This window comes from Malania oleifera, chromosome 7, assembly GCF_029873635.1.
Source record: "Malania oleifera isolate guangnan ecotype guangnan chromosome 7, ASM2987363v1, whole genome shotgun sequence".
NCBI lineage: Eukaryota > Viridiplantae > Streptophyta > Magnoliopsida > Santalales > Ximeniaceae > Malania > Malania oleifera.
In genome coordinates this window covers 78,520,373-78,592,461 of record NC_080423.1, presented here as the reverse complement: position 1 = coordinate 78,592,461, position 72,089 = coordinate 78,520,373, and the positions used below count along the sequence as shown (strand labels likewise).

Below are 72,089 nucleotides of genomic sequence, written 5' to 3'. Positions count from 1 at the left end.
TTTAAACTGACAGTCAAATTTTATATGTCCATTCTTTTTACACAAGACACATGTGGTGTGAGTATATGGACCGGAAGAGGTACTAGCATAATGTTTAGATTCTTTTACAAAGTACCACATGTATAGGTTCTTTCTTTTCCTATTTTCAATTTTATTATAACCTATACCTTCCTTATCTAAGGTCATACTTTGTGAACCTAACAACTAATTGAAGTTTTTTTTGCCTCTAGTAAAAGTGTAGATGATCTTAGCCTGGTCTTCTAATTTTCTTTCAAGATCTTAAATTTTTAAGTTCTTTAATTCTTTGCAAACATCCTATAATTTTACAAATTCATTGGTCAGTGTGTTTGTTTTACACTCAAGTTTTGAAATAAGAAGAACCTTTTTATTATCACTGGAAATGTGGGATCTCAAATCTTTTAGCTCTTTTTCCAACATTGCATTCTTGTTATCCAATTTTATGATTTTCAACTCATTTTATTTTACAACAAGAATTTTAGATTCTGGATTTTTCAATAAAGACTCATTCTTGTTTTTTAAGGCAGTATATCTTTTGTTGACTTTAACAAGAGACTTATGAGTTCTAATGTATTCAACTTGCAATTCCTTATAAGTAGGCATGCTTTCACTTCTAGAACTATCGCACGATTCAATATCAGATGTATCACAAGAATTATTGCGAGAATTATTGCATGGATTATTCAATGAAGTAGAAGAAGATGAATTTACCTCTTCGTCGGTTAAAGCTATAAAGCACCGATTTTCCCCTTCATGATCTTTTGAGCTTGATTCACACGAAGTGATAGACTTTTCTTGCTTAGTTACTCCATACCTCTTTTCGAGTTCCTCCTATATTTCTTTAACGTTTTGACATGCCCTTACTTCATGAAAGATATTAGTATCTAAAGCATAAAACAGAATATTCATGGCATTGAAATTTATTTGCAATAAATTCATATTGTTCTCATTCAGCTCAAATTCTAATTTGGAAATTTCAACATTGTTGACAGTTTTCATAGGCACAATATTCCCTTGAGAAATAACTCTCCAAGTCCTCCAACTCAATGATTTGATAAAAATAGTTATTATAAGTTTCCAATCGGCAAAATTTTTACCACAAAACATTGGAGGGCTTGTAGAGAATTTTCCTACACAAAATGGGAAAACACCAACGTGAGCCATTGCAATCTTTTTGCAAAAAAGTTTAAGTCAATGCAACGAGACTCCGATACCAATTGTTGGAATTGGTGTATTCCCAAGAGGGGGGGGTGAATTGGGATTTTAAAATTCTTCCCAGGATTAACCAGATATTAGCAGTATTTCACAATGTAGGGTCTTTCAAAATACACTCCCAAATGCACAGATAAATATGATGTGCGAAAATTAAATTATGCGCATCATTCACAGTCTAATGAAAATAATATATATGTGTAGTAAATAAATTACGGAAATATAAAGTGCACACACGATATGTTATCGGGGTTCGGCCAATACTACCAACGTCCCTGCCTCAACTTGCAAGCCCGAGGATTCCACTCATGCTCATTTAACGGGTCGAGCAGCACCAGATACAATACCAAGTCAAATTACTAGGGCTGACCTCAACATTTACAAACTCTCCTTATGGGGCGGAGAATACCCACCTCAGGCCACACTTGGAATATAACAAATAAGTAAAATTTGTGTACAATCAAGACGCTTATTACACTAAGCAAATATGTACCACAATAAGCACAATACAACCAATGCACTCAAATATGATGAGAGTTAATGCTCAAGTGAGTATATCAATTATATCTCTCAATCAAACAAATTATATGATAATGTGAGAGATGCTAATGTGAAGTTATATGTCAACTCTCAAGAATGTGTATATATATATATTGTTAGATTTAGTGCAACCCCAAAAGGGGGGTGAATTGGGTATTTAAAATTCATTGCCTAGGTTAACAGATTTAATCAATAGTACAAACCAACCTAGAGTCAATCTACACAATCAACAAATAAGCATACACGTGTAGTAAAGATAAAGTGCGGAAATGTAAAGAACATGCACGATATGTTATCGGGAGCCACACCAGCACAAGGATTACCACTATAATGCTCACTTAAATGGGTGGAGCGGCACCTAATACAACTAGGTCATCAAGGGGCTGACCTCAACTGACACGCCTTAGCAGGATGGCGCACCTAGCTTTCCTAACCGGGTCTAAGCCAATCCAGGACTATTCCATAGGACTAGTCTCCCTCTTCAAGCCCGTACCTGGAATACAATCAATGTGTATAAAATGTTTGTACACGGAAATTCGCTTCTAGACAAGCATATGTGTGCACCAGTATAACTCAATCAATAATGCAAGAATAAATTATATGTAAATATGCTCAGTGCTCTAACGTGTACTAAACACTTAATCACGTACAAGTTTTCAATTCAGATCTAGAGTGTATACTCAAGCAATATTTGAAACACACTTTGTGAATAATACAATATTAGATTAGGGTTTCAGAATATGCTACGCAAGTTCAAACAAACAAACTCAATAATATATTCTAATACTCAAAGGACAATAGATTTGTTTGAAGCACTAGCTTGAAAAGGATTTTTGCACACAAAAACTAGGTTTAGGTAACTTGCAACAACAATGCAAGAACCTCAACCCTCAAAGTCTTTCCACTCTAAGTTTATCAAATGGAACCGGTGGAAGAACTTTTAATGCTAAACTCTCTCAGAAAATCGATAAAGCAACAATGTAAATGAGAGTTCTACCAAATGTGATTAAGCACACTAACCTTACAAGATACGTACAATGCTTTTAAGAAATCAAGAATGAAGAGTTTGTGAGTGTTTGGAAGTGGTATTTGACTAATATAGGGTTTTGAAAGTTGAGAGAATTTTGCCCTAATCAAGTTTTCTAATCCCGTTTAATCATAACAAATGAATGAGTATTTATAGGCAAGGAGGAATTTTTGACTGTTGGGGACAAAGTGGGTATAATTAGATTTGTTTAAAAGACCATTAAGAATATTAATCCTTATTACCCCATTTAAAAATTCGGTAAAAATTATTTAAACCCACGAGGTTCGGGTGCCCGAATAGACACAATCAAAAATTCAACTTTTAGAGGTTTGGGTGCCTGAAGGATGAGTCGGACAGCTGAAACAAAGTCATTAGCAAATGTTCGATAATTCGGGTGCCCGACTCACAATTCGGTTAACTGAACTAGGTAGTTCGGTCACCCAAGCCTCCTTTTAAACGTAGACTTTCTGTCACTCGAGTAGTTGAAAAGTGCCCTGATAGGCTTTCGGGTGCCCGAGGAAGGTACGTTCAAAATAGGTTCAGGTGCCCGAAGATCAAGTCAACATGTTGACTGGTTCGGTCGCTCGGGCTGTTTTACACGGCAAAGGTTTGGTCGCCCGAACCCTTTTAACTTTTCCCATTAAGTGCATTTTAGCCTTATTTTGATTCCCTTTATTAAGATAAGTGATGTAGGGAACTTGTGTCCTTAGTGTAGGTACCTAAGGTCCAATTATGGTCGTTTTGAGCATACCTACTTACCATGCATGATGCAAATTATTACAAGCCATACACGTGCACAGTTCATAATAAATTACATCCCATAATGAAGAAATAAACAAATGAATACAAATTACAACACGTAGATCTTCATTCTTTGGCACGAACACCGCACGCCATCATGATATGTCTTTTAGTCTTGAAGCGCACACAAAGTGAAACTACATGCAAATCTCAGTGCAACCATTAGTACCAAGAGTATTTGTCATAATCGAAACTGGGTGTGACCTACAAGGTCAACAATCTCCCCCTTTTTGACGATGACAAATACTTTATGCAAAAGTGGGTTCAGCCAAGAAAGACTCCCCCTGACTTTATGCTTAAAGATACTTAAAGTGATGGTAATAAAAGTGATGGTAATAAAAGTTAATAAAAGATAATAAAAGATTAAGCATAATTAACAGTCTGATTAAGTACAGTTTTACCCCACTTTTGCCTCATATGCCCCTTTTGGTAACAACAAAAAGGGTCAAGCAATAAGAGGATATGAAGGCAAAGTATGTCATGTAGATGCAAAAGGTACATTGGTGAAAAAAAAAATCGGCAGCATGCCGTTTGAAAATAGAGCATTCTCAATCATAACCTTGTAGCTAAGTGACCTGTTTGGAGTTCCCATACACAATATGTAGTAAATTGCAACACAGTAATCCAAACAGAATGTGCATCAAGGAAGTAAGAGAAACATTTAACATATGATATTAATTGATAATTTTAATGTTCTATACTCCCCCAAAGGATGATTATGCAAGGATGAGGATTAAGATTTTCATGTGGCTTTCACTCATCCTTTCAAAAATATTTTCATATAAATTTTATCATAATCATCTTTTGTTTGCCAAAACAAGCTCAAATTTCCACAAGGTATTGTATAATGAAAACATGTCAGCCTGATACCAATTGTTATACTTACGTGATAGTGAGCCTACCTACTATAATCATGCTAATTGATAAAAATACTGATATGTGTAAAGTCATGATATTTTGAAGTGAGCATGATATCTAATAAAGATTTGTCAAAAACGTGCACATTGATATCATCTAGTTAATGTGTTTGCCAAATGATCTATAGAATAAAAGAACAAAACATTTCTTTTTCTTAGGTCTTAATGACTTCAACGTTAAGTGACTCCCCCTAAGAAATATTCATTTTCTTTATAAATCAACTTGAGTAAAATTTACAAATCATTTTGGAAGCACAACTCAAGCTTTAAGTAATTTAGCATTTAGAAATTATTTAAATTTATGTGCAAAGGTTTCAAGAAAAAATTTGGCAGCATTTTGTCTAAAGATGTAATCAATTCTATAAAAACCTACCAATATTCAAGCACTTGAAACATATATGCACAACTAGCCTAAATGAATTTAAAATTTCAGCTCAAATGAGCCAAGCGTAAATACTTAGACTTTAAGATTAAATTGTATTTGCACACAAGATTAAAAAAAAAAAAAAAAACGTTTCAATCATTTGGGCAAATGTCTACAAAAAATTCAACAGCATGCCAACTGTAAACAGGACATTTCCCAAATTTTACCTGCACAAAAACGATTCTCAAACAAGCAGTATCTCAAGAGTAAGGCATGCGAGAACCTATAATCTACCGGTAGGCAATTCTCATCAACTGTATCTGCCATGCAGGAGGCTTTCTATACTAAGCATGTATTTCAACAGAATAGCCATTTAAGCAAAAACACATGCAAGTCAAAGTACTGCAAAATATATATATATCATAATCAAAGGCATAATCACCATATCATCGTGTCTGCGTGTGTCTGTGTGTGGTGAGTGTGATCATCAAATATAAAAGCTGTTTTAAAATAAATATAGACCAAATAAAAGTATATCTAAATAAAACATAACAAATGATCAAATAAGGAACTGGAGCATGACGAAATGGATCCACATGAAGCACTCCTAGGTCTCTCTATCATCATGATCATCATCCTCCTCCCCGCTCAACTCCATCTGGTCATCCTCCCCAATGTCCTCATCATTTATCTCTTGCAGCCACTCACCGAGGATATGGAAGTTAGCCCGTACCTCGGATTGGAACTCGGTAAACTCACTGTAAAGGGAGTCAAGTCTAGCTTGTGATGAAGATGCCTGCTCAGTCATGGAGACTCGGAACTCCTAAAATAAGGCAGAGAGATCAGTGATAGCTGCCATAATCCCGATGCTAGATGGTACACAGGGTAGCTCCTGTGGGACCTCCTAAGCTCCTAGGTCTCTCCCATGTGCAGTGGGCAACCACATGTTGCTGCCGGTGAGCTCATAACCCATCAACTTTAAAGTGGTGGAGTCGAAGATGTCAGAGGGCTGGACCTTCTTGATGGCGGCAAGTGGTGACCTATTCAGCCTTTCCCTAACAAATATCCTAGACAAAATTCTACTGTAGGGCAGAATGATCCTCTTTCCAATGGTTTTTACGAACATCCACCGTAGGATCAATCTAACAAGGTCTAGCTTCTTTCTGGTGAAGAGGCACCACATCGCGAAGCAATCTACATAGGATACATGATCCTTCGATCCTGACTTAGGCAAGATGTTTTAGGAAATTAGGTGGTGTACCACCTTTCCCTCTAGAGTCAAGGATCTGTAGCTGGGAGTATGGGTCAGATCAGCTACTAGATTCGTCATAACTAAACTAACAAATGTACTTACAGTGAAGTCCTGCTCGGCTATCCAGGTGGAGGAAGAATCGGGGCAGATGAAGTCGCCATGCTGGATCTCAAAATTCTCTGCCAGCTAGGCATTGTCAAAGTGAAGATCCATCTCGAGCACCCTGGAGTAGTAGCCCTGCCCATCTTGAGCAAGATTGGCATAAAAGAGCCAGATGAACAGCAAGTACATCCCCCTGGGCTAAAAGGAGATGAACTCATACCATCCTTGATATCGAAACATGTCAAGGACATTGTTGAAGTGGGTTTGCATGAGTTCGATATTAAGGATTTCCTAGAATGGGGTCTTTGAGGCGAAAGATTTTCTCGTATTTGATTTGTCAATCGGGTGTGGGAAACCATTGGTCCAATGAGACACCCACGACAACATGTCTCTGTTCCCTTTCCATAGATAAATTTCAAAGAAAACTGGGCTACAGTGAGAGGAAAACAGAGGAGGCACTCAAAGAAATGGGAAAAATGAGTTGAATTTCGTAGAGAAGCATATATATCAGCGCGGTTTGGGCGCCTAAGCATAAGTTCGGTCGCCCTAACAGCTTTAAATATGGGAACCCTCTGAGTCTTTTCGGTAGCCCAAACACTGGTTCGATCGGCTGAATTTGAGGCGTCATTTTTGTATTTTCGAGAGTCGGTCGCCTGAATATAGTTTGAACTGTTCTTACCGGTCACCCAACATCCCAGTTTGGTAGCCCGAAAATATATTCGAGGACCCGAAGAAGTTTGGTGGCCCGACCTATTTTAAACCTGAAGGTTCAGCCGCCCGAAGTGTGGTCAACGGCTTAGTCAAACTTCAAGTTCGGTCGGCCGAAGTGCAAATGCACTATTTTGTTCGGTCGCCCGAGCTTGGTCCACTTGTTCTTATTTGACTGGATTTTCAAAGCTAGAGACCTTATGGTTCATATATGAGATTTAGGGCGTTGATAGGTCTTCAAGATTTTTGAATTTGATTTCTAAACCTCAAATTTGTACAATGTACAAGGTATGCTTAATGTTAGATGTTCATATTTAAATGAGAGTTAAGCAAATTTGAAAAACGAATACAAGGTAGACAAGCCAAGTCCATTTGAGAATAGATTTTTATTTAAATAGCCAATGAATTTATATTTCAACCAAAGAATGTGTTCATTAAATTCAGATTGGTTTGATTCTTCGAAATGCTTAGTATGTGAGATTTTACATATTGAACATACTAAGATTTGACATTTTCAGCCCCTTAGAGAATACTACCTCCTATAACTAATCCTAATTCCTAAGGAAGAGTTATGTGATCATGTAATTCCTGTTTAAGCAAGTTCTTCCTTGATTTTCAAGGGTTTTTCTTTCTTAACAACCCATACCATTTTCCTTCTTTTTATTTCCGATGGGTTAGGGGTTGGTGATTTCTTAGTTTTCCATACCTGTTTAGGCTTCACACATTTTCTTTTAAACAGGCAATCAAATTTAGTGTGCCCCTTCTCTTTACATAAGATGCATGTGGTGTGAATGTATGGACCAGACGAGGTACTAGCATAATATTTTGATTCTTTTACAAAGTACCCCATGTATAGGGTTTTTCTTTTCTTATTTTCAATTCCATTATAACCTATACCTTCTTTATCTAAGGTCATTTTTGTGCACCTAGCAATTTTTCAAAGTTTTCCTTACCTCTAGTGAACGTGTAGATGATCTTAGATTGTTCTTCTATTTTCTTCTCTAGATCTTGAATTTTGAGTTTTCCAAATCTTTGCAAGCATTCATAAGTTTCAAAAGTTCTTTAAACAAATTGTTTGCTTTACTTTCAAGATCTGCAATCAAGTGGTTCTCTTCATCATCATTAGAAGTTTTAGATTTCAAGCCACCCAATTCCTTTTCTAATTATTCATTCTTGCTCTCTAGTCTTCTAATCTTCAAATTATTTTCTCTTTCAACAAGAATTTTTGATTCACATTCCTTAATGCATGCATCATACTTATTTTTCAGCACAGAGTATTTCTTATTCGATTTTACAAGTAACTTATGAGTTCTCATGTATTCAATTTGTAGTTCCTTATAAGATGGAATGCTTTCACTATCACTACTATCATATGATTCATAATCAGATAGAGCATTCAAATCAGCACATGAATCATGCTCATATTTATCTACTAAGACAGAAGGAACTGAGATAACCTCATCATTAGCCAAAGCCACAAAACATTGGTTACCTTCCTTGAGATCAATGGAGCCTGAGTCGCACGGAGAGATGTCTTCCTTTTGCATGGACGCACCGTATCTCCACTCAAGTTCATTCCAAATCTGCTTAGCACTACAACACGCCATAACCTCACATAAAACATTAGAATCCAAAGCATGCAGTAAGGTATTCATGGCATCAAAATTTATCTGTACTAAATTCCTATCATGATTATTCATTTCACACTCAGATTTAGGAACAATAGTGCACCCAATAGATTTCATAGGCACACAATCACCCTGGTCAATGACTTTCTAAAGTTTCCAATTCAAAGCTTTCACAAACACTGTAACGACCTGCTATAATTTAAATTTATTCATTATTATTTCTTCTTTTTTCAAGATATACTGTTATTCACATATAAGCTGAAATTACACTACTCTGATACCTTCTATTTTAGGTCTAATTATCCACCTAAGCAGTGAGAAGTTGTAGTCATATATACACAACCATACACAAAAAAATCTTACAATACTAGAGAGCTAGATTATCCATAAGTTACATGTATATAACTGGATAGGGCTATACAAAAATATTTTCTACCCCAAAAGACTCACCCTATTGACAGGGCGGTACAGTAGTCCCTCTACCTACGAACCTGATCTGCTCGCCTAACTGGATCACCTGAAAAATGTTATTATAATGGGATGATACGACGTTCAGTAAGACGAAATATGCTATTGCTAGTGTGTGGCAAATGAGTTACAATTCTATAAAAGTCTGATTCTATATAATCATGCATAGCTGAATCTGTAAATACGGTATAAACAATATAAAATACCACCTTGTTCACGTTGCTTAACATGACTATCTTTATAAGTTTTCTATTCATAATACTTATAATATACATAAGTACATCCTCTGTTTCTGTAAACTGTATATACATATAAATACTGAAAAACTTCCCTATGGATAACGGTATGTCATGATTTAACCCCTCATGACAGGGTTTTGCGGTTCTTAGGCAGGATTTATCACTGGTTGGTCTACCAGGATAAACCACTATACTCCGTAAGTCAGATCGGCCCTCCTCAACCCATATCTGATGGGGAGCATGTCCACAACATAGGCACGATCGACTTATCTACCACATATTATCTAAATAGGTGGTTGCACTCTAAACTGTATATAACTACGGTACCATGCTCTGTAAACTGTATCGGTAATAGTCTATCACGGTCTGGTACTATATAGTACATTTCTGTATATAGCTATCTGTTTTACGATGATTCTGTAATAGCTGTATTAACCATGATGCTGAAATAAACTATATTTCTATAACAACTATATTTCTGAAATTATTGTACAACATATTTCCTGTCTGTATATTCTGTGAAACATAATCCTGGAAATTACTGTAAAACATGGTTTTGTACTATATCTATATTCCCAAGCCACACAATAATTTAAAACATAATGAACATAGTTGATAAACTGTATAAATTTCTGCTGTGAATAATAATCTGGTAAAAACGTATACTTTATACTGAAAACATACTAGAATTGCCTAACATAGCATATTTCTCTTACCTGATTCCTACTAAAATCCCCCCTACTATAACGGGTCCTACATTCGCAGGGTTCTCCACTCAACACCCTGAAAACCATAAATCCCAAAACAAAATGTCATCATTTCTACATCTACTACATTTCCTACAACTGATGGAAAGCCAAATTTTGACAAAAAGACCTTACCTTGAATCTAGGATGAAATTCAACTTCATCCCACCAACAATCCGCTCTGAAAAACTTAGGGAGAACTTCCCCAGGAGCATCGTGGTGGCCTCAGATCATCAATCTAGCAGCTAACGAGGCCAAAATGGAAGAGAGAGGAGGGATAGACCGTAGAGAGAGAAGAGAGAGGATTTTTGTGAATTTTTTTTGCATAAAAATCTGAGTTTAACACTATTTATAACATGAGCCTCGTCGACGAGCTACGTCATCTCATCAACGAGGTCAATAAAGAGGTTCGTCGATGAACAACATCTCCTCATCGACTAAATTTAGAACTTGAAACACAGTCTCTCAGTATCTTCTCGTCAAGGAAAAAAGTCCTCGTCGACGAGACCCTTTTGTACCCTCGTCGATGAATGTCCTGTATTCGTTGACGAGGACCTGATATTTTTCTTGGGTTATTACATTCTCCCCTCCTTATTAAAATTTTGTCCTCGAAATTTACTATTCATATAACTCATCATCCCTTAAAAGCAAAACGGTCTACTTATTTTATTACCTGCCCTCACTTATGGTGGAGGAATACCGTGGTTACATGGGTAGTTCTGGGAGATTACAACTATAAAAGAAAATTCCCCCAAAACCAAAATACTACCTATCCTATACTCTACATTACAATTACGTTGTATAAAACAAAATTGCCACTACTTTAATTTACACATCACTGCTATAACCCACTAAACAGGTGGGGGTATTTATGTCTAATCTCATTTTCAAGCTCCCAAGAAGCTTCTTCTATCGTGTGATTCCTCCACAAGACTTTTACTAGTGGTATCTTCTTACTACGCAATTCCTGTTCTTTTCTATCTAGGATCTGTACTAGAGCTTCCTCATATGCTAGATCACCACTGAGTTCCAATTCTACATAGCTGATGATATGGGAAGGATCTGGGACGTATTTCCTTAACATAGAAACATGAAACACGTCGTGAATCCTAAATAAAGATGGTGGTAAAGCTAGCCGATAAGCCACTGACACAATTCTCTCGAGTATCTCAAATGGGCCCATGAACCTAGGGCTCAACTTACCCTTCTTCACAAACCTCATGATACCCTTCAATGGTGCTATTTTTAGAAATACATGATCACCCACTTTCCAGTTCCTGGCGGGGAGTATCCGCGTAGCTTTTCTGCTGACTCTGTGCTACACTGATTCTATCTCGAATAAGCTGGACTTTATCGTACACCTACTGTACTATTTCTGGCCCCAAAACTCGTCTCTCACCCAGTTCACTCCAATATAAAGGGGAACAACACCTCCTACCATAGAGTGCTTCATAAGGAGCCATGCCAATGCTAGCCTGGTAGCTATTGTTGTAGGCAAATTCCACCAATGACATATACTGAGCCCAGCTACCCCCAAAATCCAATACACATGCTTATAGCATATCCTCAAGTACCTGAATCGTTCTCTCTGTCTAACTGTCTGTTTGAGGATGGAAAGCAGTGTTGAATTACTGCTGCTAGCTGCGTTGTATCTTCTGATTTACGGCTTAAAGCATCAGCCACCACATTTGCTTTACCTGGGTGGTAACTGATGGTGTAGTCGTAATCTTTGATGAGTTCTAACCATCTCCTCTGGCGCATATTCAAATCTTTCTATGTAAAGAAGTACTTTAGGCTCTTGTGATCAAAAAATGTTTCACACTTCTCACCATATAAGTAATGTCTCCAGATTTTCAGTGCGTATACAACCGCAGCCAATTCCAAATCGTGAGTAGGGTAATTCTTTTCATATTCTTTCAACTGTCTAGAAGCATATGCTACCACCCTACCATGTTGCATCAGCACACAACCAAGTCCTTTCAAAGATGCGTCACTGTAAATCACATACCCATCACCTCCTGATGGAATCGTCAAAACTGGTGCAGTGACGAGCCACTGCTTTAATTCCTAGAAACTCTGCTCACATTCTTCATCCCATAAAAATCTGGCATTTTTCTTGGTCAAACATGTGAGAGGCCCTAATAAGGCTGAAAACCCCTTAACAAACTGACGGTAATAACCTACCAATCCTAGGAAACTTTTGACTTCCTGCACGTTCTTCGGCCTGGCCCAACTCACTACTGCATCAATCTTACTAGGATCCACTGATATACCGTCTCCTGAGATCACATGGCCTAAAAATGCAACCTTCTCAAGCCAGAACTCACACTTGCTAAACTTGACATAAAGTTTCTCTTCTCTAAGTGTCTACAGAACTTGTCTCAAATGCACCTCATGATCCTTAAAAATCCTCGAATACACCAGTATATTGTTAATGAAAACTACGACAAACTGATCTAGATACTGGTGAAAAACTCTATTCCATAAATCCATGAACACAGTTGGGGCATTCGTTAGGCCAAACGGCATAACGAGGAATTCATAGTGCCCGTACCTGATCCTGAAAGATGTCTTCGCGACATCCTCTGCTTTTACTCTCACTTAATGATGCCCTGATCTGAGGTCAATCTTGGAATATACTCATGTACCCTGAAGCTGATAAAAAAGATCGTCTATACGAGGTAAAGGATATTTATTCTTAATAGTAACTTTGTTGATTTCTCTGTAATCAATACACATCCTCAAAAACCCGTCTTTCTTCTTTAAAAACAACACTAGAGCTCCCCATGGCGATACACTAGGTCGTATAAATCCCCTATTCAGCAAGTCTTGCAACTAATTCTTCAATTCTCCTAATTCATCTGGAGTCATACGATAAGGAACCTTCAAAATTGGTGCCGTCCCTGGAGGTAAATCTATGGGAAAATCCACCTCGCGTTCGGGAGGCAACCTAGGTAGCTCCTTTGAAAAAACATTTGGAAATTCTCGTACGACCAGGTACTGTCAAGCTTCGATTCATTTTTCTGAAGCTTCCTTTACAAAAGCCGCAAACCCCTAACTTCCATCCCGGAGTAGTCTGCTTACCTGTATAGCTGATACTATATGCAACAGAGCATGTACACATGAACCAACAAACCTGAATTCTTGCTCACTAGGGGGTCTGAAAATTACTTCCTTCTGATGGCAATCAATATTGGCATGATTAATTGCCAACCAATCCATTCCAAATATTACATCAAACCCACACATATCAAACACAATCAGATTTGTTGGTAGCACTCTCCCCTGAATTTCTATTAGATAACCTTTGAGTACCTTTTTACACCGCAACACTGACCTTAACAGTGTAGCTACCGACAACTCTATATCTAATGACTGGGTCTCACTTCTAGATAATTTGACATAGGATGTAGAAATAAATGAATGTGTAGCACTTAAATCAAATAAGACAATAATTGGATATGATAACACAGTAAAAGCACTTGTCACCACATCCATAGCAGCCTCAACATCACCTAGCGCCAATGCGTAAACCCTTGCTGGGGCTACATTCCTTTGCTAACCCCTATGTGGCACCTGATATCCTCCCCTATAGGGCTTGGGAGCTGGGACCTGGTCTGGCAGACCTCGGCATGCACGTGCCATGTGGCTGGGTCTCCCACAGCGATAGCATACATCTCTCCCTACCCGACACTCCCCCAAATAAGGTCTCCCGCATGTTTGACATACCAAAAAAATTGGCGTACCCTGATTCTTATGAGGTCCTGTCATCTGCCTGTGATCTCCCCTATCACGACCTCCTCTCCATAGACCCTTACTGGAGCCAACCTGAAAACCCTGAGGCGCAGGCCTCTTCCTCTGACTCTGGGCCGCTATACCCATTTGTATCCCACTCTCAATGATCGCAACTCTGTCTATAACCTCCGTAGATATTTGAGCCCTGAAACCAATCACCTGCTCAAACAAATTCTACCTCAGTCCCTCTTCAAACTTCCTTACCTTTTTTTCTTCATTAGGTGCTAGATGTGGAGCAAAACATGACAACTCGATAAACCGAACCGCGTACTGAGATACGGTCATCTGCCCCTATACCAAGTGTATAAACTCTACTGCCTTCGCGCTCCAAACGACAGAAGGAAAATATCGCTCGAAGAATAGCTCCTTGAATCGGTCCCATGTCAATGGTACTAGAACCGGCCTCTGCTCCTCTATCAGTCATGCTGATCTCCACCAACACTTTGCCTCCCCTGTCAGTTTAAATGCTGCAAATATTACCTTCCGCTCATTCGAACAAGGAAGCACAGCCAACGTCTCTTCGATATCTTGGACCCAATTCTCAACTACAATCGAGTCATCTCCTTCAGTAAAGGATGGGGGCTTCATTCGCGTAAACTGCTCGATCGAACAGCCACTTTCCCTAGAGCTCCTGGCCATCTTAGCCATTACCTGCTGAGTGATGCTACGCAGTACAACATCTGTGTCTCCTCCACCTATGCTGGAAGGTCTTGGCCTATCCTCCCTAGCATTTATGCCACTACTTCCCAGGTCCATCCTAAAAACAAAGAACACACTTTAAGAATCTTATCTTCTGCACAGACCTAATCTATTTTATTCCCCTCAAATCCCATATTCATAACTAACTATCTTCCCTAATCTTAATTCAAAATCTAGTTTTGCAACCTAGACACACGACCCGACGATAGTTTACTATGGTTTTCCTGAAATTGTCACCCCAGGAAAAACACAAAAACCACCACGCTAATCTTGTACCCAGACTACAGAACAACCTAAAATATTTTCCTATACTCTAGTATTGCTTTCGCTGCACTCTAAAGTCTACAGAACCTAACAACCTAGACTCTAATACCAAATTGTAACGACCTGCTATAATTTAAATTTACTCATTATTATTATTTTTATCCACATATACTGTTATTCACATATAAGCTGAAATTACACTGCTCTGATACCTTCTATTTTAGGTCTAATTATCCTCCTAAGCAACAAGAAGCTGTAGTCATATATCCACAACCATACACAAAAAAATCTTACAATACTAGAGAGCTATATTATCCATAAGTCATGCGTATATAACTAGATAGGGCTATACAAAAATATTTTCTACCCCAAAAGACTCACCTTACTGACAGGGGGGTATAGTAGTCCTTATACCTACGAGTTTGATCTGCTCGCGTAACTGGATCACCTAAAAAATGTTAATATAATGGGATGAGACGACGCTCAGTAAGACGAAATATGTTATTGCTAGTGTGTGGCAAATGAGTTACAATTCTATAAAAGTCTGATTCTATATAATCATGCATAGTTGAATCTGTAAATACGGTACAAATAATATAAAATACCACCCTGTTCACGTTGCTTAACATAACTATCTTTATAAGCTTTCTATTCATAATACTTCTAATATACATAAGTACATCCTCTATTTTTTGTAAACTGTATATACATATAAATACTGAAAAACTTCCATGTGGATAATGGTATGTCATGATTTAACCCCTTATGAAAGGGTTGTGCGGCCCGAAGGTGGGATTTATCACTGGCTGGCCTACTAGGATAAACCACTATACTCTGTAAGTCAGATCGGCCCTCCTCAACCCATATCTGATGGGGAGCCTATCCACAACATAGGCATGATCGACTTATCTACCACGTATTATCTAAATAGGTGGTTGCACTCTGAACTGTATATAACTACAGTACTGTGTTTTGTAAACTGTATCTGCAATAGTCCATCAGGGTCTGATACTATATAGTACATTTATGTATATAACTATCTATTTTACCATGATTCCGTAATAGCTGTATTAACCATGACGCTGAAATAAACTGTATTTCTATAACAACTATATTTCTGAAATTAACTGTAAATTTGTATGTCATGGTATTGTAAATTGTATAATCATGGTATTCTGAAATTTCTGTAATACATATTTCCTGTCTGTATATTCTGTAAAACATAATCCTAGAAATTACTATAAAACATGTCAGTGTACTATATCTATATTCTCAAGCCACACAGTAATTTAAAACATAATGAACATAGTTGATAAACTGTATAAAATTCTGCGGTGAATAATAATCTGGTAAAAACATATACTTTATACTAAAAACATACTAGAATTGCCTATCATAGCATATTTCCCTTACCTGATTTCTGCTAAAATCCCCCTACTGTAATGGGTCCTACACGCGCAGGGTTCTCCACTCAACACCCTAAAAACCATAAATCTCATAACAAAATGTCATCATTTCTACGTCTACTACATTTCCTATAACTGCTGGAAAGCCAAATTTTGACAAAAAGACCTTACCCTGAATCTGGGATGAAATCCAACTTCATCCCACCAACGATCCGCTCCGGTGGACTTAGGGAGAACTTCCTCAGGAGTGTCGTGGTGGCCTCAGATCGTCGATCCTATCATTAACAGGGCCGAAATCGAAGAGAGCGGAGGGAGAGACCGTAGAGAGAGGAGAGAGAGAGTTTCTGTGAATTTTTCTACGTAAAAAAATGAGTTTAACACTATTTATAACACGAGCCTCATTGACAAGGTCAAGAAGGAGGTTCGTCGACGAACAATATCTCCTTGTCGATGAAATTCAGAACTTGAAACACAGTCTCTCAGTATCTTCTCGTCGATAAAACATGTCCTTGTTGACGAGACCCTCTTATACCCTCGTCGTCGAATGCCCTGTGTTCGTTGACGAGGACTTGATATTTTTCTTGGGTTATTACATACACAATTATTCTAGATTTCCATATAGTATAATCATTACCACAGAATACAGGTGGGTGTGTAACCAGTCTTCCCTCACATGAAGGGGATGCACTAATACGAGTCATCATGATCTTTTAACTAAATGATGTCTAAGTCTAGGTTACGAGGCTCTGATACCAATTGTTAGATTTGGTGCAACCCTAAGAGGGGGGTGAATTGGGTATTTAAAATTTATTGCCTAGGTTAACAGATTTAATCAATATTATAAACCAACCTAGAGTCAATCTACACAATCAATAAATAAACATACACGTGCAGTAAAGATAAAGTGCGGAAATGTAAAGAACATACACAATATGTTATCGGGGTTCGGCCAACTATTCCTACATCCTCGCCTTGGCCACATCAGCACAAGGATTACCACTATAATGCTCACTTAAACAAGTGAAGCGGCACCTAATACAACTAGGTCAATTCAAGGGGCTGACCTCAACCGACACACTTTAGCAGGATGGTGCACCTAGCTTTCCTAATCGGGTCTAAGCCAATCTGGGACTATTCCACAGGGCTAGTCTCCCTCTTCAGGTCTGTGCCTCGAATACAACCAATGTGTATAAAATGTTTGTAAACAAAAATTCACTTCTAGACAAGCAGATGTGTGCACCAGTATAGCTCAATTAATAATGCAAGCATAAATGATATGTAAATATGCTCAATGCTCTAACATGTGCTAAACACTCAATCACGTACAAGTTTTCAGTTCAAATCTAGAGTGTATACCCAAGCAATATTTGAAACACACTATGTTAATAATACAATATCATATTAGGGTTTCATAATATGTTGAGAAAGTTCAAACAAACAAACTCAATAATATATTCTAATATTCAAAGCACAATAGAGTTATTTGAAGCACTAGCTTGAAAAGGATTTTTGCAAACAAAAACTAGGTTTAGATAACTTGCAACAACAATGCAAGAACCTCAACCCTCAAAGTCTTTCCACTCTAAGTTTATCAAATGGAACCGGTGGAAGAACTCTTAATGCTAAACTTTCTCAGAAAATCGATCAAGCAACAATGTAAATGAGAGTTCTACCAAATGTGATTAAGCACACTAGTCTTACAAGATACTCACAATGCTTTTGAGAAATCAAGAATGAAGAGTTTGTGAGTGTTTGGAAGTGGTATTTGGCTAATATAGGGTTTTGAAAGTTGAGAGAATTTTTCCTTAATGAAGTTTTCTAATCCCCTTTAATCATAACAAATGAATGAGTATTTATAGGCAAGGAGGAATTTTTGACCATTAGGGACAAAGTGGGTATAATTAGATTTGTTTAAAAGACCATTAAGAATATGAACCCTTTTTACCCCATTTAAAAATTTGATAAAAATTATTTAAACCGGCGAGGTTCGGGTTCCCGGCCAAAGGTTCAAGTGCCTGAATAGACACAGGCAAAAATTCAACTTTTAGAGGGTTGGGTGCCTGAAGGATGAGTTAGACGGTTGAAACAAAGTCAATAGCAAATGTTCGATAATTCAGGTGCCCGACTCACAGTTTGGTTAACCTAACTAGGTAGTTCAGTTGCCCACTCATAGTTTGGTTGCCCGACTCATAGTTTGGTTGCCCGAGCCTCCTTTTGAACGTAGACTTTCGGTCACCCAAGTAGTTGAAAAGTGCCCTAATAGGCTTTTGGGTGCCCGAGGAAGGTATGTTCAAAATAGGTTCGGGTGCTCGAAGATCAAGTCAACATGTTGACTGGTTCGGTCGCCCAGGCCATTTTACACGGCAAAGGTTCAGTCGCTCAAACCCTCTCAACTTTTCCCATTAAGTGCATTTTAGCCTTATTTTGATTACCCTAATTAAGATAAGTGATGTAGGGAACTTGTGTCCTTAGTGTTGGTACCTAAGGTCCAACTATGGTTGTTTTGAGCATACCTACCTACCATGCATGATGCAAATTATTACAAGTCATACACATGCACAGTTCATAATAAATTACATCCCAAAATGAAGAAATAAAAAAATGAATACAAATTACAACATGTAGATCTTCATTCTTTGGCATGAACACCGCACGCCATCATAATATGTCTTTTAGTCCTGAAGTGCGCACAAAGTGAACTTGCATGCAAATATCAATACAACCATTAGTACCAAGAGTATTTGTCATAATCAAAATTGGGTGTGACCTAAAAGGTCAACATATATATATATATATATATATATATATATATATATATATATATATGAGAGTGTGACCTTTGATTCAATATAGTAAATTCAATAAATGAATAATCAAAGGTGGTTTATAAAACCCTAAGCAAATATCTCAAAATATTTTATGAAATATCCAGCACAATAGATATTAGGTTTTAAGCTTGCAAAAATATTTTTATCAATAACACATAGCAAGCTTTTGAATCTTGCAATAAGGATGCCAAGATTCACAAGTAAAGAGGAGTTCTTCCTGAAAATATTTATCAATAAAATATAATGGGAAAAACTTTAGCTTACTCTCAAAAATCAAGATCAAATAATGCAAGTATGTGAGAATAGTTAGCTTAATCAGAATGTATAAATGCCCACAAGATATGAGTGTTCACTCAATCCTCAAGTTGCAATAACTTTGCAAATAAAGATGAAGAACACAATGCACTCTTTCTAAAATAATGTAATCAGTAGAGTATGAGAAAGAGTTTTAACAATGAGCTTATGAAAATGTAGGAGTATGAAAGATTTTAGTACAATAAAATTTTTAGAGGGATTTTTGGCTAATCACTTTATTAATTTCATGCTAATTATGACAAACTAGGGGGTATATAGAGTTGGGCAAAAATATGACTGTTGGGGACATCAAGGGTATTTTGAAAATTGTTTAGTTGAGTTTAATGACAATTAACCCTAATATACTGTCGTAAATATTTTACCAACTCGAGAGGTTTCGGTCGACCATATTTGAGGTTCGATGGACCATATTATTGAGTTCTGTCGACCGTGGCCATTTTGAACTGGAGATATGGTCGACCGTATCAAGGCGATTTCGAACCCTTTGAGGTTCGATCAACCAAGTCAGTTTTGAACTAATGGTTCGGTCGACCAAGTTGTTGGGGGTCAGCCATGTGTCAGTTTGGTCGACCGTGGAAGGCACATTCATTTCATAACGGTCGACCATGAAGTCAAAATGTTGACTCTAGTAAGTTCGGTCGACCAAAGCTTCTATATAGCTTCGAGTTCAGTCGACTGAGACCACTTAAAATGTGCATTTAAGTCTTGTTTTGGTCTCAATGTTTCATCAACCCAGTGTAATTAAACATAAGACATTTTAGGTTATATGGGTGATGATTCCTATGATCATTCTAAAACCTCTTGAAAGTTAACCCCAAAAATCCGATGTCGGTCGACCTTTGCCCTAAGGTCAAACTATGGTCTTGAGCATTTAATTCTTATCATGCATGATATGCAAATATTACAGACCCAAAATATAAAACAAAATGCATTTTACAATAAGAACAAATGTCTTCAATCTTCTTACTCGCGTGTCTTCATGGAATGCGCCAGATACATATGATCTTGGAGTTTCTTCTAACTTCCAAGTTCTTTGATCTTATGTGGGTTGAAATTTAGACATGTTCACATACTTAAACACACATAATGTCACGACCTGCTCATTTTCCACATATATATATTTTTTATAATCAAAATCAACATCACACATCTCACATTCAAGCTCAGCAGGTCACCATCCACCTGGACCCATGGGTACCAGGGATAAAACAGAACGTACAGCAGAAGCCTACGCAGCAGAAAGCATATAATCATATACATCTCATCATAACATGCATTATAACATACCAGAGTACTACAATCACTATCTCTCAGTATATACATCCCAAAAATAAAATCTAGGGACCATTCTCACAAAAACCTAACTGTCCCTACCAAAAACTTACCCTTCCAAAGAGGGCAAATACTGCTCTAGATCAGCGGGGCTTTTCCCGCTCTCCTATCAGGGGCTCCTGAAAAATGTATAAGATTTAGGGGTGAGACACCTCTCAGTAAAGGAAATAAACTAATACCAGTGTGTGACAACATGAGTATTATGTGTTCTACATATACCATACATAACATATTCAATACTATTTATCAAATCTAGGAAAGCATATGTATATCAAAACACGGCAAAACATACTGCATTTTCATAAACATTTCTCATCTCATATCATAATAATAACGTAAAAACATCCCTGGTAGGTTAGCTGGCTGTTGTCATGTATTAACCCACATGATTGGGTTGTGTGGCCCGAAGGCGGGACCTGACAATGGTTGGCCGACCACTGCCAAGTCAATAGTCTAGTCTGTAGGTCCGATGGGTCTACCCATACTGGTCCGCACACCAGGGGTGATAACAGCACACTTCTTAAAATAACCACATCGACCATCCAATCTCACACCACTCCGTACAGCGGCGTTAACACAAATATCATGATCACGAGAACCATGGACACATAGCAACGGTACCGTGCAAGTGTTAGCCTAGACCAAGCCAATCAGGTTCTGATATCATATAACATATACTAAAACTGTGATACATGGATATCTTATATCATCTATCTTCACATCAATCATATCATTTGCATATATATATATATATATATATATACATATATATCTGTGTGTATCATGAAAATCATCGACCCGTACGTTGGTATTACACATTTTATTAGAGCTCGGCCCGTACACCGGCAAATCACAGTCATATGGCATGACCCGTATGCTGGCAAAACATAGCACAGCCTGTACGTTGGCAAATCACATCACATAGCATGGCCCATATGCCGGCAACCATAGCACAGCCCGTACGCTAGTAAATCATATCACATAGCACGGCCCGTATGCCGGCAAACCATAGCACAGCCAGTACGCTGGCAAATCACATCACATAATACGGCCCCTACGCCGGCAAACCATATAAAAATCTCAGCCCGTACGCCGGTTTTCCATCATAAAAATCCATATCATCCACATTCCCAGAAAACACTATTTCCCAACATTTTACTCATGCCACACAACAGATTTTCCACATATTTAACATACGATCATTTTCAAAGTATTTTGCAAATATAAAACATATATATAAACTTATACATTTTCCATAAATCAAATGATATATAAGCATTTTCTCAAAAGAAACTAGCTTAGTTAATCCCCTTACCTGATTCCTGAACAGCCCTTAAGAAACTTTTCCTTGCACTCGCAGGGTTTTCGACTCAATACCCTGAAAATGAAATTCACCAGAACTAAAGTTCAGTATTTTCATATGTACAACATTTTCTATAACTATCACTAAGTCAAATTAGGCTTAAAAGTCTTACCTCAACTTAGGGAGGATTCCCAACGTTCCCAATCAACACCCCTGGAAACGAAAACTCCCAGTATTAAACTTTAATATTTTAACGCGAACCACACTTCTCTCAACTGTCACAAATCCAAAAATTGAGTATAAAGCCTTTCCTTAGATTTGGAATGGTTTCCTCCTTGCTTTCACCGATGATCCGCTCCAGCAAATTCGGAGAGAACTCCGCCAAGAGCATCGTGGTGACTTCGGATCGTTGATCTGGCATAAAAATATCCCAAAAACGAAGAGAGAGAGAGAGAGAGAGAGAGAGAGAGAGAGAGAGAGAGAGAAAATCGAAGGGGGGGAGAGAGAGAGAGTTAGCTTCTTAAAGAAGCTTTAAAAATTCAGATTTTCGTATATATAAAACAGGGGATTTCGTCGACGAGCCCGTTCTTCGTCTACGAGTCCTTCAAAAATTTCGTCGACGAGACATTGTATTCGTCGACGAAATTCAGGCTGCCTCAGAACCCCTCTCGGTATTTTCTCGTCGATGAAGCCCTGTGTTCGTCGATGAAATTCTTAAAGCCTTCGTCAATGAAACCCTGTGTTCGTCGACGAAGCTCGGCAACTTCCTTCTGTTCCTTTTTCCAATTTCCCTTTCTTTATTATTTAAATTTCATTTTAAATTCGGGTCATTACACATAAGATACTTGGTGCTTTGCCAACATCAAAACAGAGATCGGACTCAAAAGGTCAACACCAAGTCTGCCATGCATGAACGAAGCACATCGATGTTTGGTTTCATTTTATGCAGGATATTATTGATGAAGGCAAGATATTTCTTCTGAAGATTGTTATAGTTAAAAATCCCGCAGATATGTTAACCATCCCTGCTCACTTAACTGGGCGGAGTAGAAGCCGTTAACATCCTCTCCTTACGAGGTGAGAAAAACCCGAGTTCAATTTTCGGGTTGAACCAAACTGGTCTCACTTACAAGGCTGAGATTTTCGAGTTTAATTTCCGGGCTAAACCAAACATGTACAATTAAAAATATTTTGTACAAGATAATGCTTTTGAAAATACAAGCATGGATGTACACATTTAGCTCATAAAAATACACACTCCAATGATATGAAATAATGCTCAGGGAGTAAGGGTGCTTTCAAAATAATTTTTGTAATCTTTGAATTTAATATGTATGATGAGCACCTCAAAGATTTAAACCCTAAACCAAATATTTCTTCGAAAAATATTTTCAATAAGACATAGGAGAACCTAGGGTTTGAATGTAAACAAAATGTCCAAATAATACTCTCTTGTAAAAATGATTTTCAAGAGTAAATGAAAGAAAATATTTGGAGAGTATGAAAATTTTGACCGCAAAATGATTTTTCAAGTAAAAGAATATTTAGGGGAACTTTGATTAGGAAAAAGATGTAAGAGAAAAGTTAAGCTAATCAAAGTTACTAATCTTGGCTTATGAAGGGGTATATAGAGTTTAGGAATTTTTTGACCGTTGGGGACATGTTGGGTATTATTAGAAAAGTTTAATTAAATTTTAAACTTGTTTTAGCATTTAATAATACCCCAACTCGAGAGTTTCGGTTGATTAAGCCAAAAGTTCGATCACCCAAATAGACACAACAGAAAAAGTGAATTTTGAAGTTCAATTGCCTGATTAAGGGTTCAGTTTGTTGACCAAGGTAATTTTCCATTCTGTCTGAGGTTTGGTCGTCTAGTCTCAAGTTTGGTTTGCCGAACTTGAATGTTTGGTCGCCCAAGGGTATTTTGAATGTGAAGTTCGGACGTTCGGGTTGTTGAAAAAAGTTAGGGCTTGAGTTCGGTCACCCGAAGTCGGGTCAACTTTTTTACCATTCAACGATTCGTCGACCGAGGCAATTTGACTTACTTGGTTCGGTCGCTCGAAGCCCTTATGATTTTAAGCCTAGGTTATATTTTATCCTTGTTATTTTCCTTTAGTGAAGTGTAGGGTCCTAGGGTCCCTCTAATGTCTAGGCATTTTAATTTACCCTAAAAACCTGGGGTCGACCGAAGTCAGCCCTAAGGTCTGTCTATAATTCTGTCTAAGCATTCAAAACATATCATGCAGGATGCGTGCATTTATTACAAATCAAAATATAAAAGCCTAAATGCATATACAAATAAAATCAAAATGTCTTCTTCTTGGTATTCTTTACTCTTTAATCTTCATAGAAAACTCCTGATCATATAAGCTTTATGCGTCTTTGGCTTCCATTCTCAGTCCCCTAACGTGTGTGTTGAATTATAACTCGTTCAATCACTAGATACACACATAAGTAACTTACGGTTTGTCATTATTAAAACCAAGGATCGAACTCAAAAAACCAACATGCCAAATTCACCATTGCAGTCGCTCTCGTTGCCTAGGCCTTCGACTAGCAACCACCACGGTAGCACCGGTGCTGCTGCTGCTCTCTCTCTCTCTTTAGAAATTTTTTTTTTTTGGAACTTTAGTGTGAGTATAGAAATAAAGGAGGGGCACAGTTCTGCCAACCAGTCAGAAAAAAAGATCAAATTACTGTTCATATTTGTCGAAATTTGCCTTTGGTTACTCCAGATTCTACGCCGAAAAAATGCATGTTAATTTTGGGATGATCTAAGGATAAAATTTAATATATAAATATCTTAAAAATCTTATGACAAGGGAGATTTCATCTTGGAAAACCAGATTCTTTGCAATTTATCATTTCAAGGCACATGTCGGTACTTTGCAAAAACCGGCCTTCAATGTCGTCTTCTTTTTTATGTTTTTTTGTTTTCCTTTTTCAAGAATGCTACAAGGCTGGGAGAGAGAGAGAGAGATGAAAAGAAATTATAAATCTTTCAGAAAGCTTCGAATATGAGGTCTAGAACGTTCCTAAAACGCAAAAATAAATAAATAAATAAATATAAAAATAGAAGCAGATAATGCAGGGTCAAAAAAGAAAAGAGAACATAAAGAAACCCAGAATTCCATGCTCATGAGTCGAAAATAGAGAAAGCATTCAAAGCAATTCAGAAAACCAAACCGCAACAAAATCGAAGAGTTCAAAGAGAAACTAACCAGACACACCCATAATCTTCGGCACCCAATTGCTCCGCGAACCAAACGAAACCCAAAATGGCTCAATGCCATAGCTTTACAAACACAAAATGGGTATTTGATTTTTCATTTGGAGAGGAAGAGGATGAATCAACGGGAGTTGGGTTTATAGCAAACGCCGTCACCAGAGCGTTCAAAGCCAATGCCGTCACTGGCTTTTGGGGTGTGGAGGGAGGCAACGGTCGTGGGAGTTGCGTTCATAGCCAACGCCATCACCGTCTCGTTATGGGAGCTTCTTCATCGGGGTTAATGGAGGCGTCGTAATCAGCTCCGACGAGGGACTGGCCAGCGACCTCTTCCCACTCTTGTCCTCGTCGGATGTACTCCCCATCTCAAAACGAGAAGGAGACATGTTTGGCGTCTCGAACAGTGTACCTTTCTTGCTCGGTTGCCCAGCACTGTTGTCCGGTGGAATGAGCTCCATTAATGTCGTCATAGCTACCTGATTGTTGGGGCACTGAGGGAGGCGACAGTGGTGCGGCTGAAGATGGCGAGGTCGTTGAGCTCGTCAGAGGGGGAGATTTGAAGATGTTTGGGAGGGAGGAACCTGGGGCCGACTAGGAAGAGGAAAGGGAGAGAGAGCACGAGGGCAAAGGCTGGGAGGGTTAGCAGTTGCATGTGAAGAAGAAAAGGAAAAAGTTTGGGCATGCATGCAATCTCGCTGGTTGGTGTAGCTTTTTTCAAAATATTTTTCCAAAACTTGCAATTCATCCTGCGAGATTTGTTTAAATCTCACAACCCCATCTTGGGAGATTACATCAGCATCAAAATGAAAATTTTTTTTCCAATCAGCATGACCCCCAATATGCTAAATGAAGGTTGCTGTAGGGAATATCAGGGGAATTAACATGCCCCTGAAACAAAAAAGGATCGATGATCTCATTAGGAAGAACAAATTGGATATTATAGGGATTTTGGAAACTAAATTGTCATTGGAAAAAATGATGAGTAAGAAATTTAGTTTGTGGCAACAAGTCATTAACTTTGAGCTACATGAGGATGGAAGAATCCTAATTCTGTGGAATTCTCAGAAGGTGAAATTACAAGTATGCCATAAAAGTGAGCAGGCCATACACTATTTGATCAAATGCCAAATAACATTGAATGAATTCCTTGTAAGTTTCACCTATGGATTTAATACAATAGTTGCTAGAAGACCATTATGGATGGACATTATCCAAGCTGGAAATGTTTATACTGGTCCTTGGATGCTTATGGGAGATTTTAATTGTGTTTTGAATAATGAGGAAAAGAGGAATGGTGTACCTGTGTCGATGTATGATATGAAAGATATAAGTGAATGTTTTGATATTGCAGGACTGACTGTGTCGATGTATGATATGAAAGATATAAGTGAATGTTTTGATATTGCAGGACTGACTGATCTAAAATCTTCAAGATGCTTTCTCACTTGGTCCAATGGGAGAGTATGATGCAAACTTGACAGAGTTATAGTGAACTAGGGATGGTTTATGAATGACTGGAATGCATAGGTCAATTTCCAGTTTCCTGACAGTATGTCTGACCACTCAGTGTCTCTGGTTTCTTTGTTTGCTGATCAGGAATTGGGGAGACTTCCATTCAAGTTCGTCAATATGTGGACAATTCACCCTGAGTTCCAGGAGAGAGTTAAAGATGTCTGGCAGGGAAGTGTTACTGGTTGCATGCAGTACTGTTTTGTTAAGAAGCAGCAAGCATTGAAAAAATCTTTAAGGTCTCTGAATACCTTACATTACTCTCACATTTCAGCTCGTGCTGAGAGGCCAAGTGCTGAATTAATGGAGATCCAGAGTAAGCTACATGATGACCCCTCTTGTGTAGAGTTACAAGAGGAATTAAGGAAAAAGAAATGTGAAGCCATTAGACTGGAGAGTGCTAACAAAATGTTTTTATCCCAAATGGCAAAGTGTAAATATTTGAGACACAGTGACAAGAACTCTTCTTTTTTCCATGCTGTACTAAGGAGGAACAGATGCAAAAATCATATTACAGCTGTAATGAAACAAAATGGGGAACTAACTAAGTCATGTGATCATGTGGCTGCTGAATTTGTGAATTACTACTCTCAATTACTTGGCACTGAGGAGTGTTGCTCCAAGATAAATGTTCAGGCAGTAAAAAGGGGTCCTTTCTTGAATGACTTGAGAAGGAATGAAATGATGCAACCTATTTCAGATGAGGATATCAGAATGGCTTTGTTCAGCATAGGGGATGATAAAGCTCCAGGGCCTGATGGGTTCTCTGCAGGTTTTTACAAAAAGGCGTGGAACATTATTGGTTATGATTTCTGTCATGCTGTGAAGGAATTCTTCCAGAATGGCAGATTACTGAAGCAAATAAATCATACATGTATAGCCTTAATTTCGAAGACTTCTCATGCTTGTTCAGTCAATGATTATCGTCCAATATCATGATGTAATGTAGTGTATAAAGTTATTGCAAAATTGATAGCAAGCAAAATCAAACCATGCTTAGAAGATCTGATAAGCCCAGCCCAAGCGGCATTTGTTCAAGGAAGAAGCATGGTGGAAAACATCTACCTGGTGCAGGAATTAATAAGAGGATATAAAAGGAAGAGAATATCTCCAAGATGTCTTCTAAAAATTGATTTGAAAAAAGCGTATGATTCGGTATCATGGGGTTTTCTGGAAGATATGCTGGTAAATCTAAACTTCCCTGCTAAAATGATCTCATGGATAATGGAATGTGTGTCAACTACGTCCTTCTTTGTCTCATTGAATGGGAGGATGAATGGATTTTTTAAGGGGAAGAAGGGACTGAGACAAGGTGATCCATTGTCTCCTTTATTATTTGTAATCTGTATGGAGTACCTGTTAAGACTCCTCAAATCTCTTGAAGGTAGATCTAAATTCAGATTCCATCCCAAGTGTGAAGAGCTCAAGATCTCCCATCTGGTTTTTGCTGATGATCTTATGCTTTTCTCTCGGGGTGTTGCTGTATCTGTGGGTCACTTATTGGAATGCATGAATGAATTCTTCCCGTGTACTGGTATGTCAGCCAACAATCCGAAGTCCCGCCTTTATCATGCTAGAATGAAGGAGTGTGATTTAGAAATTATAATGAATCAAACGGGAATCAAGCAGGGTGAATTCCCCTTCAGATACCTTGGTGTTCCTCTGCTATCATCTAAGCTGAATGCTGCTCACTACAAGCCATTGATTGACAGAATTGCTGGTCTATGGATCCATCAGATCTATTTAAAAAATTCTGAAATTTGGGATGCTGCAGCAAAAAAAGATGATTCTCCCTTGTTTAAGAGCTTGATTGAAATTAAAAATCAGTTGTTGTAGAATTCTGGGGGTGTGGATGCAGCCAAAGTAGTGATGAATGAAATGAAATGCAGCTCTCACATGTACTATGAATTTTGGAGGGGAAAGTCTCAAAAAATGACCTCGATGAAAGGAATATGGTATAATGGGAATATACCGAAACATGCATTTTGCCTATGGCTGGGTTGGAAAGGTAAGCTTCCAACTTGCGATATACTACCAGTAGATGGGATAGATCAAAGATGCGCATTCTGTATGGAGGATGTAGAGACCCAAGACCACCTCTTCTTCAGGTGTAAATTCTCGGCTGAGGTTTGGGGAAGTATAAGGAAGTGGTTGGGAATTAAAAGAGCAATGAGTACGATTAAGGCTGCCGTGAAATGGTTACACAAAAAAGAGAAAGGTAAAGGGTTTCTTTCAGCTGGAAGAAGGATTGTATTAGCTACCACGGTATACTTTATTTGGCATTTTAGGAATAAGAAAAGATTTGAAAACTATGTATTGCCCCCTATGGAATTAATTGAAGTAATCCAAAGACATATCTATAGGGCGATTTTTGATAAATTTGATATGTACTTAGTTTGATACTGTTGAGCATGTTGATGCTCTTGTAATATTTTGGGCACATTATCTCTTGATTGGTCATTTTGGCTCCCGGGTATGCTCAGGTTTTGATGTATTGTTTTGGATGCATATTCAGTTTATCTCACTTTTATCTGGTTGACCTAGGTATACCTAGAGTAGTTGTATATATACCATCAATACATTTACCCATTTGATAAAAAAAAAAAAAGTATTATTTTATATTTTATTAAATAATAAAATTAAATTTGAAAAAACTAGTGAATGGAGTTTTTTCCGATTTTATCCTTTTTTTTATAAATATATTAAATAATATCTTTTTTGGGAAAATATTTCTCGTAATAACCCTGATGTAATCTCACTACTTGGAGTAGTGAGATTTGCCACGTGTCATTCCAAAAAAAAAAAATTATTTAACATATATTTTTTTAAAAAAACGATAAATCGGGAAATAAATTTTTTTAATATATATATTTTAAAAATAATAAATCAGGAAATAAATTTTTCTACATAATAAATTTAGCATTTATTATTAGTTTTGAGTAATTAGCATTTATAAATTGGGAATGTTTTGGAAAACTTTCTATACCCGTCCTGCGATTGGAAAATTTATATATATAATAATTATTCGAAACTAGGCATTGACCATGGGTAAGGCAGTATTTATGATGATCCAAAATAAATTTTATTTTAAGAAAACACTTGCGTCTCTCCCCTTTTTATATTTATTATTTTAAGAAGTAATAATAAAAAGTTATGAAGATTTATTCAAATTTTAAAATACAAAATCATTTATAAAACTATTATTATATATATATATATTATACTATTTTAAAATTTTCTAAAATATCCATATAATTATCTGTAATTCTTACCTTGTATGTATTGCTTTGGTTCTTTAATTTTTTTTTTTAAATCCCAAAAATTGATAATTTAATTGAATTAAAATATCCCCTAATTTTTTTTATTTTTTATTATTTTTTATTACTCATAATTTTAATATGTATGGGTCTTTTGGAACATCTCAAGTGACGTCAAACCGTCTAATTAATTTCAATAATTAGAATTTAAATTATGATATCATTTTTATTTTTTTTATATTCATTTTTGTACAGTGAAAAAGCAGTTTATCACAAAAAAATTTGGTATTGAATAAATATTAAAATTACTGCTCGTAGCTTTGTAATGTTAATAATAAGTATTTTTCTTAATTGATATTGATATTGATAAAAAATCTTATATTGAATAAATATTAAAGTAATTTTTGTTGTTGTGTCAATATATATATATATATATATATATTAATTTCAAGTACAATTAAAATTGGTAATTTAAATAAAGTTCAAAATTTTAATTTATTATGCAATAAATTATTTTAATATATTTTTTTAAAAAATAATAAATCAGGAAATAAATTTATCATTTATTATTATAATAATGATAAATCGATTTATTACGCATAAGAATTTATTTCCCGATTTATCATTTTTAAAAAAAATATATTAAAAGAATTTATTTTTCGATTTATTACACAGAAAAATTTATTACGCAGAATAATTTATTTCTTGATTTATAATTCTTTAAAAAATATATTAAATAATATATTTTTTTTTGTAAAAATGATACAAATCTAGCTACTTCAAGTTACGAGATTAAGAATTATTTCGAAAAATATTTTCCTAGAAAAGATATTATTTAATATATTAAAAAAAAAGATTAAGAATTATTTCGAAAAATATTTTCCTAGAAAAGATATTATTTAATATATTAAAAAAAAAAGGGATAAAATGGCAAAAAAACTCCTCGTGAGTGGCTTGTTCCTTGACGCGAAGCTGAAGTGTAGCAGCTGCGGACATCCATTCACTGCGACAGTTGGGAATTCTCAAAACTTTTAGAACCAGGCTGAGATTTGCGGTTTGTTCAGCGAAAAACAGAACAGAAAAATGGAAATAAAGAATCACATTGATTCGTGATGAAGAAACAATAGCCAAGTTCTACGCGACAAGAGCGAAGAAGAAGAAGAAGAAGAGCGGGAAGAACCGCACAGTAGGGACTGCTGTGCACGATACGGCTATGGATTTCGTGAAAAGACCAGAATTTAATAAAGTTTGCAGAGGTATGATCAGAATTTGCACTTCTGAAGATTTAGGGATGTTGGAACTATGTCATGTTTGGTATTTTGCTGTTATACTTGACTCAATTTATTGCATTTTGCCGTAAGATTCGATAGATTAATTGAGTACTAGATCTCTAAAGTTGAACTGGGCTTTATGAGAAGTTTTGCCGGAGCAAATAGATTATTTCAATTGCATTTGAAAAGAACAGCAGATTTGCTCTTAGGTTCCTTCGGAAAATCGGTGCACCCATCTGTCTTCTACACTGGAATCATTTTTTGTCGATTTGGTTTGAGCTTGGCAAAGGAACTTTTCTATGCAATTTGGCTCTTATTTTTCTTGTTCTTTCTGTTGGGTCTTCAGCCCTCTTATGACAGCAAATATGGTGGAGAATAACTGAATAGAACGGGATGGCGCTCAACATATTTTTTCAAAAATTGAAGTACTGGAACCCTAAAGTCCACTCTCCTATTTTTCCTTTTCTTCGAGGCTTCTCACTGTGGTCAATGAAGAAGGAGCCAGATCTTGAGTCAGCTCTTGCTAGAAACCGTCGTTGGATAGTCAATAATCAGATTAAAAACATAATTCTTGGATGCCCTGAGCAAGTTGCACCACTTAAATTTATACAGAAAAAATTTAAAAACCTAGATCTTCAAGGTTCAGCTCTCAACTGGCTCAAAAAATACCCCTGTTGCTTTGAAATCTTTCTCCAGAATGAGGAGAACTACTGCCGACTGACAAAAAGGATGATGTCTCTGGTTGAGGAGGAAGATTCTGTGAAAGATGCCCAGGAACCAGTATTTGTGGAACGATTAGCAAAGTTGCTGATGATGAGCTTTAATAGGAGACTTAATGTCATGAAACTCAATGAGTTGAAGCGGAACTTTGGGTTTCCAGATGATTATCTGATTAGAATCATACCCAAGTACCCAGAAATGTTTCGAATTGTGAATTTCAGTGGGAGACGAAGTTCAATGGAGATAGAGCTGGCATCCTGGAATGCTGATTTAGCAGTTTCTACAATTGAAGCCTCAGCTCGCAAACTGGGTGCAGAGCCACACTTTTCGTGTTCATTGCCGTTAAGTTGGGTGAAATCGTGGGAGAGGTTCCATGAGTTCAATGTAACTCCTTATATTTCACCGTATTCAGATACTAGAGATTTGGTGGAAGGCTCAAAGGAAATGGAGAAGAAGACTGTTGGTTTGGTGCACGAGTTGCTATCTCTGACCTTGTGGAAGAAATTGTCAATTATGAAGCTAGGCCATTTTAAGAGAGAATTCTGTTTACCTGAGAAATTGAATATTCTGCTGCTCAAGCATCCTGGCATATTCTATGTCTCAAATAAGTACCAGATTTACACGGTCCTTCTTAGAGGAGGGTATAATGGGCCAGAACTGATTGATAAGGATCCACTTGTTATTGTGAAGGAGAAATTTGGGGAACTAATGCAGGAGGGGCTACATGAATATAATCAAAGACGCTATCTAATGAACTTAGATAAGAAGAAAAAGAAAGGTATTTTTTCAAGATCAGAAAAAAGGACAGACAGAAGCTCAGAAATATCTGAGCAGAATGATCAGAGAGGCAAGCTAGGGGGTTTGCATGATCCAGAAGAAAGAAAACGGTTTTTTAAAGTTCTATTTGATGAAATTTTACCATAAGAAGATAAAACAGAGGTATGTTTTGTTCATCCTATGGTTCACCTTCAGCATGTATTTGCTCTAATTTATTTATAGATACTATCATAAACTATTGCTAACCCCAAGTTTGTTCATGTATTTTCTTAATTCCACTTGGGAAAATTTCTTCAATCGCTAGTTTGATTGTTGTAAGAGTAAGTTTATATGTGCACATTGGACCATAAATAAGTGGAAGATAAATTAAATTAATTTGGTGACACGATATGCTTCAACTGCATTGAAATTGTCTACCACTTGGGATTTGAAGTACGCAGTGGAAAATTGGTGTCCTGTTGCATGTCAGACACGTGGAGATTCGCAAAATTTGTTTGACATTTCCAAGACTGTCATATGTGGATCACAGATACTTCCAGAGGTAGCCATATCTCCAGGACAAATCTGTATTGGATGTGATACTGATCTGCTTCTTTTAAACAAGTGCCTCAAAAATAAAATTTTTCGACTTTCAAATTTCATCCAACTTTAAGTGGATCCTTTAAATAAAAATCAAGCACATGTCAAACATAGAAGACCCTTTTTAAATGTAAATTTAGACCAAATGTTTAAATAGAAGCACAAAAAAAATTATATAGAACTTTTAGCTTATTCATATGAAGGAATATTCTTGAAATTAATCTATAATAAACTTTTAACTAAGAATATATTAGATTTACTATATTAAAATATATATATTTTTATTAGCATATTGCTGTTATATTGTATCCTACATTTTTCATTATTTATTTATAAGAATTGAAATTTCTGAGAAAGGAGGTAAGAATTACAAACTAAAAGAGGACAAAAGTCCTCAAGACTTAAAAATAATAATAAATAGACAAAAAAAGGAATAAGGAAAAAACTTTGATCAATCAAAAGCCCCTTTTCAAGCTCTTCCCATCATAATTAATTGAGCAATTTAAATTGCTAGCGTGGATTGATTTTTTTTCCAGTTTGCTCATACCGAAGTCCAGCCTGACTTGTCCTTCAATGGCAGAAAACGAAAAATACATCCTGTCCAAAAGTGCGTGTCTCAATCCTATTCAGTAACCTCCTATTCAGCTATTCTGAAGAAACACAAGAACATCTGCTATAAAACCTGTCATCTTCTCAACCTGAACATTTACTGCTTCTTTACTTTCATCCTCAAAAATAAGAGTTCCTTCCAAACCTTTTATAGGAGTCCCTGACACAAAAGAGTCACAATCCATAGAGTTGGAGCAGTCCAAGTTGCATCCATATTGCTTGCAAAATGCATCCAATAATAAACAAACAGCACAACTAATCGTACCATCATCATTACTTGCCTCATCTAACTCACCACTTCATTATTTCTTGTTATTGTGGAACCTCTTTCACCAGCCCTTCCACCAAACCATTCCTCATATATACCAGGCTCCCTACAACTTCTATCATGAGCTCCCTTTTAAGTCTTTCATATTACACATCTCTAGATTGAGGCATTGTTCTTCAAAAACTTTGCACATATCGAAAGTCACCCCTTGACAACCATCCACCTTGTTCAACTCATTCTCTGAAGTTTATTTTCCAGAAATAGCAGAAACCTCCTGACCACTATTAATATCCTGAATCCAATCATCCTTAGAAGGTAAAGCCCTCTGTGCCACAATCCCAACACCAGCTTTACTTTCTTCTGGATTGAACGAGAAGAACCCTTATGTTTACTATCAAATCTATTATACTCTTCTCAAATCGGATGAGGAACAACCATGAACAGAGATGCTTCCTGCCACCAAGGAGACCTCTAACACCAACAGTCACTACCTTATCTTTATAACCCTCTGTTTGAGACCTTTGGCTTTGATTTTCCCCCACTGTTATCCTGACTGAAAGCTTCCTCTATACCCTTCATCGGAGAACAGGACTTTTCCACTTGATTTGAAGACAACTCTACTCAAGGAAAGTTATTTGCCCCCGCTTTGCTGTGTAGTTAACACTGCCAGAAAGATTGTTGGACCTTTGGGTTTGTTTACTTTTTCTAGGTGTAATTCTGGGCCTCAGATTATAAAAATTACCTTGTCAAATTAGATCATGGTTGTGCTGAGAATGGGCCACTTTCTGAAGGCATCATCTTCTTTTAGTATGGACTTCTAAAGCACTCTTTTGAAACAAGTGTAGGCCCTAGCTAATTCTTTTGCTCCAAGATGTACTGTAATATAGGACAGGCCTTGGCAAATCTAGGAACCAGTTGAGCCAATTCTTGGCTGGAACTTGCCATGGCCTATCTAACTTTGAGGTGCATCTTGGAGAAGAAAACTGGAAAGGGCTATGCTTGTTCCTAAACGAGTGATGTAGGTGTCAATACTTGAAGAGTGATGCTTTTGAGGTGGAAGAGATTGCCATATATGATTCTTAAGTTTTAAGAAACAGTCACATTGTGCTGGATGGAGATGCAAAGGTGACAATTGGGCTACATTTATGAAGCAACGATGGGGCTAAGGAGCAAACTGTATAGGATTTCAATCAAAGATATTCTTGAGTTTTGAAATTATTGACAACCTTTGCAATTTGCACCTTCATGTTGGGGCCTATTATCTTAATCCCAAGTAAGTTCCTAGATTCTTAAGGGGTGTTTGTTTGCACTTAATGGGATCTAAATGGAGCCAGTTCACCTTGGATCTATTATGCAAGCTGAAGGAGAAATTGAAGATAATGTAATGCATAGAGTTAAAGTAGGTTGAGTAAAATGGAGAAGTGCTTCAAGTGTACTTTGTGATTGTAGAATACCCTTAAAATTAAAAGGGGAGTTTTATAAGACAGTCATAAGACCAGCTATGCTATATGGATCCGAATGTTGGGCGACAAAGAAATAGAATATCCAAAAAGAAAAATTTGCCGAGACGAGAATGCTTAGATGGATGAGTGGTATAACTCTGAAAGATAAATTAAGGAATGAACATATTCGCGGTAAGTTAGGTGTAACTCCTATAGAAGATAAGGGAGGGACGACTCAGATAGTTTGGGTACTTGCAAAATAGGCCACATTGTGTGCCAGTGAGGAAGAGTGAGTTAGTTACTATGGGGGGCAGTAGAAGGGGTAGGGTTAGACTTAAAATAACTTTGAATGAGATAGTAATGATTTAATAGTCTTGAATTTGTCGAAAGAAGTGGTCCATGATTGTATAAATTGGCGGAAAAATATTCATATAGCCGACCCCACCTAGTGGGACTTAAGACTTGGTTTTGTTGTTATTGTTTTATACTAGTTATGTTGGTTGGACATCTGAATGTCCACTTAATCCCTCTGGTTCAGTCAGCACTTATTTTATTGTTGAAAGACATTCAAAGGCATTCTCCTCAAACCATCAAGATTGCCTCATTCAACCCTATTGGCTAACCTCATCAATCCTCTCCACCAGATCCATACTCTCACCACCACCATGGCTCACGCCACCACCATCAACCACCACTGCTTCGCTCACTGCCCCCCATGACAACCACAGCCGCTGATCACCCATTTTCTCCACCACAGCCTCGCATAACCATCACCAGATCTGGAACAAATGAGCCCGCCGCAGCTGCCCATTGTCTCCGCCTGTATTATGTTCATGTATGGAGGAGAAGAACTGATCATCAAAGAAAAAAAGGGATTCAAGGACTGCAAGGTCTTCAATTTCTCTTCTGATTTGGAATAGTAGGATACATGATGGCAATCATCCTGATCCTGCTTCACCACTGCTCGCCTTTACCCCTCCCATGACAAGAAAATGAAAATTTTTTAATTGATTTGATAAGATGTAATTTTGGGAGATAATTGATGCACCAAATTTTGTGCAAATACAAGAAATCATTTTTTTTTTTTTTGTATTTGATAAATATGAATTGTTGCAACAGATTTGGTTCAAACACAAGAACCTTTTTTATTTTTTAATAATTTTATGGATAAATGCGTATTGATGCTCAGATTTAGTAGAGAGAGAAAAAAATTTTAAATTGATTTGATAATTAGAAAATTTGAGGGAGATGAAATTTTCTTGCATTTGTTTTTTTTTTTTTTTTTAATATTTTTTATTTTTCTTAAAAAGATTGGACATTCAAAAGATTAAGAGTTGCCAAACAAGTTTTGCTTCTTAGTGTTAAGGGGGTTCAATCAAGTTCTATATTGGTACATGAAATTCAGTGTTTATTTCAGCATTAAGCACTTAATGCTTAATTTTTCCAGAAACGCCCCCTTAGTATCTTATTACTTGTCAACTGATGCAATCATAGGAATGTGACTGTAACTTTCTCTTTGTTGTACGCTTCACTATGATACCTGCTGTAATCCTAGTAATAAAGTGAAGATTGGCGAATGTGCTACCATTTAAATGATGTGTCACAATACTTTTACATTGTGCAACATTGATGCACACATAGATAAGTTTCATAAAGCAGAAGGTCTACTTCAAATTATGTCCACCATCCAGAGATTAGAAGTAAAAACAATTACGTAAACAATTGGTCCTAGTCCTACTCACGTTCTCATTTTCATATTCCTTTATTAACTCTATACAATCATTTGTATTATAACTTATTGTGATTGTCAATTTGGGTATGGGAGAATAGTGGACGAGCTATGGGAGTGAATGCACAGAACTTCAACGGCAAGCCATACTTGTGATGTCATGTGAGATAAATTGGAAAAATTTTTTTGAACATGTACACTCCAAGCAGAGGCACCATTTGGATAAAAAAAGTGTCAGTGCTCTTGTTTTCCTAAGTGTAATATCAACTTGGAGAGTAGACAATTTAAGGGGCCAGAGAAATTGAAAAAACAAGACTTTATATTTTGGTCCAGAGATGCATGCCTTTCATGGGACACTTCTTGGATAGACGTCCAAGAATGCTTTGAGGTTGATGAAGGAGAGGCTAGTAGGATAAAGAGAGAAGTAAGCTGCTCTTCTAGTCTTTTATAGGTATAGTCTATTTTGTAGCTGTCATTCACTACTTAATTAGTAATTTACAGTTAGTATCTTTATAATTATGTTTTGGTGGCTTTTTATTAGATCAAAAGACTGGCGTGGAGTGGACTAATGAAAGGGAAGAAGATGGTTGTTGAAGAAGATGCAACTGAAGAAATTGTTGATGTTGTAGACGAAGAGGAAGAGTAAGGTTCTCAATAATGAGATGAATGAAGTAGATGATGAAGATGACATAAACAGATCTTCTAATCTTTTATATTTACAGTCTAGGATTCTCAACAAGGAGATGAATGAAGTAGATGATGAAGATGAGGTAAACTGATCTTCCAGTCTTTTATATTTGTAGTCTATTTGATAGTTGCCTAATACTACTAAAATATTTAGCCATTCACTACTTAATTAGTAATCTACTGTTAAGTAACTTTGTTATACGATTTGGTGGCTTTTTATTAGATCAAGAGACTAGTGTGGACTAATGAAAGGGAAGAAGATGATTTTTGAAGAAGATGCAATTGAAGAAAGAGATTTTGATGATTGGAGATGATGATTTTGATCTTGGAGATGATGATTTTGATGATTGATAGAGATTTGGTGACGTGAATGTATTTTTTTCCCCCTTTTTTTCTTAAAATACAGCTACAGCACTATTATAGTGTGTATGGACTTTAGAGGGATTATATGCTCATATATTTTGAAGTTTATTAGAACTCTAGAAGTAGTAAACATGTTGATGATTGGAGATGATGATTTTGATCTTGGAGATGATGATTTTGATGATTGATAGAGATTTGGTGACGTGAATGTATTTTTTTCCCCCTTTTTTTCTTAAAATACAGCTATAGCACTATTATAGTGTGTATGGACTTTAGAGGGATTATATGCTCATATATTTTGAAGTTTATTAGAACTCTAGAAGTAGTAAACATGTTGCTCATTGCTTATGCAAGTATACACATAACTCCTGTTCTTATTAGCTTTCTAGATACATATATAGCGAGGAGGGAAGACTATCATAACATTTAGTTGGCATGTATGTGTTGAGGCAACTCATTGGCTCTTATATGAAAGGTTGCTATACGCTAATTTTAACGTCATTATTGTCATATAATTGTGTTCTCATACACTTAGCTTCTTTTTCTTTTTTTTTATAAAATTAAAATTTAGAAGTCTTATTGTATCTTACCATACATGATACACAAAATAAATCATGACTTGATATGATTGACAGCTATGACCAGCACCCCTGTCCCTGAGGTTTTTCCCATTCTTTCAGAGGCTTGTCATGAGGAGATCTCCTATCCACACTTCTCTCATATTGGCAATGGTTGTTCTCAGTATTATGCTCCTGGAAGCTATGGAAGCAGGGCTCTTGACTGGCCTTAAAAGCTGTTTCCATTTTGTGGCTAAATATGACACTGATCATAATGGGTGGGTCTCTAAAGAAGCTTTCGTGTGTTCTTGTTTTGCATCATCTGAAAGTGGTGTGGTTTGGGATACCCCTCTAAAAGAAATGCTCAAGACTGGAACTAGAGGCCTTTGCTGATTTCTTCAACTGCTTGTACTGTACCAGGATGACAAAGATTGTCCTAAGGCCGGTGGCCAAGAATGACTTTCTGGGTTAATTTGTTCCATAAGGAATGTGACTGATCCAATAATACAGGCAATACTTGCTTCTTATGGAAGTTATTTGGAAAACAAAGGTACTAAACAACCTATTCAGATGCGTGATTTGGGGTTCGAATCACTTACCTTTTTCAAACAAAGCATTTCTCGATAAGTGGCTTTGAAGATTCATGATTGAAAGCAAATATCTTTGGAGAAAGATAATTGTAGCTAAATATGAAACTGATCATAATGGGGTTTCTCTAAAGAAGCTTTGATGAGTTCATATTTTGCATCATCAAGAAGAGGTAAGGTAATGCCCGGGGGTTTGTTGTGCTGGTTGCCCCCTTCCTCCCTTCGCTTAGCCCGGGGGGGGGGGGGAAGGAAGTGTGTTGTGGATATCCCCTTTGAAAGAAGTGCTCAAAGGCTGGGAATTTGAGGCCTTTGCTGGTTTCTTCGACTGCTTATATTGTACTGTTATCCGATGGGATAACAAAGATGATCCCAAGTGGAAGGTGGCCAAGAGTAACTATTTCTGGGTTAACTTGTTCTAGAAGAAATGGGGCAGTTCTAGCTTCTCTAGGAAGGCTACTTGGAAAGCGAAATAGAACAACCCATACTGTTGGGTGTTTTGGGGTATAAATCACTTATCTTTTTCAATGGAGTGCTCCTTGGTAGGTAGCTTTGGAGATTCATGATTGAAAGCAATCATCTTTGGAGGAAGGTGTGGACAGTTTGGTAGCTAAATATTACAGTAATCATAATGCTCTGGTCTCTAAAGAAGCTTCAGCGAGTTTATGTTTAGCATCCTTGAAAAGGGTTTTGTTGTGGATATGCCCCTCGAAAGAAATGCTCAGGACCAGGAATTGGAAGCTCTTGTTGATTTCTTGGACTGGTTGTACTGTACTGTTGTTTGACAGGATGACAAAGATGATCCCAAGTGGAAGGTGGGGAAGAATGACTATTTGAGGGTTAACTTGTTCTACAAGAAATGGGACAGATCCAATAACACAGGCAGTTCTAGCTTCTCTAGGAAGGCTACTTGGAAAGCGAAATAGAACAACCCATACTGTTGGGTGTTTTGGGTAATAAATCACTTATCTTTTTCAATGGAGTGCTCCTTGGTAAGTAGCTTTGGAGATTCATGATTGAAAGCAATCATCTTTGGAGGAAAGTGTGGACAGAATGGTAGCTAAATATTACAGTAATCATAATGCTCTGGTCTCTAAAGAAGCTTCAGTGAGTTTGTGTTTAGCATCCTTGAAAAGGGTTTTGTTCTGGATATGCCCCTCAAAAGAAATGCTCAGAACCAGGAATTGGAAGCTCTTGTTGATCACTTGGACTGGTTGTACTGTACTGTTGTTTGACAAGATGACAAAGATGATCCCAAGTGGAAGGTGGTGAAGAATGACTATTTGAGGGTTAACTTGTTTTTCAGTTCCAATTATACACACAAGACTTCCTTCTCATGGAAGACTATGTGGAAGATAGAAGTACCAAACAACCTATTTAGTTGGGTGGTTTGGGGCTTAAATCACGTTTCTTTTTTAGTGAAACTCTGTTCAGTAAGTGGATTGGGAGATTCATGATTGAAAGAGAGTCTTTAGAGGAAAGTAATGGTAGCTAAATATGACACTTGATCATAATGAATGGGTCCTAAAAGAGCTTCAGTGAGTTCATGTTTTGCATCACCAGGAAGTGTTATGTTGTGGTGTATTCTCTTCGAAAGTAATGCTTTAGGTTGGGATTAGTGACCTTTGCTGATTTCTTGGGCTGCTTGTACTGTACTGTTATTTGAAAGGGCAACAAAGATGATCCCAAGTGAAAGGTGGTCAAGAATGACTATTTTAGGGTTAACTTGTTAAGTAAGGAGTAGGACAGATCCAATAATATAGGCAGTACTCACTTCTTTTGGACAAGGTCTTAAATTTCGATTTCGACTCAAATTTTGAAGCTCCAAAAGTACGGAAATTTTGATGGAAATTTTGATTTCGATGTCAATTTTGATTTTGATTTGAAAAAATAATGGAAACCAGTAGTAGAACATGGAATTGTTTTATGAAGTTTTTGAAATGATTAATAGACATAATAATGTAACTTTTAGGACTACTATATTACAAGTAAATACATCTATGCTGTGTATAAGGTGGAGAAGTTGTAATATAATATGTGCTTCAAACATATTTGTAAGATAATGTACATTAAACATATTTTGTGAATCGGTTAATACAATGAAATTCATAAATCATTTAAATATTATTTATTAAATAAATAATGATAATTTAGAAATGAGTGGTTAAATAAAATGTTGTTGTGAGTTTATTTTTTCATATAATTTCAAAAGCACTTGTAATAATCATTTGTTTCGATAAAAATAAATTTCATTTTACTCCTAAATCCCTCATTTGAATTCCGAGGAAATTTCATTACATAGTTCAAATTCAACAAATTTCGCTAAAATTTCAAGATTTCGATAAATTTTGAATGATTTGTTGAGATTTTGATGGAAATTATGCAAGACGGAAATCGAATGGCTGGGATTTGGCTATTGCCTTGCCACCACTGAAACTTGGGAAAAGGAAATCAGAACATGGAGTCGTATGTGTACAGGTGCTTACAGGAATAAAAGCTCTGTCCATGATCCCTCTCATTTTTTTTTTTTTGGTTTACATGGAGGGAGAGAAGCAGACGAAGGAAATGTCTGCTGTCTTTGAAAGACACATGGCTTAGTTTCATAGTTGGTTTGATTGCTTGTACATTTTGGACAAGGCTTGTACATTTTGGACACTGATCCTATGTTTGGAGAGGTATTGGATTTGGATTTGTGTTGGATTTGAATAAGATATAGTATATAATTGTATTGAAATTTGTTCAAATCTACTCATATTCAAATTCAAGATCTGAAATTTATGTTCCTAAACAAAATGGTTTTTGTTCGTGGGTAGCTCCCTTTGGTCCAAAATGCAAAACAATGAGGGATTATTATACCACTTTTATGTCCAGAAAGGTTGTTTGTTGCGTCAGTGTTCCAAGTTAATTCTCCAGAAGTTAAATTATCAGGGATTTTGCATTTTGTGTTTCCTTTTAAGTATAGTTTTGTCTGCTCTGCTTCAAGCTTTGGATTATAATTTTAATCTGCAATCAAGTGCATCCTCTTTAAGAATTTTTAATCATTCATTCATCCTCTTTCTCTCTCTCTCTCTCTCACACACACACACACCTAGAATCACAAACAACTGCTGTCTCAGAACCCCTGCAGGGACGTAGGAGACTGGAAGCCTCATTATCTTGCGAATTGAATATTTATATGCATTACTTTCTGTAATTATCTTGCTACAGTGATCATTGCAGCTGGGAGCAGGTCATTGGTTCATTAATGAGGTTGTTTGATCTTTTCAGTGATCTTTATATAATTTGAGTTCAATTTTGTGGTCTGAGTGTCAATAAAGAATGTTTAGAAATGGGAATATTCAAGTTAAAAAGAAGCTTTCTTTTACAATACGGTAATGCTGGTGTGTTTCACAATTCACATTTGATAGGCAACATCTTCCAGCCAGTATGACTGCATCCACAAAAACAAGTTTTCCATCAAATAATCAGCTGCTGGACATGCTTGGGATAGCTATTGCAGAATATTTTAAAGGGTTTTATTTTTGGATAGCAGCAAGTAATCTTTGAGTTATGCCAAATGATGACAGTTGCAGTCATTTCTACACCCACACCTTCAGTTATGATGAGTTCGACTTCTTGTCATTCTGTAAGATGCATGAGCATCTCAAATTGCAATTTCTTAGCTGCTTTTTCCTGTATAGTGGCATATCCCCTATTTACATGAGCCAGTGTGACATAAACAGAATTACATGGTTCAATTGTACTCGCTGTTCCAGTAAAATAGAAAGTAGAGAATGTTAACTCTGTTTAATAGTCAGTTGGAGTATTGGGATCATCTTAGTTTTGTTAATCAATAAAATTTTTAGATCATTAGGCAGGGCAGTTCAAAGCAGGAAAATTGTATGAATAAGATGCTGAACTCTAATTATTCTCTCTCTTCTATTTTCTTAACTTCACCGTCTCTCTTGTGACTTCTTTTTTTCTTTCAATTCTTTTTCCTTAAGTCTGCTGAAATGCTCTGAGAAGCTGGAACTGGAACTTACAATTTGGTATTAGAACTGTGACAAACCTGAGGTGTACTCTGAATTCAAAAATGGCTGAAAAATACAAGGATTAAAACCTTGGAGTAGCAGGTTCCAGATGTTGCAGAAAAAAAAAAAGAAAGTGATTTTAATCTGCAGATGATTGAATCAAACTTGGTACAGTCAGTTCCAAGAATTTCGTAGAGGAATGAAATAATGATGGTGACTAAATGGAAGGTTGTCATGAGATTTTTTTTTAAAATTATAATTTATAGCTTTATCTGTAGATAATAATATTAATAAAGGTATTGGCAGTGAAGGAAGTACAGTGCAGGTGAATATAGGAACTCCATTAACTACTCCAAGGTCCAATGAACCACAAAAGAATAGAAATGAGTATGCAGGAATTATACGATATGGGTTTTGATGATTCATTTTCCTAAGATTGATTTTCGTGTATTTGATGGAGACGAACGCATGGTTGTTTAAGAAAGCGCTGGAAGTGATTTTTGTTTTTTTATTGCCTAATACAATTCCAGAGAATCAAAAGGTGCTTTTGACTTTGTATTTAGAGGGAAAAGCAGATATATGATTCCGGTATTTGTCGGGAAGAAATCCCTATGCCTATGTTTGGATCACATAAATTGAAGAGGAAAAGGAAGAAGAAAAGGAAAGAGAAAAGGGAAAGGAAAAGAAAAAGCAAAGAGAACCAAAATTGGAATTTTGTTTGGCTGTTGAGGAAATGAAGAGGGAAAAACAAAAGAATTTTAGAGAAAATGTAATTTTTATTTGGTATTAAAGGGAAAGTTAAAATGGAAAACTCTTTGCATAATATTGTAATAGTGAGATGTTAAACATGGTTGTTAAGAATTTTAATTGTGAGTTTATCCCATATCGGAAAAATAGAGTGAAAGGCGAGTGCTTATATAAATAGTTAAGTATAAGACCCAATCGCTTAAGCTTTTGGGTCAAGTTGGTGCTCTCTTGTGCACAAAGTCAAGGTGTGAATGAGTGTGTGATTGGGGCTAATAAGGATCATTTAAGACTAATAGATGGATTCCAATAGGGTCACGATGTGGAAGGTAGGATTGGTTTGAAGATGATTTGTTGAGCTGCGCACAATATGTGGAGATGGCAGCACAACCTCTCGCAGCTTACGTTGAAATGAAGACCTGTAATAAATGGAGACTAGCAACCCTCCACCAACGTTGCCTACAATGGCTGACATTAAGCCACCAACCTTTGAATTCTACCCCCCATCTCAGGCTATATAAATGTGATGCGTGTTGTGTTGTATTTGTGGGTAGAGCTGTGTGTGCAGAGCAAAGAGTTGTGTGTTGTGTGCTATGTGTGTTGTGAGAGAGAGAGAGAGAGAGAGAGAGAGAGTTGAGTTGAAGGCAGTAGCCTCCTCCTCCTTGTATTATTCTCCCAGTTATAGTAATTGGTGTGTGCTTCGTGGACGTAGGTCAGGTTGGACCAAACCACATAAATCTGGTGTTCCATTCTTGTTTCTTTATTTTTTGCCTGTATGTGACTGTTGCTCCTAGATCTACTCCAACAATTGGTATTAGAGCGAGGTTTGAGCAAAATTGCCAGATTGAAGCAAAATTTCTAGATTGGAGCCTCTGTCAAGTAGCTCAAAACTTAGTTGTGAGGCTACCATTGCGTTCCTTTTGTCAAGACAAAGCCAACAACGGTAACCAGAGCTCAGACGAGTCCGCACGTGCTTACACGTGCCACCGACGGCTAGGCGACGTTCCCATGTGCTCCGCGCGCCCTCACGCGCTGACAGGTGGCCTCACGCGCTCCCATGCACCAGCGATTGGCTGGCGAAGCAGCGGAAGGTTGAAGACGGTCCACATCAGTGCCACATCATCGGACACCTCAGTACCACATCAGCGCTAGCAAGCCGCCTCGTCAGCGGTCCACGTCAGTCGCACGTCATTCGACCCATGCCACCGTCATTCGACCCATGCCACGTCAGCAGTTGGGCCCCACAGTGACACACCACCTGGTGGGCCCCACAGTGCCATGTTAGCTCAGCAGTGGTCCCTATCATGCCACGTTAGCAGACAACGTCAGTTAACGACGTTACTAATGCCGTCAGAATATTCAGTCATAAAGGAATATTCCGTTAAAGTTGATTGAGTTTTGACCTAGTTTGACCAAAACTTTGACCGGGCTTTTTGGAGCCATTTCAGGTTCGTTTTTCGAACGACTTGAACCATTTCTAAGGTTTTCAGCTGTTCCGGATCCAACCGTGCTGTTCATTTGAGTTAATTCCGTCTCTAGTTTGGTGAATCGAGGTGTCAAACGAAAAGAGCTCATAGATCGAGATGGTTGACGACACGAACTTCGGTTTCTAGAAAATGCAGCTTGAGGACTACTTTTTTGGTAAGGAGTTACACTTACTATTGAAGGAGAAGCTAGAATCTATGAAGGAGAGCGAGTGGGAGTTGCTTGACCAAAAAGCTCTCAGAGCTATCAAAATGACATTGGTAAAGTCCGTTGCCTTCAATATCAAGCACTTGACAACCACCAAGTTCCTTTTGGATGCGCTATCCAATATGTACGAGCAGCCATCAACCGTGAATAAGGTACATCTAATAAAAAGGTTGTTTACCATGAATATGTCTGCAGGTGAAAGTTTTAGCTTACACCTAAATAATTTCAACGAGCTGTCGGATCAACTCGCCTGTGTTGGAATTACATTTGACAGTGAGATCCGTGCCCTACTGATTCTTAATCAGCTGCCTGAGAGTTGGAAAGGTATTGTTACTGCAATCAGTAGCTTCACAGGAAAATCCAAGTTGAAGTACGATGAGGTCATCAACATGATTTTGACGGAAGAAATCAGAATGCAGTCGAATAATACCTCTACTTCAAGTTCAAACTTGAACGTGGAAAGCCAAGGAAAAGGAAGTGGGTATGGACGATCAAACAATCGCGACAGATCTAGGACCAAGCGGTCTTGATTCAGAAATCCCAGAGGTTCCCAGGGCACAAAGAACGTTGAATGCTGGAACTATGGAAAGGCCGAGCATTTTAGAAACAAGTGCAAAAGTCCGAGAAAGGAATTTGAGGCGAAGACAGAAGCAAATCTCTTCTCTTCCTCAAGAGAAAAGGATGCATTGATATGCTCTCTAGAGAGCAAACAGGAGTCTTGGGTCTTAGATTCCGGAGCCTCATTTCATGCCACTTGCAGCAGAGATTGCCTGGAGTACACACTAGGTAATTTCGGTAAGGTGTACGTTGGCAATGATCATTCTTGCGACATAGCCGGCAAGGGAGTTGTGAAGATCAAGATAAACGGGTCAATATGGAAGCTAAAGGATGTCAGATATATTCCAGACCTGAGAAAGAACTTGATCTCAGTTGGTCAACTGGCAGTTGAGGGATACACGACGACATTCATTGGCGATGAATGGAAGGTTTCAAAGGGTGTATTAACAATTGCACGAGGTAAGAAAAACGGAACACTTTATCTAAGCTCCAATGTCTCCATGTCTATTTTAGTTGCTGCATGAAATGACGACAGCAACATCTAGCACCAACGACTCGGTCACATAAGTGAGAAATGACTCAGGGTGATGCACTTAAAGGGAAAATTGAGTGGTCTATGGTCGGTCAAGATTGACATGTGCGAAGATTGCATATTCGGGAAACAGAAGAGGGTCAGTTTTCAGACAAACACCCGTGCCCTAAAGAAGGAGAGACTAGAACTAGTCCACTCAGATGTATATGGGGACCGACACCGGTCTCATCCATAGGCAGAAGGAATTACTTCGTCATGTTCATTGATGATCATTCTCAGAAGGTATGGGTTTACTTTCTGAAGTATAAATCGGAAGTCTTTGATGCTTTCAGGGTGTGGAAAGCTATGGTTGAAAACGAAACTAGTTTGAGAATCAAGAAGCTAAGAATAGACAATGGTGGTGAGTATGAAAACACCGGGTTCAAGAAATTATGTTATGAGCATGGTATCCAGATGGAAAGAACTATGCCAGGTATGCCTCAGCACAACGGCGTAGCCAAGCGGATGAATCGAACGTTGATTGAAAGAACTAGAAGCATGCGTATACTGTAGAGACCCGAAGAATTATAGTAATTAAATAATAAAAGAAAGAAGAGAAATTGATTTTTCAAAAGGGATTTCAGCAGGGTCTCGTTGACGAGTGAAGAAGTGCTCGTCGCCGAGTAGGGCGCTTCGGCTTGTCGACGGGAACTCGTGCCTTGTAGACAAGAAATTACTAAGAGAACTTTTTTTAGAGCCTGAAACTCATCGACGAGAAGAAGGTGTTCGTCGACGAGGCTATCGCTTGGACTCGTCGATGAGGCCATGTGGACAACACTATATATGACCCCAAACCGAATTCAGCGGAAACAAAATCATTTTCTCAAATTCCTCTCTCTCTACACGGTTTCTCTGCCTTCTCTCTAGATTTTCGGGCCGATTCTTCTCCGATTTGACGATCCGAAATCGTCACGTTACTCCTAGAAAGATTCTTTACAAATTTGCTGGAGTGATTTGTTGGTTAGGCCAATTTGGGCACTATCCCAAAATTTGGGTAAGTTATTTTAATATTTATTAAGGTATTTGGTATTTCTGAGTTGAGGAAAGGTATTAGATGAGTTTATACTGAAGTTTTGTTGGGAGAAATGTAAATTTCAGGGTGTTAAGCTGGGAACACCAAAAAAGTAATTTTGGAGTAATTTGTGGGCTTTTCGATAAGTCAGGTAATGTGATAAACTAAATTAGTCATGAAATTATTTACCATATTACAACATTTATTTTTAGAAATTATGTATGTATTAGCACAGTGTTTGGGAATACTGCAGTTGAATAGGAAAATAGATTTAATGATATTTATTAGGAAATATGATTTCAGATCAGGTTTTATGCTTAAAAGCATTATTCAAATTTGTGTGGCATAAGTATAAATTTTCATGAAATTATATTATATCAGAATATTGTGATTTTCCTAGAATAAGCATGTTTTCTTAGTTTTAAAGAAAATCATGAAAACAGTACAGAAAATATGTTTAAAGTATACTATTGAAACAGTACAAAGATTTCAAACTATGTATGTTAAAATATATGCCGGCGTAAGGGCCGTGATTTTACATGATATAATACGTTGGCATAAAGGCCGTGATTTTACATAATATGTTATGCCGGCGTAAGGGCCATGGTTTTACATGATATGCTATGTCGGCATAAGGGCCGTAGTTTTACATGTTATATTATACTGGCGTAAGGGCCGTGATTTACAAAATATAATATGTCGGCATAAGGGCCGTGATTTACATGATATGTTATGTAAAAATTTATGAAAATATTATCATGACAGATATTATTATGAAACAACTATGTAAAATTATTTGGAATTTACTATATGTTATTAGAACACAGATGACTTGGTTTAGGCTTTCACGAAGCACGACACCATAGCTAAATGTTCACAATCATGTATATGTTAGTGCTACCACACGTCGTAAGGGACTGTGCAAGAACGACAGTCGATGTGGTTTTATGGTAGTGCATGCGTCCCTTTGGTAGTTCGGATCAGGAGGGGCAGACCCATCGTACTTACAGACTTATGTTGATTTAGCGTGGCTGGCCAGCCATTGTCAGGTCCGGCCTTCGGGCCGCACAACCTAGTCATATGGGGGTAAGACATGACACTAGCCAACTATCCATCCATAGTGTTATTTCATGTACAGTTATATAAGATGATTTCATGTATAGAAACTTAGTATGTTATACCATGTTATGATAAATTATGTTTTATTTAGTTATGATATAGACAGTTTTGCCAAATATGATTTATGTACTGTTATATTTATAACATGAAAATACTCATGTTGCTACACACTGATGTTAGTTTATTTTCCTTACTGAGAGGTGTTTCACCCCAGATATATAAACATTTTAAAAGCCCCAAATAGAAGAGCGGATAGAGCTCCGCAGCGTTAAAGGTTGACTATCCTACCCTGTTAGGAGGGTAAGTCGTTATGCTAGGGTCTGATGGATTTTTGGGTTTTGATCTTAGAGCTTTTCTTTTTTTTTTTTTTGGTCTTTTTAGGATGTGTATATGTATATAACAGTTTTAGTAAAACTCTAGTATTGTGTTGGTTGGATGACTTATGTTTTCTGCTATTTAGGTAATCAGAGTTGTGTTTCAGGTATATCCCTAGTACCCATGGGTCCAAGTTGATTATGTTTTATCAACTGAACAGGATAACAAGATTATTATATGAAATGTTATAGAAAAAAAAAATACGGTAAAATAGACAGGTCGTTATAGTTTGGTATCAGAGCCTAAGTTATTAGGTATTGTAGAGTTTATAATGCAGCAAAAACAATATCAGAGTATAGGAAATGATTTGAGGTTTTGTTCTGCAGTTTAAAGATAAGACGTCTATGGTGGTTTCTGTGTTTTTCCTAGGATGACGATTTCAGGAAAGCCATAGTATACTATTGTCAGGTTGTGTTTCTAAAGTATAGGATTGAATCTTGAATTAAGAAAAAGATGTCAAAATAGGGGATTTTGGGTAGATGCGTAAATTATAAGAATAGGGTCCCTGAACCATGTTTATTATCTTTTCAGGATGGACCCTGGAGGAAGTAGTGCCCATGTGAGCCGTAGTGATGAAGGCCCTCGAGTGTAGGCGGGACTGATTTAGATGCAGCATTACGTAGTGTAGCTCAACAGGTTATGGCTAAGATCGCTAGGAGCTCCATAGAGTAGGAAGGCCCGTTTGTAGGTCATGGGTGCACGATAGAGAAATTCACCAAGATGAATCCTCTAGCATTTTCAGGAGGTGCTGATCCTGCAGTCGCTGAAAATTGGATGCAGGAGATTGAAAAAGTGTTGGCAGTGTTGTAGTGTACGAAGAAGCAGAGGGTCCTCTTCGCCACCTATAAATTGACAGGGGAGGCTGGGAGGTGGTGGACTACTGTGAAACTCTTGGAGCAGCAAATGACGATACTAATAGCTATGACATGAGACTGATTTAAAGAATTATTTTTCGATAATATTTTTCAGCCACTATTAGAAAGGCCAATGTGGAAGAGTTCCTAAATCTAAAGTAGGTATAGCAATCAGTCCAGTAATATGCGGTGAGGTTCACAGAATTGTCCCTCTTCGCTCCGTATGTTATTCCTGATGAAATAAAAAAGGTGAGACAGTTTGAAAGAGGATTGAAGTATTGAATATATAAGCAGGTAGTAGTGTTGAAGATACAAGATTTTGTTGAGTTGGTTGACAGAGCAGCATTGGTTGAGGCTAGTGAGCGCATGGATGGAGAGGAGCAGGGACAGAAGAAGAGATCTACGCCTTCAGGCTTCTAGCAGGGATCTACGCAGGGTCAGTGGAGGAGAGGAAACTATGGTAGAGGACAGAGGCAGGAGACTGGAGGTCATGTGTTTCAGGTGGTGCATAGTTTCCCTATTTGTCAGACCTGTGGAAAGAGACACTTGAGAGAGTGTCGAGTGGGGAGAGCCATTTTTATCACTGCGGTAGGTAGGGATATCTGACGCGAGATTGCCTTACACCACCTGGTACCGCCCCTGCTCCCAAACCTTACCCAAGAGGCTATCAGGCACCTCGTAGAGGCCAGCAAAGGAATGTAACTCCGGCGAGGGTCTACACTTTGATGCTTGGAGATGCTGAGGCCGCAAGCGACGTCGTGACAGGTACCTTTAATGTTTTATCATATAAAGTAATTATTTTATTTGACTCAGGTGCCACTCACTCATTCATGTCTGTGGCTTATGTTATATTGTCTGGAAACGAGACCCAGTTATTAGATGTAAAGTTGTCGGTTGCTGCTTCGATAGGGTCAGTGGTGCAATGTCATAGGGTGCCCAAGGATTATCCGATAAAAATTGAGGAAAAAGTACTACCAGCTGACCTTATTGTGCTTAATATGCATGGATTTGATGTAATACTGGGTATGGATTGGCTGATAGCTAACTATGCTAATATTGACTGTTATATGAAAGAGGTGATTTTCAGACCACCGGGGAAGCAAGAATTCAGATTTATAGGATCGCAGATGAGTTTCCCGCCATAATTAGTGTTAGCCATGCAGGCAAGAAGATTACTCCTAGATGATTGTCAGGGGTTTATGGCCTTTGTAAAGGAGATGTCAGACAATGAATTGAAGCTGAGCAATACATCAGTGGTTAAGGAGTTTCCTGATGTTTTTCTAGAAGATCTACCTGGGTTGCCTCCCGATCGCGAGTTAGATTTCTCTATTGATCTACTTCCTGGGACAACACTGATCTCTAAAGCTCCTTAACGAATGGCTCCAGCGAAATTAGGAGAATTAAAGGATCAGCTGTAGGATTTATTGAATAAAGGGTTTATCAAACCTAGCGTTTTGCCTTAGGGAGTACCAGTGTTATTTGTAAAGAAAAAAGATGGGTCTATGAAGACGTGTATTGATTACAGAGAGATAAATAATGTGACAATCAAGAAAAGGTATCCTTTACCCCGTAGAGATGATTTATTTGATCAGTTTTAGGATACACGGGTCTTTTCCAAGATTGATATCAGATTAGGCTATCATCATGTAAGAGAAAAAGGAGAAGATGTCTCGAAGACAGCTTTCGGGACCAGGTATAAGCATTATGAATTCCTAATTATGCCATTTAGTCTGATGAATGCTTCTACGTGTTCATGGACTTGATGAATAGAGTTTTTCACCAGTATTTATATCAGTTTGTTGTAGTTTTCATTGATGACATATTGGTTTACTCAAGGAATTTTGAGGAGCATGAGACGCATTTACGGCTGGTACTTTAGATGCTTAGGGAAAATAAGTTGTATATCAAGTTTAGTAAATGTGAATTTTGGATAGAGAAAGTGTCGTTTCGGGGGCATGTTATTTCAGGAGATGGTATTTCAGTGGATCCCAGTAAGATTGAGATAGTGTTGACTTGGGTCAGACTGAAAAACATTCAGGAAATTAGGAGTTTCTTGGGACTGGCAGGTTATTATCGTCGGTTTGTAAAAGGGTTTTCAGCTTTTTCAGGGTCTCTCACGCGTCTGACCAGAAAGAATGTCAGGTTTGAATGTGATGATAATTGCGAGCAGAGCTTCCAGGAATTGAAACAGAGGTTTGTCACTGCACCAGTGTTGATCATTCCATCAGGGGGTGATGGTTATGTTATTTACAGTGATGCTCGACTGTGTATTAATGTAGCATGGAAGGGTTGTAGCTTATGCCTACCGACAGTTGAAAGAGTATGAAAAGAACTACCCTACCCACAATTTGGAATTAGCTGCAGTGGTACACTTGTTAAAGATTTGGAGGCGTTATTTGTACGTTAAGAGATGCGAGATATTCTCCAATCATAAAAGTTTGAAATATTTTTTCACTCAAAAAGAGTTAAACATGAGACAGAGGAGGTGGGTGGAACTTATTAAAGATTATGACTACACTATTAGTTACCACTCAAGGAAAGCAAACGTAGTATCTGATGCTCTGAGCAGGAAATCAGTGGGACCAGCACTGGCATCTATGAAGGTTCAACATCTGATCCTGATGGATCTGGAGAGACTCGGTGTGGAGTTGATAGAGAGTGATCCTCAGACATTTATTGCCAACTTAGTAGTGCAGTCTACTCTATAGGAAAGGATTAAGACCGCTTAAAGAGATGACGCAGAATTAGTAGAGCTAATAGCTAAGGTGCGGGATGGACAAGGAGAGGAATTCAGTATTTTTTATGATAGGGCCTTGAGGTTCCGTTCCAGGTTGTGTGTGCCTGCAGATATGGACATCAGGAGGACGATCTTAGAGGAGGCTCACAGGTTCTTGTACACGGTTCATCCAGGTAGTACTAAAATGTATAGGAATATGCGAGAGTCTTACTGGTGGAGCAGCATGAAGAGGGAAATTGTCGAGTTTGTGCAGTAGTGTCTGACGTGCTAGTAGGTAAAGGCTGAGCACCAGAGGCCGGCGGGCCAGTTGCAACCGCTTTACATCTCAGAGTGGAAATGAGATCATGTATCTATGGATTTCATGATGGGTTGACCATCGGCACGACATGATTAGAATACTATTTGGGTGGTCGTTGATAGATTGATGAAGACCGCTCACCTCATTCCTATTAAAGTCAACTACTCCATGGACAGACTGGCGGAATCATATATTCAGGAAGTAGTACAATCACATGGTGTGCCAGTGTCTATAGGATCAGACCGAGACCCATGTTTCACATCATGGTTTTGGAGGAGCCTGCAGGAGGCTCTAGGGTTTCAGTTATCTTTCAGCATGGCGTTTCATCCCCAAACGGATGGCCAAACTAAGAGGGTAATTTAGATATTAGAAGACATGTTGTGAGTGTGTGTGCTGGATTTTTGGGGTAGTTGGACTCAGTATATGCCGCTGGTAGAGTTTACATACAATAACAACTATCAGACTAGCATCAACATGACACCTTATGAGGCACTCTATGGTAGGAGGTGTCGTTCTCCTCTATACTAGGATGAAATGGGTGAGAGGCGAGTGTTTGGGCTAGAAATAGTACAGCATGCCTACGACAAAGTCCGGCTCATTAAAGAAAGAATCTGTGCAGCTCAGAGTCGGCAGAAGAGCTACGCTGATACTTGCCGTCGGAAGTTGGAATTTGAAGTTGGGGACCATGTGTTCTTGAAGATAGCACCATTGAAGGGAGTTACGAGGTTTGGGAGGAAGGGTAAGTTAAGCATTAGGTTCATTGGCTCTTTCGAGATACTTGAAAGAGTGGGGTCAGTTGCCTACCGGTTAGCTTTACCACCAGCCTTGTTCAGAATGCATGACGTATTTCATGTTTCCATGCTGACAAAATACGTCTCAGATCCCTCCCACGTGGTCAGTTATGCAGAGTTAGAGCTCAGAGATTCACTGGCTTATGAGGAGATACTAGTGCAGTTGTTAGACAGAAAAGAACAGGAATTGCGCAGTAAGAAAATTTCTTTAGTAAAAGTCGTGTGGAGAAATCACGTGGTGGAGGAAGCCTTATGGGAGCTCGAGGAGCAGATACGATAGAAATACCCGCACTTATTCAGTGGAGATCAGCACTAGGTATACGAGTAAAGTAAATGTAGTATGGTTTAATGTTATGAAAAGAAAGATGATATATGTGTGAGTAGTATTGTAGGTTATAGAATAGGTAGTATTTTGGTTTTAGGATAATGTAACCACGGTATTCCTCCGCCACAAGTGAGAGTAAGTAATAAAATAAGTAGCCCATTTTCTTTAAAGGATGGTGTCAATACAGATAGTAAGTTTCGAGAACGAAATTTTTATAAGGAGAGGAGAATGTAGAGATTATAGTAATTAAATAATAAAAGAAAGAAGAGAGTGATTTTTTAAAAGGGATTTCAGCAGGGTCTCGTCGACAAGTGAAGAAGTGCTCGTCGCCAAGTAGGGCGCTTCGACTCGTCAACAGAAACTCGTGCCTCGTCGACGAGAAATTACATAGAGAACTTCTTCTAGAGCTTGAAACTCGTCGACAAAGAGATGTGACTCGTCGACGAGACCACATGGACAGCACTTTATATATAGCCCCAAAATCGAGTTCAGCGGAAACAAATTCATTTTCTCAAATTCCTCTCTCTCTCTTCACGGTTTCTCTGCCTTCTCTCTAGGTTTTCGGGTCAATTCTTCGCCGGTTCGACGATCCGAAGCTGTCACGTTACTCCTGGGAAGATTCTCTACAAATTTGCTGGAGTGATTTATTGGTTAGGCTAATTTGGGCACCATCCCAAAATTTAGGTAAGTTATTTTAATAATTATCAAGGTATTTGGTATTTGTGGGCTAAGGTATTAGATGAGTTTATACTGAAGTTTTATTGGGGGAAATGTAAATTTCAGGGTGTTAAGCTGGGAACACCACAGGTGTAATTTTGGAGTAATTTGTGAACTTTTCGATAAGCTAGGTAAGGGGATAAATTAAATCAGAAATTGTCATGAAATTATTTACCATAATACAACATTTATTTTTAGAAATTATGTATGTATTAGCACAGTGTTTGGGAATACTGCAGTTGAAAAGGAAAATGAATTTAATGATATTTATCAGGAAATATGGTTTCAAATCAGGTTTTATGCTTAAAAACATTATTCATATTTGTGTGGCATGAGTATAAGTTTTCATGAAATTGTATTATATCAGAATATTGTGATTTTCCCATAATAAGCATGTTTTCTTAGTTTTCAGGAAAAACATGAAAACAATACAGGAAATATGTTTAAAGTATGGTATTGAAACAGTACAAAAATTTCGAACTATGTATGTTAAAATATATGTCGGCGTAAGGGCCATGATTTTACATGATATAATATGTCGGCGTAAGGGCCGTGATTTTACATAATATGCTATGCCGGCGTAAGGGTGCCGTGGTTTTACATGATATGCTATGCCGGCATAAGGGCCGTAATTTACATGATATGTTATGCAAAAATTTATGAAAATATTATCATGATAGATATTATTATGAAACAAATATGTATCATTATTTGGAATTTACTATATGTTATTAGAACCCAGATGGCTTGGTTTAGGCTTTCACGAAGCACGGTACCGTAGCTATATGTTTACGATCATGTATATGTTAGTGCTACCACACGTCGTAAGGGACTGTGCGAGAATGGCAGTCGATGTGGTTTTATGGTAGTGCATGCGTCCCTCTGGTAGTTCGGACCAAGAGGGGTAGACCCATCGTACTTATAGACTTATGTTAATCTAACGTGATCGGCCAGCCATTGCTAGGTCCCGCTTTCAGGTCGCACAACCTAGTCATGTGGGGGTAAGACAGGACACCAGCCAGCTATCCATCCATGGTGTTATTTCATGTAGAATTATATAAGATGTTTTCATGTATAGAACTTCAGTATGTTTTATCATGTTATGATAAATTATGTTTTATCCAATTATGATACAGATATTTTTGCCAAATATGATTTATGTACTGTTATATGTATAATACGAAAATACTCATGTTGTCACACACTGATGTTAGTTTATTTCCCTTACTGAGAGGTGTCTCACCCCAACTATATAAACATTTTAAGAGCCCTAGATAGAAGAGCGGATAGAGCTCCGTAGTGTTTGAGGTCGACTGTCCTACCCTATCAGGAGGGTAAGTTGTTATGCTAGGCTCTGATGGATTTTTGGGTTATGACCCTAGGACATTTTTTTTTTTTTTTTGGGATGTGTATATGTATATAACAGTTTTAGTAAAACTCTGGTATTGTGTTGGTTGGATGACTTGATATGTATATGACTTATGTTTTCCGCTGTTTAGGTAATCAGAGTTATGTTTCAGGTATATCCCTGGTACTCATGGGTCTATGTTGATTATGTTTTATCAGCTGAACAAGATAACATGATTATTATATTAAATGTTATAGAAAAAAAATTATGGTAAAATAGGCAGGCCATTACATATACAGTCAGGCTTACCATTGCAGTTCTGAGTAGAAGCAGTCAGCACAACAGTATCCTTGATTAATAAGGGTCCATCAGTACCATTGGACCATTGTATACAAAAAGAGGTATGGAGTAGAAAAGAGATGAGACTTTCACATTTGAAAGTTTTTGGTTGTGTTGCATATTTACATATCAGTAATCATGTCAAAAACAAGTTTGATCATAAGTCCTAGAAATGCACCTTTGTCAGTTATGGTGAAGATGAATATGTGTATCGCATTTGAGATGATGAAAACAAGAAGTTGATCAGAAGTAAAGACGTGATTTTCAACAAAAAGGTGATGTACAAAGACAAACACACAGCAGAATCCACCAAACCAGTTCAGAGAGAGTCAATCTATGTAGATATGGATGATGTCCTAGAAGGTGTCGAGACGCAACAACAAAATACTAAGAATCCTCAGGTGGAGGAACCAATGGAGCAAATCGTCGCACCATCGCCTCCTACTCCTACTCCGGAGGTTAGGAGATCTTCTCGGCCTCATGTACCAAATAGAAAGTATATATATTACTTACTTCTTACAGATGGAGGAGAGCCTGAATGCTATGATGAAGCATGTCAGGTGGCAGATATGAGCAACTGGGAGCTTGTGATGAAGGACGAGATGAAGTCCCTCACCTCCAATAGAACGATGGAACTAGTTGAGTTGCCCAAAGGTAAGAAGACCCTTCACAACAAGTAGGTGTACAGGATCAAAGAAGAGCATGACAGCTCCAGGAGGTACACGACTCGGTTGGTAGTCAAAGGCTTCAAGTAGAAGGAAGGGATTGACTATACCGGCATCTTTACACCAATTGTGAAGCTGACAACTATCAGATTAGTCAACAGGAATCCAGCAAACAGGAAGGTGGTGACTACTGAGAAGCTGAAGTTGTGCTTAGTTTCAGTTGGTTTTCATGCTTGAAGACAGATACGAGCACATTATTTGTCTATACATTGGTTGAGATGGTGTCTCCGTCTCCAAGTGGGAGATTGTTGAGCTGCGCACAATATGTGGAGATGGCAACACCACCCCCCGCAGCTTACGTTGAAATGGAGACCTGCAGTAAATGGAAACCAGCAGCCCTCTACCAACCTTGCCTACCATGGCTGACATTAAGCCACCAACCTTTGAATTTTACCCCCCATCTCAGGCTATATAAATGTGATGGGTGCTATGTTTTATTTGTGGGTAGAGTTGTGTGTGCAAAGCAGAGAGTTGTGTGTTGTGTGAGAAAGAGAGAGAGAGAGAGAGAGAGAGAGAGTTGAGTTGAATGCAGTAGCCTCCTTCTCCTTGTATTATTCTCTCGGTTATAGTATTGGTGTGTGCTCTGTGGACGTAGGTCAGGTTGGACCGAACCACGTAAATTTGGTGTTCCATTCTTGTTTCTTTATGTTTTGTCCGTGTGTGATTGTTGCTCCTAGATCCACCCCAACATGATTCCCGTTTAAAGGGAAATAGCTGGAAATCACAAGTGAGGGGGATATTGTTAAGAATTTCACTTGTGAGTTTATCCCAAATTGAAAGAATATAATGGAATATGAGTGTTTATATACATGGTCGAGTTCAAGACCTAATAGGTTTAAGCTTTTTGGTCAAGTTGGTTCTCACCTATGTGTATCAAGCCACCTATGAACTCTTCTGGTGCTAATAATGTTACCAGATCAAAAAAAAAAAAAGTTCATGAAATAAATGTCAATTTTGAATTTTTACAAAATTTAATAATCATTTAAATCATTGGTATATGATAATAACATAATATATGTAATATTTACATTGCATTTGGAAGCACGGATTTTATATTTTAAATTTGGATTTGGGTAGATTTGGAAAAAATTCAATATAATTGTATTACATTTACCAAGTCCACAAAATTCTAAATTCAATGCCTCTCCCAAACATAGGATTAATGTGATATGAATAAAACACATAAAAATTTTCAATTTCCTAGTAATATTTATCCTAATATTCTATGTACCAATAATAAAGTTCAATTAGTCATCTTATGACTAGAACAATCCACAACCTATTTACATTTGACTAAGAAAAACTATTAGGGAAAAAAATCCTTCAGCATATGATGTGATTCCCTAATTTATCTCTTTGTTGACCAATAATTAGAGTACTTGAAAGAGTAATTATATAAACTGATCGTGGGCACGCACTATGTGGGTGCTTCATGACTTTAGCGCATTTTGGGTAATTGTGTGTAATATAGCTTTGGGGCATTTTGAGTAATTGTAAGTGGTTATAGGGATATTTTGAATAGAATGGAAGAGAAGGGCTACATACATGGTTGAGCATATAACCTAATAAACTTAAAGTTTTGGGTCAAGTTGGTTCTCACTTACGTGTATCAAGCACATCCATGGACTCTTCCAGTGCGAACAATGTTACAAATAAAAATAAAAAATTTAAAAAGTCACGAAGTGCTGTTGAATATGCATATCAAAAGCAAAATGGTTATTAGAACAAACTTTAAAAATATAAACATCAATTTTGAATTTTTACAAAATTTATTAATCATTTAAATCTTTGGTACATGATAATAAGATGATATATGTAAATCAAGAGTTGTAAGAGTATTTTGGGTAACTTGAAAACCAATCCAAGAAAAGGGAATACCCATTTTAATAGTAGAGATAAGAATCTAGTATTCAAAGAAAGAAGACTTGAACTTCACTGATAGCCAAGACTACTATGCTATTAAGAATGCCCTTGTAGCTCTTTCATCCTCAGTAAGAGCTTGATAAACTCTCGTATGATATTTGTTACTTATGAAATCAATTTTGTCAATTTCTTCGAACAATTACTCTTCAGTATAGCTCCAAGCATTAATGAAATCTAGTTCCAAACCAACCTTGGTTTCTTTCTCTTGATCTCTTTAGCAGATTTAAATGTAGACCTAGGCACAACTCTAGATGAAGAAGTGACATCACTTCCAATGAAATCAGATTGTTCATTGTTAATCGCATGCTCAATTCCATTTTGTTCCATAGACCACTCATTTGTTTCAGAAAGAGGTTGAGCTTGATCTCTCCCAAATATTTTGAAAATTAAGAAGGGGCCACTACGTTCAAATATTTGAAGTAGACTTTCAATATACAGCTCTTTCCCAAATATTTCATCCTGGTCCAAATTTCTAATAGATGTATGTCAAAAGTGAGAAGCATTTGGCTTAGCTTGTTAAGAAAAGTAGGAAAAACATAGCAATCAGCTGAGACAAAATGCAATCCTTCCATCAGAACAACTATAACTACCAAATCATGCATTATCTCAATTGTAATAGCTGTTAGATAGGCCTGCACCTGCAACGTTTCATAAATTAACAAAATGCAAGAGACCCAACTGGCAGGACATAATATCGGCATTATCCCAATATGTATACCTGAATCTTATGCACCATCAAAGGTTATGTTTATATTTTCAAAGATTTTATTCTGCAAAAGTTATTTAAAACTGATAGAAAAAAAAAATAGAAATTGGATTGCATGGTTATTGAACCAAAAAAGAATATTTCAATCCGTATATAAATACTGGAAAGGATTCAACTAATTTGTCTGACATGCAGCAGACACCAGCCCAGCATGGATTGCCACTTTCCCATCCATGGAACTCTCTGATGCCATATTTTCTCCCTGCGTGTTTCCGTGGCTTTAAAAGGACAGCCAGAGTGCCTCACACTCTAAAACCAGCAGAAACAATTAAAAGAAGATGTGCTCTTCATCTGGAGTCCGCCTACAACTTTTTTCAATAAGTTCCTCGTCAAAATTGCAGTTTGTTGAAAATAAATAAATGAAAAAGGAAGAGGAAAAGGAAATTATTTTCTTCAACTCCCATTGCAGAAATTTCTAGATTTCCGTTGGCTGCTTTCTTTTGACACATGGGTTGCTTCCAAGTTTGAAAAGAAATCAGTTCTTTAAAAGCGCCCCCACCTGAGATCATATATATTAAGGTCTGCAAATATGTGCTTAGTGCAGACCTGAAGTTTCCAAGAGTCTACAACGGAACTAAAATAGTCCAGAAGTCTTTTTGTTCCTTTAAAGGCTTGAGGCTCATGGGGCTTCCTGCTCAGGGTGAAAAGGGAAACTACTGTACTCTCAGAATTAGCAGGGAAATGAGAGTATGAGCGGTTTCCCAAACAGGATTCAGAGGAAAAAAATAGCTAGCCAGATCAGTGGTCACATCTCTTTCAGTCCATAAACATCAACTGGGTTCAGTTTGCAGGTGTGCCTTTCAGTATTTTAAAATTTTTAGTGCAGTGGATATATCTTTAGGTTCCAATCCTCTAGGACACAACATGACACTTAATTCCAGTATTGGCAATTGTCATACACTCTAATTTTCACCAAGCCTCTTAAGTGCCAAGGAATTCAGTAGAATTAAAGCCTGGGAACTCAGTGTCAAGCTGAAACAATAATTTTATTATAAGGTTTCGATTGATTTGTCAAGTTAATTGTATTTGAGAAAATGCTAGTTATAATGCTTTGTAATCTTCTCATGAATTCACTATAGATATGTCCCGTATGGCATTGGTGGTTTATACTCTCATTTATTGATGCTTGGATGACTGAAAAGGTTTATTGTATGTGACTTTGCTTTCTAGTGATGGAGATAAGTCATTAGCAGAACGGGGCAGCAAAGATATTTCCTCTAGGACGGCAACAAGGAAGATAGGAAATTCACTCGGCGTTTGGTATAGATAAAGTGGAGGTCTATTCATCTATTCACCTATTCTTTTTTGGTGGCTTGTGCAATGTCGCCATGAATCCAATGTTAGGCAAGTCATTTTATTCAGGTTATGCGAAACAGTTTTGTAAAATTGTTTTGCAGAAATAAAATATTTTCAGTTGTTCACATTCACTGTATTTCTTTGGATTATACAATAATAACATGAAAACCAAGTCTAAAGTCCCACTAAGTGGGGTGGTTATATGAATTTTTTCCTGCCAATTTATGCAATCATGGACATTTCTTTGGAAGTATGTATTTCATATTCATGATGAAATTGTATATCATATTTAAAATAGTGTTCTTATTGTTTATTTATTTATGTACCATTTGGATCAAAGATTTTGGCGAAGAAAGGAAAATGAAAAGGAAAGTCATTTTCCATTTTATTTTTCTCTCTATATTAAATACTACTAAAAATAAAAGTTTGTTATAATATATGATTAAAAATTAAGAAAAATTAAAAATAAATGGTGTCTAAAACTAAATTTTTGTTCATTGATTTGGTATATTTTTTTTATTTTCTTTTTTACTTCTCTTAATTCTTTTGTATTTTCCTTTCTTTTTTCTCACATTTTCCAAGTTTCAAATGGAGTCTTGCAGCAAAATATGACATTTGGAACACGCAAAGTCCCCAAGGCTGCTATTGCTCCCGTGCATGGAGCAATGGCCCAATAGATTGGCCTTGCTTGTTCAGAAATGGGAGGAGTTCAGCACCAATGCTTGCTGGGGATGGTTTTAGTGCTTATTCCCTTGTGTCACAAGTTAAACTTATTCAAGGCATTATGCTTATCTGTGACCACTTGTCTCGTGTGCTAGGGATGGACTTTCATTATGTAAATACTAGTATAGGGTTATTTTCTACTAGTTTCTTTGTATGCCAAATAAGACTATAATTTTTCGATCACTTTGATGTTTTCTAGTGTCAGAATAATATTTACATAAAAACCTCTTTTTTTGTTTTTGGGGGAGGGGGGGGGGGGGTGAGTGTTCATCAGTCTTGTGAAACTCACTAGTTATTGTTAACATGTTTAACCTACTTGCTTCCCTCGCTAAACACACAATGTTAATGGAGGTGTTGTTAATGAATTACGTTACTTCAATGTTTACTGCTTGTTTGTCACGGCTTTCAGATTGCTTATTGTTTCCGCAACCATTTGATTGAATACAATGAAAGTGTTTTATGAATGAATGTTGGTAAACGATAGGCTAGTTAAGCAAGAGTGCTTTAGCTAGCACCGCACGGCCCTTTCATAAAGGTGTGACAATAGTCGGCTCGTGACACGTGGATTTAGTTTGCAGGTGTGCCTTTTAGTAATTTAAAATTTTTAGGGTAGTGGATATCTATTTTGGTTCCAATCCTCTAGGACAACATGACACATAATTCCAGTATTGGCGTTGTCATACACTCTAATTTTCACCTGAGTCACAGCAAGCCTCTTAAGTGCCGAGGAATTCAGTAGAATTAGAGCCTGGGAACTCAGTGACAAGCTGAAACAATAATTTTATCAGTAATATGGTTTGGATTGATTTGTTAAGTTAATTGTATTTGAGAAAAGGCTAGTGATAATGCTTCGTAATCTTCTCATGAATTCACTATAGATATTGGCCGTATGGCATTGGTGGTTTATACTCTCCGAAGACAATCATTTATTGATGCTTGGATGACTGAAAAGGTTTATTGTATGAGTTTGCTTTCTAGTGATTGAGATAAGTCATTGCTAAAGCAGAACGGGGCAGCAAAGATATTTCCTCTAGGACAGCAACAAGGAAGATAGGAAATTCACTTGGCGAGTTGGTATAGATGAAGTGGAGTTCTATTCATCTATTCACCTATTCTTTTGGTGGCTTGTGCAATGTCGCCATGAATCCAATGTTAGACAAGTCATTTTGTTGGGGTCATGCGAAACAGTTTTGTAAAATTATTTTGCAAAAATAAAATATTTTCAGTTGTTCACATTCACTGCATATCCTTGGATTATACAACAAATATTCATGGTGAAATTACATATCATATTTAAAATGGTTTCCTTGTTTGTTTATATATTTATGTAGGTCCATTTGGATCAAATATTTTGGCGAAAAAAGAAAAATAGGAAGGAAACTCATTTTCCATTTTATTTTTCTCTCTATATCAAATACTATTAAAAATAAAAATTTGTTCTAATATATGATTAAAATTTAAGAAAAATTAAAAATAAATGGTGTCTAAAACTAAATATTTGTTCATTGATTTGATATTTTTTTATTTTCTTCTTTTACTTCTCTTGACAACCAAACGAAATTTGATTCTTTTATGTTTTCCTTTCCTTTCTCACAGATTTTCCAAGTTTCCAGCAAAATATGAGTTTTGAAACATGCAAAGTCCCCACGGCTGTTGCTGCTCCTGTGCATGGAGCAATGGCTCAATAGATTGGCCTTGCTTGTTCAGATAGGGGAGAGTTCAGCACCAATGCTTGCTGGGGATGGTTTTGGTGTTCATTCCCTTGCCATCTAAACTAGAGGTGAACTTTAAAGAAGTGCCAAAACATGTAGGCCAGGATGTGCTAATTCAAATTATAAATACGGAAAATTAGAATCTAAAATAAGTTGTTGAAAGATTAGTTGAAAGGGTTGAAATACAACAGGAGAAACCATATATATACATGCAGCTCTAAATGAGATTGATGGTGGGTTAGATGCTACTGAGGACAATGCAGTTCCATTTGGTTGTCTAATTAATAATGGAGAGATCCAAATTCCTAATAGTGGAAATGGATCAACAAGGACAATAAAGTGTTCCACAGAAAATACAGGATTGCAGCAAATGCATTAGTATGGGCATAGCTTCCGACAGCCAAAATGATCAAAAGAAAATAGACGGGTGTCTTGTTACAGAAAAAAGAACAACAAATTAGGGGAAAGAGGAGTGAGTCACTCTAAAAATGAGCAATGCAAAAACTGTCCAAAGTATAAGAGTTATGTTGTGTAATAATTAGCCCAAAAATGTCAGATCATCTCCTCAGGGAATGCAATTCGGTTTCAAATATAAAACCCTACTCTCTAGCTTTTCTTTTGTTAAATGCCCCCTTAGGCCCCTAGCCGGCCTGCCGCCTTCTTGCAACCCAGCGCACAAAGCCCCTTAGAGACCCAACCTTCTTTGCTTTTGCATGGCCGGGTCACATTAGCTTGATGGGCATATTGTTTTTTTCTTTCTTTTCTTCCCAACACACACACATGCTTAGTATGTGCAGCCCAACACTCCCGCACGCACGCCCCACAAAGCCCAACTCTCATGGTGTATGTACACGGCCCACACTCCAATTCTCATGCCCTTCTCCACATTCACGTGCATTCTCACGAGACTCTCTTCAATTCGGTTGCTCCAAGTGCATGGGCTCCAGTTGCGTAGTCACGTTCACGAAGCCCAACTCATTTAGCTCTCCACATGGCCAAGCTCCAAGCTTCATTTAATATGGCACGACTTCATTTGTGGCTCACGTATACGACCTATGCATACAGACAATTTTAATTTCGAATTGAATTTCCAAAAATTTTCCTACAATAAAATGATACATAAATCCGTAAATTATCGAATAAAAATCCAAATATTCTAAATTGAGCTCGATGTTAGAATATTGAACATAATTAGACATTTAATTAAAATTATAATATTTAATACATGATTTTAAACACCTAATTACGCAACTTTGACGCATAATCACATCCCCCAACTAAGGTTTTGCTAGTCTCTAGCAAATAACGTAAATGCAATCGAACCACGAAGGTAGCAAATGTAATTCCAATACTTATGAAAATCACATGCCATGAAATATGCTTAATGAGTTTAGGAACACGGGAAACAGATTAACTCAAGTTAAGTATCAACTAAAAGATTTATACACCATTTAGTAAAACAACCAAGATAATAGAGTGTAACAAGCTCACGTGTACAAAAGATGATCAGAATTCCAAGATTGACCACTAGTAAACATTAACGGTTTCAGACACACCAATTAATTTAAGACAACTACATGGTCTTACTCAAATTCAAAATTATTGTACTGGCGGCTTTCACACTATTACACTTTAAAAGGTACCCACTTTCTTGATTAATTAGGATCCCAGTAGTAGGTAGTCGTTTCCAGTGCATGAATGTATAAAGGTGGCTTTCACGCTACTACACTTTAAAAGGTACCCACTTTTTATTTAGTTAGAACCCCGGTAATAGGTAGCCCTTTCCAATACACGATTGTTCCCCTCTTTTTATTCTTTTTTTTTTCTTTTTCTTTTCTTTCTTTTTCTTCTTTTTGCAACTGATCCCTAACTTGTTTCTTGTTTTCATTTGCTTCAAACTTTTATTTATTTATTTATTTTTCTAAGCCATTAGGATATAGTTCATTAGAGTCCCAAACAACTGAAGTACATCAACCAAAAAATGAACTAAAAGTAGTCTTTTTAAGTTTTCTGACCTGTGTAGTATGTGTAGTAAGACTTTCAACATCATTCCTTTGCTTGAAACTAAGTGAAATGGATAAAATTCTCTTTTGATTTAAACTATGATTTGCACTATATCCTATATGTTCCATATCCTCAGAAAGAGAGAGAAAAAAATTGACATGTAACGTTCACAAATAAGGAATTTAGCATGCTCTAAGCTCAATACCAGTATTTCCCAAAAGGTGGACCTAACTAACATATAAACATCACATGCAATTTTCACATTGAAATTCTATCACATGGAAGCACACAATTGCACATGCAAGTTCTCTTCCCCCCAACTAAAATGAAACATTGTCTTCAATGTGAAAGCATAGGTAGGGAGGGAAGTAGAGACATACCTAGGTGGAGAAGTAAGGGAAAAGAAAAACTGAAATTACAGAAAAATGTACCTGAAAATAAACTAAAAATAAAACAAGATAAAACAAAATGAAAAGAAAGAAAAAAAAAAACATCACAGTCGATTTAGCGGAGGCTCTTGAGGAATTTCATCTGATGGGTGCAGCTCTATAAACTGAACCGACGATTCTTCAAATTTGAGTCACCACAATGAATTAGTCTTGTTACCTGCACAAAAGTTAGTCTCAAATAAATCAATACGTTCTAAGGTACCAGACAACATATGCAAACTGTCTTCCTTGTTTTAACAAGAAATGATCTTTATTTAGTATATTTTCTAGGAAATCCACTTCTTTAAGAACCAGTCGTTAAGGCAAAGTTGTCAGAGCAGTTACCTTTGACTCTTCAGAAGCATCAACATTAAAATTTTTACTTGGTTCCTTGAAATTTAAACTCTCACCATTCTGATCAACTTCTTTATCGAGTGTACCAATCACCTTACCAGTGCAGGGATTTGCTTCAACATTGCACTCCTTGACATTTACTCCATTAGGGAGTGAAAGTTCCACGGATGTCAATCTTTAAGGATAAGGTACCACATGTTGGTACTCCTTATTAGTCTCGGCCTCCTCATTAACTGACTTCTTCACTTTTAGGCTCGCTTCCTCTAATTTTTCTTTGACTTCATCTGTCTTAATTGTAACTTCAGGTGTTGGGACAACTGCTTGTCTGTCGATGAGTATCTCAGGTCGGGAAACTTATTTTCCACTTCTCGAAGTAATAACGGTCTTTGTTATCTTAAGAAAAACATTATATATTTGTTGCAGTTGTTGCTGATATTCTTGAGGATTAGACCAAGGTTCTATCGAAAATTCCCTTCTTTCTAAGATATTCAACTGCATGTTCATCTCATTAATGGTGTCCCGCATTTCATTTATGGTCTGAGTGTACTAATTGTTAGTTGTGACTTGAATCTACATGAATTGCTGAAGAGTATCCTCAAAAGACTTATCCGGTGGAATAGGTGCAACATTAGATTGAAATCCTTGAGATGCATAACTCTGAGAGATCTGTTGTGGCTGATATTGATGCTGAAAGACAGTTTGATGATGATGGCTGATAAGGGGATGCATACTTGAATTGACTGATCTATTATTGCAAAAATTGAGTTCTCTGTGAGGGAGAAAATTTATGCAAAAATTCACGTTCCATATCAGCCCAATTAGAGATAGAATGAGGCATCAAAAAATTAAACAACATCTTCACTTTATCCTTCAAAGAAGAAGTAAATAAACGAAGTCTAGTAAATTCATCAGTTCTAGCACTAGGAAAAAAAGTATTGCAAGTTAACTCTAGTTCCGTCAGAAGCTGATAAGGACACTCGGATTCTGTCTCGTAGAATTGAGATACCAATGATGTCCTCTCATGCTGAATCATGAAATTAAGTGCGCTATTAGGTAAAGCAGTGTAAGATGGTGTAGTGGTACATGTAGGCTGAAAAAAATCCATAAGATTGTGTGGTGCAAGTGTAGCCATATTTTCTTCAAAACTTTTTTTTTTCTCTCATTTTTATTTTCATAAGAAAAGCAAAATAAAAGGGAAAAACACTAATTTGAAACTAAATCTGGTATTCCCTAACAACGGCGCCAAAAACATGACTCACTCTAAAAATGAGCAACGCAAAGATTGTCCCAAGTATAAGAGTTACGTCATGTAATAATTAGCCCAAAAGGCTAGATTGTCTTATCAGGGAATGCAGTTCGGTTTCAAACTCGTGTAAAACCAAAAAGAAGAAAATACGAAAAACATTTTACTGAACATAGTTCAGATTCGGACTCGGGTTCTAGGGTCTGTGGGAATTAGTAGCGAAATGAAAAAAAAAAATTGAAACCTAAAACAAAAACATAACATGCCCCAAAGAAGAAAATACTACCGTGCAATTAAACAATAAACCAACTAAGCCAACTCAGTATAATTCATTCAAAAATTCAAATAAAGTATCATAAAATCAAACAAAAAAATTAACTAAGGGTCTAAACAAAAATCCTTCAACAATAAAATAACCTAAACACACTACTTGAACAATTATTTAAATCCAGCATTAATTTTAAATAAACACAGCAAAGTAAACTTAACAAATAATATAACTCAAACAAGATTTAATAAAGGAAAACAAACTGACTCTAGTAATAAATATTAACCCAAACAAGTATTCAAGATTCAAACAACAAGAGTTAACTAAAAAGAAATCCCAAATGAATGCAAAAAAAAAAAAAAAACTAAATTGCAACACTTGATTAAACAAAAATAAACTTTCAAATAAGTATTTAAATGACATTAAAATAAAACTAAATGGTAAAGGAGAGAGAGAGAGAGAGAGAGAGAGAGGAGGAAGAGAATGCAAGCTATGTGAGAGAGAGAGCCCCACAAGCTACTACCCGAGTCTGTTGCCCTCCCAGCTGCTACGGCATTGCCTCCCTAAAATATAAAACCCTACTCTCCAACTTTTCTTTTGTTAAATGCCCCCTTAGGCCCCTAGCCAGCCTGCTGCCTTCTTGCAAACCAGCGCACAAAGCCCCTCAAAGACCCAATCTTCTTTGCTTTTGCATGGCCAAGTCACATCAGCTTGATGGGCCTATTTATTTTTTTCTTTCTTTTCTTCCCAATGCATACACAGGCTTAGTATATGCAACCCAGCACTCACACACACACGCCCTACAAAGCCTAACTCTCATGGTGTATGTACACGGCCCACACTCCAATTCTCATGCCCTTCTCCACGTTCACGTGCATTCTCACGAGACTCTCTTCAATTCGGTTGCTCCAAGTGCATGGGCTCTAGTTGCGTAGTCACGTCAAGACTTCACGAAACCTAGCTCATTTAGCTCTCCACATAGCCAAGCTCCAGGCTTCATTTAATATGGCACGACTTCGTTTGTGGCTCACGTATACAGCCTACGCATGGGCAATGCATGAACAATTTTTATTTCGGATTTAATTTCCAAAAATTTTCCTGCAATAAAAAGATATAAAAATCCGTAAATTATCAAATAAAAATCCAAATATTCTAAATTGAGCTCGATGTTAGAATATTGAACATAATTAGGTAGTTAATTAAAATTATAATATTCAATGCATGATTTTAAACGCCTAATTACACAACTTTGACGCATAATCAAGGAGAATGAAAGTTTGACTTCCAATGGTCCAAGCAAAGCCTAAGGAACCAAATGCAACAATAGTTCTAGTTTGTTATTAAACAACCACTGCATTTGCCATCATGGTCCCTTGTGAGACCTCCTCAACTTAATCATTGGGTTTCCAAGGGAACTTCCATAAGGTAGAACATGGAATTCAAATCTTTGATTTGGTACAATTTGTGGGGCTTGGCTTTTCCCTTATGTGCCTTCTAAGGCATGTGAGGCTATGAATGCTAGAGTTATTTGAGGCTAGTTTTAGTTAAATTACGACGGATACATCAATCTCAAAGTACACTTTGGAAGTTTGTAATACCATGCATGAAGTAAATTTTCAGAGGCCCAAATGACACTAAAATTTCCAGTATTGGTTTATGCCCATGAGGCCACTGCCATCAATATTCAACTAATACCAACTTAACTAGAATATGAATAGAATGCAAATTCGCAATCTAAATGTAAGAAATACAAGAGACAACTTAATTAATTTATAAGCACATTTGATTAAGCAATTCATTTGGTACGGAAACAAATTAAGAAAAATACATATAAGATAAACGTGGATGGATATGCATACAACTTTATAGTTAGACCCCTCCATATATATATATATATATATATATTTCACATCCACCAACATGGATCAAAGATTATCCAAGAAGCTTAGCGGTGGGGGTGGGATTTTTGCAAAATAGGAAAGGGGAATATATATTTGTTTCACTTTTTTTTGAGTTTCCCCTTTCCTATTTTTCAAAAATCCCACCCCCATCGCTAAGCTTCTTGGATAATCTTTGATCCATGTTGGTGGATGTGAAATGTGTTGTAATCACAATCCAGCTTGACAAGAACCAAATAAACTAAAATTTTAAAAACAAATTGCAAGATCCTAGAATATGTACTAATAGCTTTGGCAAGGCTTGGGTCCTTAACTATCAAAGATAAAATTTATAAACCTAACTACTCCCAAGTTCGATAGAACGGTGAGTAAGTCGAGTGTCGATCCTCAGGGACTCAATGCAATGGTTCACCAAATTAATCTAATTTACTACGCACAAACAAGAAGAGAAGATTGAATTTGGGGTTTTCTATTTAAACTACAAAAGCAAATTAATTAAATTGAATTCCTTATAGAAAAGCTATTCCCCTGTTATGAATCCACCCTAAGCAGTTAATTCGCAATAACTAGGTTTGGTCATTCATACTAGGGTTTCAATGGTTCATCCCAATACACCTACATCGGATGAATCCTAAACAAAGACAAGTAATCCGCTCAAGTAGCATAGCGTAGCCGGGTTCGCACCAATCGTCCAGAGCACGATTGGGAGAATGGGGTATACCCTATATAGCAAACACAAATTCCTTTCTAGCAATCAAACCCTATTATGCACAATCGACTAAATCCTAGCTATGCAATTCTAGCTTAGGGTTTCATCACAACTGGAGAATCGGATAAATTAGCGACTCATCATGCATGAAATCAAACATAAATACAAGATAATAAATGAAACTGTAAACATAACTTTTATTGAAATTCATAATCCAAAAATAAAGCAAGAACGAAACTCAAATTAGGAAACAATCTACATAAATCTTGCGAAGCAGATTTCTTGAGTTGATCTAGTCGCATTACCAAGGTTTCCTAGTTGCACCCTGGTCGACATATTCTGGAAAATCTTCAATTTCAGTTTATGGCATCGTCGACTAGGTCGCATGTCCAAGGTCTCCTAATCGCTCCTTGGTTAAGGCATTCTATGAACCTACTGTTAACCAATACTCTGGAGTCTTCTAGCTAGACCTGGTTGCCCCTTGTGACTGCTTGGTTGCACCACATGGTCGATTAGGGACATTCTGCCTCAATTGAATCCAAGCCTTGGAGACCTAGTCAAGCACTTGGTCGAACCTCGTGCTTCCAAGTTGCTGCATTGACTCCTTGCACTACTTAGCTCCTCGATTTAAGCTCCAATTTCCTGAAACATCAAACATACCACGTTTAACTCTGAACAATGATAAGAAGTGATAATTATAGAGTAAATAAAGACATCACATAGGTAAATGAGGGACTATATAAGCATATTTAGGAAAACATCATGTACTATGCTATATATCTCGAAACTTCATTTGGTTTCGAAACAAAGTGGATATACAATCTCAAATATGGCAACTTACAAAGAAAAATAGTATATTCTTTAACACATGGTTCATGGATGCCTCAATAGAAGCTTCATCCAATTCTATGTCCTCAAAAGATGGTTGATTTTAAGCTAAATGCCTTGGATACAAATTTTTCGATGAAAGATCATGACCAAATGTAATGGGTGAATGCTTTGATGGGA

The 72,089-nt window shown here is 37.2% G+C and overlaps 1 protein-coding gene across 9 annotated transcripts; it reads left to right on the top strand.

The window, feature by feature from the left end:
• The first annotated feature begins 30,905 nt into the window (after positions 1 to 30,905).
• On the top strand, positions 30,906 to 62,055 carry LOC131160396 (protein WHAT'S THIS FACTOR 1 homolog, chloroplastic). Of its 9 annotated transcripts, XR_009138022.1 has the most exons (5): positions 30,934 to 31,212; positions 31,574 to 32,886; positions 37,453 to 37,802; positions 37,893 to 38,121; positions 39,037 to 41,535. XR_009138022.1 is itself a non-coding variant. In XM_058116047.1 (3 exons), the coding sequence occupies exon 2, from the start codon at positions 31,621 to 31,623 to the stop codon at positions 32,869 to 32,871; it is 1,251 nt and encodes a 416-aa protein (XP_057972030.1). In that variant the 5' UTR covers positions 30,908 to 31,212; positions 31,574 to 31,620; the 3' UTR covers positions 32,872 to 32,886; positions 61,617 to 62,055. The 9 variants fall into 9 exon arrangements, 5 of the variants coding, with proteins under 5 accessions (XP_057972029.1, XP_057972030.1, XP_057972033.1 ...); XR_009138021.1 differs by lacking the exon at positions 39,037 to 41,535 and adding an exon at positions 61,617 to 62,055 and having other exon boundaries at positions 30,908 to 32,886; XR_009138020.1 differs by lacking the exon at positions 37,453 to 37,802 and having other exon boundaries at positions 30,906 to 32,886; positions 39,037 to 41,658.
• Positions 62,056 to 72,089: the final 10,034 nt, after the last annotated feature.

Coding starts and splice junctions, on each gene's coding strand:
- LOC131160396 (XM_058116046.1), top strand. CDS start 31,621: ATGGCGCTCAACATATTTTTTCAAAAATTGAAGTACTGGAACCCTAAA.